Genomic DNA, 72,089 nt, shown 5'->3' on the forward strand with positions numbered 1-72,089 from the left:
TGAGTTTAGTTCTTTACATGCACATTGTGTGATGTTGGACATCTCACTGAATTTCTCTGAGCCTAAGATAATTTGAGATTACAGTGGTCCTTCAATATCTGCAGGGGATTGCTTCCAAGAACCCCTGAGGATACCAAAATCTAAGGATGCTCAAGTCCCTGATACAAAAAGGCATAGTATTTGCATACAACCTGTGCACATCCTCCTGTGTACTTTAAATCATCTCTAGATTACTTGGAATTGCCTAATATGATGTAAATGTTATGTAAATAGTTGTCACATTGCATTTTAAACATTTGCATTTTTTTATTGTTGTACTGTTAATGAGTATTTATTTATTTAAAAATATTTTCAATTTGCAGTTGGTTGAATCTGAGGAACCCTTAGATATGGAGGGCTGACTGTATATGGTTACACTGAAGAATGTAAGAAACAGTGCGTGATACACTTCGGGCCTGGCAAATTTTGGTGCTCACTAAATTTTCTCAGCATTTTACTTCTACATGCTCCTGGTATCCCTTATCCAAGCACCAGCCGCCTTCTGCTCTCCCCAGCCTGCCAGAACGTACCTGGGTAGGAACCTGCATTGCCCCCAAGCAATGCCTCCTTCCAGCCTTCTCCCTCCACATCTCATCTCTATCCCAAAACTTTGGATAAACTGAATCATGCCCATTTTAGCATTCCTAACCTAAAAATGACTCTCCAGGAATGATATTGAGAAGTGTTAAAAATCTAGGTATGTCAGTTAGGCATTTTGAGTGTAACAAATAGAGACAGAGAAAGAAGGTTTGTTATAAGAACACCTGAACTGGAATTATAACACTGACCTAGTGACCTGAGGCTCTCTCCATCTCACTCACTTCCAGTCCTTTAGTCCAGCTATGACAGAGGTCAGCAGTCAGCCTGCGGTTCCCCACCCTGTCTCAGTCAGGGGCTCCCTCTGGGTGAAGAACACCTTGGCACAGGCTCCCAGGTGCACAATCTCTTTCATGTCAGGTGACAGGATTGTGATGCTTACAGTTTTGTGGGACAAGAACACATGCAACAAAACTTTGGTGAGAGGTTCATGTCGGCGACATGCTGAGCCACTTAACTTCTGTCCAGAACTATAAGGTTAAAATTTACTTTTATGATTTTGCAGCCATCTATGGAGCAGGTGATGTGAGTCAGAAATGGTGCTTTTGCCCAATTTAGAGACTAGTGCACAAGACAGACAAAGAAAAAGAAAAGTCAGGTCTAATAAATTGTGCTTTTTGTGGGGATGCATGGGGATGCATGGGGTGCTGTAGGAATACAAGAGACAGATTAGTAACCAGTCCTTTCCAAAAAATAACCTGAGACCTGGTGGACAAATGAGAGTCACGGAGATAAGGAGCAGATGGAGGTTACAAGAGAATTTCCAGGGATAGAACGCGAGTGTCTGAAGGTAGAGAAACTATGAGTAGTAACCCAACCATCACCTAGAAGGGAAAATATATTGGGACATAGCTCAAAGCACCATCATGCTAACTGTTGGGTTACAGGAGAAAAGGATTTTAATTGTCTAATAAACAGGCCATAAACAGGGTTTTTTTGTTCTGCTTTGTTGTTTTATTGCATGACTTCTCAGACCCTTTGGGGTCCTTTTACATGTTTAGCAACAAAACCTCCAATGGGCCTTTTCCCTCCCTGACAAGTACTTAGTGTGCCTCATGGAGCCGAGACAGGGCAGAGCCATACTGGTGAAAGCACTCAGCTGGAGTACAGAGAACAAAGTGGACGAGAACTCCAGTCAGCACTGAAGGGCCGTTCCTGTGGCTCCTTGAGCAGCCGTCGCTAGCTCTCCTTGCACCAGCTTTCAGGGTCAAACTGGCACTTGATCAACCTTGCCTTCAAGACTGTGGCTCATGGATGCCTGTAGAACATTGCTTCCTACCCCAATTACATTTTCTAGGCGATGAGGTGCCAAATGATGACAGTTATTATTGTTACTCAGTGCTTTCTGAAGTAAGGGTTCTGTTCTTTATACAAGTTTTCCTGTTGATAGAGTTTGTCTCTGTGCCCCCACCCAAATCTCATCTTGTAGCTCCCATAATTCCCACACGTTATGGGAGGGACCCAGTGGGAGATGATTGACTCATGGGGGCGGGTCTTTCCCATGTTGTTCTCATGATAGTGAATGGATCCTCATGAGATCTGATGGTTTTAAAGACGGAGTTTCCCTGCATGAGCACTCTCTCTTTGCTTGCTGCCTGCCATCCATGTAAGATGTGACTTGCTCCTCCTTGCTTTCCACCATGATTGTTAGGCCTCCCCAGCCATGTGGAACTGTAAGTCCAATAAACCTCTTATTTTTGTAAGTTTGTGAGTTCTACTTTGTAAGTTGTCCAGTCTCAGGTATGTTTTTATCAGCAACATGAAAACAGACTAATACACCTGTTATCTGATTTTCCACAGGCCTCGCATTGAGTACTAAAGAAATGCCATATTGGTTCAGTATTCAAAGAAAAATGTTAATGGTCAAGCTCATTTCACATTTGGGAGTTTGTGGTTCTAGGCCTGGGGCTGTATACTTAGAGGGCCCACCTCAGCAATTTCTACAGCAACACTACTCAAAGTGTTATCCCCACATGGGACCAGTGCCAATTCACAGACTTTTAAAGGGCTGCATTGAGATGAGTATAGACAGTGAGAATAAAAATTTAGAATGTTTGATAGAAATATGATGTTGTCATGGCATCCAAGTGCATGATAGTGGGTGTGTTCCGTCTCCCACGGCCTGCCTGTAGGTCATGTCACTGACACTGATGAGTTAGAAATAAAGAACAAACAAACATAATGCTTCACGCCAGTTGGTTTGAGAAGTCCTGCTCGACGCTGTACCTCAGAGCACTCCACAAATCCATGGGACTCTCTGTGGATCCACAGCATTCTCCAGAGAACCACAAGACTCTCAGAAAACGCCTGAGAGTCTCCATAGAATCAAGTGACTCACAGAACTCCAGGAATCTTCTCAATCTCTCTGGCCTTACCACTCTCCCCGTTCAGAGAGGCAACTGAGCTAACTATGACAGTTTATTTTCAGGTCCCAGGCAACCAATGGAACACGTGGAAGTCAACCTGCTACTGCCGGGGATAATCACCTCTGCCCCTGCTGCCATAGATATGAATTTGTAATTATAATGCACTTGGTGTCTAACCCCAAGTCCAGGATTGTTAACGTGTCAGTTAGCTTTTGCTGTGTAACAAACCACCCCCAAACTTAGTGTGTCTTAACACAACAAATTACTTCTTTTCACGATATTGAGGGGTAGCTGAGCTTTATTTGGCATCCATTCTGGTCTAGGCCGGGCACAGCTATTCTCTGCTGTGGTGGCTCATGTGTCTAGGACCTTAGCTGGGATGGCACGGGCAGTTCAGTTCTCTCTTGGTGTTCCCTATCAACATCCAGCAGCTTGTCCAGGTTTCCTTAGATGATAGTGGAAAGGTACCCAGCAGCAAGAGAGCAAATTCCAATGAGCATGTTCTTTTATAGCCTCTGTTTTTGTCATACTGCTCATGTCCCATTCACTAAAGCAGGTCACATGGCCAGATCCAGACTCAAAGATGGAGAAATCATACTTCACCTCTTCATGGAGGGGGCAGAAATGCCACACCACAAGGGGGGGCGTGTGTACAGGGATGGGGAGCATTTGGGGCTACTTTTGCACGCTAACGAAGACTGAAGAGATTGAGTGATGTTTGCTTTTAGCCTGTAGCTGTTGCACAATAAATATCTATTGAATGAACATTATTTTAAGAAGACTTCAGTTTTCCTTTCCTTCACATAGTTGAGGTCACAATGTTCAAAATACACTTCTCCCAGACTCTGGTTCTAGCTGTGGGTGACTTCAGACGTCAAAAACACTTAGTCATCTTCTGTTTACTTTCTCATCATGGAAGAAGCTGCAAAGGCCAGTGACCTTAGTAAAAGGACCTGTGTGGCTTTTGTTTCTTTTATACAAGAAACCACTGGTGTAGATGATGAACAGACACTTCAGTGTGCAATTATTAAGAAGAGACCTGCCAGATTGGGTTCTACTGAGGTATTCGCACATAACATTGTGTGGAAAAGGTAAGGATTGATAATCAGATACTGAAATTGTTGGGTAAAAAGAGGTCTCTCCGTCTCCTGAGAAGAAGCATACCACGTGGACAGCCACTGGACTTATGCAGGGGCAGAGGTACCAGGTTATTTGACATAGCTCCAAGGCCGAGCCGTCCATGCATTCAGCCTCCTAACAGGTCTTCGCCCTCAGCTTCCTGGGGTGAAGGTTTTTTCACAAGGCCTTCTAGTTGGGGGTGTATCCTCGGCAATCCACATGAACCACTTTTCCCCTGGGTTCTTTGGAAGAAACCCTTCACTGGGTGATGTGAGGAAGCTGGGAAGGCCTGGGTAATAAGGCCACCAGGATGCTACCCTTTCTCTGGAGGATTTCCTGCCCCTCCCTCATGCGCAGATCCTAGGGGCATTGCTGGGCTTCTGTGCCCAGCTCTGGGTTCCTCTGCATCCCACCTCTTCTGGTCTATATGTGGGCATTTGTTCCAGGGACTTTGGGGTCCGATCAGAAAAAAAAAAAAGACAAAAAGACAATAAAATACAACAAGTTCTATTGGTGGCCTTGGACAGGATTTCAGGACAGGGAAAATCCTTCACAGCTTGAGGTCTTCCAGGGGCCGCTATCCAGAAAGCTAAAGAGAAAAGAGAACTCTTGGGGCAGGGGGACATGGAGACAGGCCTTACGAGTCTAGTAATATCAACGTCACTCAGCAGTGTGGTGAGGAGTCTCTGGGTCAGAGAGCTCTGAAGGGCCATAGCAGCTTGGGGTCTTAGAACCACAGGGCTCTACAGTATCCATGGCAGCGGATGCGAGTGAGTTTCATGGGGCATGCAAAACAGGCAGGTTCCAAATAGCTAAAAAGGCTGTTTATTTGAGCTACTTTAAAAATAACCAGATGCATAAAAAAATGTGAATCCGAGGCCAGTAGGCTTTTAGCGAATGGTTCCCAGACCGTTGTGATGAAATAAACCACCTAGGGGTCAATACCCAGAGGCCATCGTGGGCTCACTTATAGAACATCTTACTTCTGGGGAGTTCTTTCAAAGACTGTGACAAGGTCACTCCCTGAGTTGAATCACTGTGTTCCTCCCCAAACGGGAAATAAACATGACAAGGGAGAGCCTCAGCACCACTGGGAACGATTCTGTCCCGTGGAGTACTGCTGTCCCGTGGAGTACTGCGTGACTTCAGAACACATCCACCCAGTTCCTTACTCAGAATCACAGCAACACATTTCTTTGGGATTTCTCTTCAATGTTGGCTTCTATGGATGTTTTCTGTTCCCTCTTTGCTGGCCTGGAGTCCTTAAGCCTCGATCTCCTGCCTTCAAATCGGCCTTTTCATTTTCTGAAGTGACTGTTGTCAACTCGCCTCCATAGTTAGAGACTAGAATCGTGGAGCCTGATGTTTCTAAGGGTAAGGTCCGTGGAACCTAAGTCTTGGAGATAATCTGGGAATAAAAATTCCAGGGTCCCATACATTTAGAAAATACTTTGTAATCGAGTTCTCTCCTGGCGATTCACAAGACACATTTGCAGGTTAAATGATCCAGGATTAGACAGAAGTGAAACAGGAGGGCATGGGGACTGTCCCCCGGGGAGGACTGGTAGAAATACCTTGCTGGGATGAGAAATTTGAAAACCACTTAGGGTCTCCCAATAATCAAGGAGCTCACAAAATCACAGAATTCAGATATTCACGTAACTGTAGTTTCATTATTGTTTCACATTGTGAGGCTGGAACATAAGACAGGGAGAGGAAAAAAAAAATGGAAGGGGATAGAGAGGTAAAGGGAAGGAGGGATAGGGGAAGGGAGTGGGAGAGGGATTCTGAGAAAGAAGGCAATGCGGTAGGTGATAGACCATTGGCAACCATGAGTTTTCTCCCTTGGTCAAATTGACCATAAATGTCAGTGCAGTTTTACTCATCTGAACCACATGTCTGACCATGCTTTTGCTGTGGGTTGGAGGGATTCTCATGTTTAAAGTCACACACCTAAAGCAATGAACTGTTGGCTCATTCAGGCTCCCTCAACACCAAGAAATGCAAAGCCACTTCTCTTTTTACCTTCTATTTTTCTTAATCTCCCAATGTATTTAAATAAGTATAAGGTACAGTTATTAAACTCATGATCTATATAAACGCTTACGTTTTACCATCAACACTGTAAGACGCACAGATTATTGCTGTACTGCCGCACCGTAACCTCTGTGCCTGGAGGTGAGACTCCACTTGCAGTCAGTACAAAAGATGAAGCAAGACCTGGCCCATGGTCCTCCCAGTCCCTCCCTGGGGTTGGCCCAGTGTGGACTTCCTGCGCTGAAGTCAGAGAGTCACAGACTCTTTATGATGGAGGCAGGAGGCTGAGATGTGTGATCACTCGTAACAGTGAATCCCGTTACGTGTTCGGCTCCGTGCAGTTATTTCTCCCGTTTTATGTGAGAACTTGGAAACACAGTGTTGAACGAATTCTGTTGTATCGCATTCTTCAGTCTTTGGATTCTTTCAGTTTCGCTTTCATTTTTGTCACAGTGGAACTCAAAGACTGTGCATTTGATGGGATTTGGTGGTTAAGAACCTGGGGTCTTGGCTTCAGGGGGTCAAAGTTATCTATTGGCTCCACCATTTCCTTGCTGTATGGGTGTCTTGGGGGTCATGGGAGTTCTCCCCTCATGGGATTGTTGTAGGTATTTAATGAGAGGGTTAGCACAGTGCCTGGCACATAGCCAGTACTCAACAAATTTTAGGTGTATTATTTTGTATACATCGCGAATGGCTCTTCATTTCATTAAAACGTTCCTCTTGGACATTATTTTTAATACTTACATAATATTTCATCACATGACTATACCAAAAGGTACTCAATCATTCCCCTATTATTTGAGATTTAGGACGTTCACACTTTTCTTCATCATAAAACATGTCCCATTTATTTGGCCATAAATACCATCACAGCTAAAATTTTTGCATATCCGTGACTTTTTAAAGATATGTTTCTAGAATTTTAATTCTGAGGCCCAAATTTCAAGTAAAACAATTACACGAGGCCCAAGCTTACCACTGAAGTCCTCTGGATTAGATATTTCCTAGTCTAACAATGAAGAGTAAACATTCTTGAAGTTTTGCCCAGTTTCCCCTTGAACGTCTCAAAAGGATTTGACCTTTGTCTGTGAACTGCCGTGGTTTAGCTGAGGTTTCACACTTGATAAGTGGTTCAGGAACTCAGAGATGAAGGAAACATCTGTCCTCAAGTTCATTTTAAGTGCAACTGGTGTTCCCTGGGCTCAGAAGTGCACACAGAGTAATGCATTTTTGGGACTCTCATGTGTCGTGGGACTTGTCCTCCCAAAGTCCCATCCCGGACTGTTCGCGTTCACCTTGTCCTTGCTGGAGATTAATGCCCCATTTCTTGGTGTGGCTTTGACTGCCTAAAGCAGGCACTTCCTTGGGTGACAGTGGCCTTTCCTGTGCACTCTCTCAATAAGGACAACCTCTCACATCAAGCCAAGGCTGCTTTTCTCGACATTGCTATGCCTGGTCTGCAGTGGCCTAGAAAATCCCTGCATTCCTCCCCATCCCGTCCATTCCCATGTGGCGAGATGGCTCGGCTTCCCCATCTTATTTGAACCTATGCCCTACTGGAGCAGAAGCATTTTCACTTTGGAATAAACAGTCTTAGAAAAGCTTTGGAGTTTGCAGTCCCAAGTAGACATCCATTTCCGACTCTTGCTTAAAATCGCTCCTGAATCCTCTATCTGCTAGCTCATGAGATGTCAGAGAAAAGACCGCTTTCTTCCCTCCGCTTGCATCTGTGGAATCTGGCTTTCCTAAGCAACAATACATTCGGGAACAGAGAATCCTTTGTACTTGGTCTGGTCTCACTGCCACAGAGTAATAATCCTGTGACTTTTCTCTCCCACAGGTGAAGGAGCTAAAGATACAATTTACTCCAAGATACCTTTCTGTATTTTAAAGATGTCATTTAGGGAACGGTCCTGTGCCAATGTGAGTTTTTTGTGTTATCTTTAGGCTGCTTTCTGCCTGCATCTGTGTCGTTCATAGAGAATATCTTCTAGGGATTGGGACCTGACATAATTTCAAACTTGCTTATTTATAGAAGATTCTGTCACAGAAGTCAAACTGGCTCCTTCTGTTCGTTTATTCTCTCTTCTCCTTCTCGTTCCCTCCCCTCTTCCTATCTATACCTCCCTCCCTCCCTCCCTCCCTCCCTCCCTTCCTTCCTTCCTTCCTTCTTTCCCCTCTGCCTTCTTTCCCTGCCTTGCTTGTTCTTTCTACAAGCTGCTCTCACTCAACATCAAAACAGTCTAGCTGAGTCTAGATGAGGCAGGACTCTGACTTTTGAGGACCCTTCCAGGCCAGCTGTGTCCAGGGTTGGCCAAGAACTCCCACACAGGCTGCTGGCTATGAGGACACAGGAAAGACTTCATTCTTAGTGTAAACACTCTTCAGATATTGACTGAGCACCTGGTGGGATAGATGCTCCAACAACAACTTCATCACCTGGACAAACACCGAGTTCAGACTTGCCTCTGGTTTTCTCTCTGGGGAGCCTGCATAGGGAAAAAAAATCACAGATTTGGGAGACAGAGGAACTGACTTTTAAAAGCCCCAGCCCTGGCATTCACTGGCTGGTCCCTGGAGGAAACGTAAATTTTTCAAGCCTCAGTTTCTTCACATAGAAAATGATTGCAATGATTCCTCTTAAATAAGATACTACTATATGCAACAGCATTTAATTAGCTATAAAGTGCAGAGGGCTTCCTCCCTCTTAAAGAGTCTGCTGGGATTCCATGTCAAGGACAACATTTCACTTTTCTTTTCTTTTCTTTTCTTTTCTTTTTTTTTTTTGAGATGGAGTTTCACTCTTGTTGCGCAGGCTGGAGTGTGATCACACGATCTCGGCTCACTGCAACCTCTGCCTCCTGGGTTCAAGCGATTCTCCTGCCTCAGCCTCCTGAGTAGCTGGGATTATAGGCATGCACCACCATACCCCGCTAATTTTGTATTTTTCATAGAGATGGGGTTTCTCCATGTTGGTCAGGCTGGTCTCGAACTCCTGACCTCAGGTGATCCACCTGCCTGGGCCTCCCAAAGTGCTGGGATTACAGGCATGAGTCACTGCACCTGGCAACATTTCATTCTTATGAAATCAAATTGTCACCTACAGATAGGATTCTGGCCAGTGCTGGTGCTACACAGATGTACGGAATGCAACTGTCCCTAGAGGAGCTCACAGCCTTGTTGGCAGGATGAGACAGGATTCTTAAAAGCTGTACTAATGTGACTGGTGCTGAAAAAAATAGATGCCTTAGGATATGTTCTTGCCTTTTTAATGAAATGCAAATGCATCAATATGTACAATGTGACAATATCTTCCATGCAAATAGGAAACTAAAGGATAGTGTCTATGGAAGCATGATGAGAAAGGTAAAGATATGCTAGGAACGTGCTGGACACAATTAGGGGCACGGTAAAATGTGAGACAGCCCAAGCTGTGAATACAGGATCTACAGCCAGAATGCCTGGTTGGCATCCAGCCTCTGTCATTTCTTTGCAGTGTGTCTTGAGAAAGCGACTGAACATCTCGCTGTGCCTCAGTTTTAAGAGAGGATGATGGGGTGCCTATTTCATACAGTTGTGGGGATTAAGTGATTTGATGCATAAAAGATGTTCAAGACGGTGCCTGACATTTACTAAACATGAAGTAAATACGACCTGTTATCATCATTATCAGGACTTGCGGATGTTTGAAATTACTGAGCCGATGGAGCGTGGTGCAGCAGAACAGCTCAGGTGCTGGATATTTCCAGCCAGTCTCATTGACTCAACTGTGTTTCCTCAGAGAAGCTTCCTGATTCTCATTTTTCCTGTCCATAAATGAGGGAAGGATAGTAAATAATAATAAATGTTATTTGGTGACTACTCTACGTGTTTATTCTGCAAGAGGCTCAGTGGGACATTGCCTACAGCTTTGCAGAGACACTGATGCCTGGGATGGGGACCCATTTGGCTGAGAACAGGGTGATTGGAAATGGGAGACAGGGGACCAGGAAGGAGCTTTCCTCGGTTGACTCTGTGGGAAGGGAAGAGAGCCTGGCCCAGATGGGTAGAGACAAGTGTGTTGGCATCTGGCAGACAGGACCAGTGGAACACAACAGTGATCGTCTCTGGTGCGGACAGCCAACAGGGGCTCCAGGGCTTGGCTGCTGGAGATGGAGGACCCGGGCAAAAGAGACATGAGGCCGGGAGAGCAGGTCGCAGAATGTGGAGCTCATGAAAGGAGGGAGGGCTGATCAGATTGGTCCCTTCTGGCCAGAAACCATGCCCCCACACTCACTGACCCCACCTCTTTTCCTCTGAATCTTTAGCTCTTAGATCAGAAATAATACTCTTTGATGTCTCCAGGCTTGATCCTGGTCTGAGGGACAGCAGCTTCTGGCATGTAGCCTTTGGAGCTGATCATGGCGGTACCCAGAAAAAAGGCTGGAGAGGCTGGGAAAACCATGCTCACTGTTCAGAGTCCCTGTACAGAGGATTAAGGGAGGCTCCTCTTTCTCGCTCTCTCTTACACACACACACACACACACACATACCCCTGTTTTGCCTGGCAGAACTGACCCATAACCTGTATAATACTTTAGTAGCCCACACTGCACCTCATCTCCATTTGGGTTCCATAACAGAAGGGAGCTGAGAGGAAATCAGGGACAATCTAACTCCACGTGACAACTTGGCTGGACAGCGAAACAGCCAGGGGAAGGAAAGACACTGGAAATTGCCCATACCTGAGCCCCATCCCAAACCACCTGAGTCGGCTTCTCTGAGCATGGCCCAGGCTAGGTCATTCGCAAAGCTCTTGAGTGATTCTAAAGAACCACTGCTGGGAAAAATAAAATTTCAGCAAAGAGAGAAAGGTGAAACTGTTTTATTGGCAGTGGCTGCGATGCTGGCTGTGGGAAGAACAAGGAAGAGAGCCACTGAGAGGCGCTTGTGACTCGGGAGTCCAACCACACATAAAATGTGTGACAGGGAGGGACTTCTCCAAACTCTCCAGGTCTCTCCAAACTGGGGATCTCTGACGCAAGAGGAAGTCTTATGCCCCAAGTGCCAGAATTCCAGGAAACTCATGCAATGAAACCCAGTCCCCTTGTGTTGGAGCTTCCAGCTAGAAGCAGTTCAAGGGATGGCGGACTCTCTGAGAGCGGAGTGGGTACGCTGCAAAGAACCTAAAAACTGCCATGACTTCCTTCACCTCCCTCTCCAAGACTTTCCAATTGCTCTTCCAGCCTATCCTGCCTGACAGGTTAGAACGTTTTCAATAGAGGTTTGTTTACTTGCATTAAGTTTATCTCACGAAGGTCAGCTTGATGAGGGCACATTAAAGACAGTTGGAAGAACCCACTAAGTTTTTTTTTTTTTTGAGCAGAGTTTCACTCTTGTTGCCCAGGCTAGAGTGCAATGGCGCAATCTCAGCTTACTTCAACCTCTGCCTCAGTGATTCTCCTGCCTCAGCCTCCTGAGTAGCTGGGAGTACAGGTGCCTGCCACCACATGCGGCTGATTTTTGTATTTTTAGTAGAGACGGGGTTTCACCACGTTGGTCAGGCTGGTCTCAAACTCCTGACCTCAGGTGATCCACTCCTCAGCCTCCCAAAGTGCTGGGATTACAGGCATAAGCCACTGCACCTGGCCTATCTAAGTTTTATTCTAATGTATAATAAATACATGTGAAATTTGCGATGGAGTCTAGGCAGACAGGGCAGGTGGTGAGAGTCTTGATTTGATGATTCTTGAGACATTTGGTTCACTGCTGTGATGCTGTGAGAGATTATCTGTGCAATGTCTGGGCTCCTTAAAATGATGTTTATTTAAAATAAAACTTACCTGTACATATGTAACGCTGTAGACACAGACCCTTCACACAGTATATTTAATCTCTGCAGAATTCACTGGGAGGAGAGGGGAGGGCACGAGAATCAGTGGGATCTCTTGGCTATTACACAGGTTGGCACTTCCAGAGAGAACAGCCTTGGCATCACAGGTTTCAGACATACTCAAAGCTCTTCTCCCTTCCAATTCCAGTTTCTCCATGCCCTGGAAAGCATACAAAGTTGGACGCTGTCTCTTTAAATAGTAGAGGCTGAGAACTTCTCAGGCCACCATGACATATCCCAGCATTGGACCAGCCTCTGAATAAACTGGAAAGACGCCTGGTCTGGCTTCAGTTACAGGGAGCACCACCAGGGAACATCTCGAGGAGGCTGGTTGGAAGCTGCAGGCTTAGTCTGTCGGCTGCAGGTCTCTGACTGCCCTGTGGGGAGGGCCTTGCCTTTACATCCCCTGCATTTCACTGCAAAGAAATCTGCTTGGAAGAAGGGGTTATACTGTTCAGCCGGGTGAGTTTTATTGGCAAACTGTGCCTCTGGGGGATGTGCACTTACGCTTTACAAGAATTGCCTAATTCCCCACCCTCTGCAAACTGCAAAGGAAAAGGTTGCAGAGGAGACAGTGCATTTGTGTTGGAATTGCCTGGCGATTCAGAGGGTTTTTTACATCCTTGGTTAAGACGTGGATATACACCCCAGCTGGGGAGGTGAGGGGGCCATCTGAGAGCATCTGGAAACCCTAATGCATCCAGATTGAAAGGAAGAAAGGGATCTAGATGCTTTTTCCTCCAGGGAAGATAGCTGTGTGCACACAGCTGGCAAGTGGCCTTGGTAAGCAGGTTAGGGAGAAGCTGCCACCTGTGGCAGATCCTTGGCCAGCCAGGCTCTGGGTGTGGCAAGCCTGGTCAGCAGGCACTGAGTAGCATTTCCTCTCCCATCACTGAGAGCCAGGCAGGAGGCCAGAGGCAGTGAGAAACAGATGGGTTGGGTTTACCTGTCTGGCAGTGTATGGTGTGGCTGTGACCAGTGGTTATGGATTAAAATATTGGGTTCAAAAGAAAGCCAGAAGCGAGCTGTGCCTCCCAATATGTGCACTTTTCTGTATGTATATACACTTTATTAAAAAGTTTATTTGAAAATCAGAAAGGAAGGGAAAGAAAACCCTGAGTTAGATAGGCTAATATTTGTAAAGTGCTTACTTAGAACAGTTCTGAGAATGTAGTGATCATATAAATGTTGGTTAAATAAAGTCCAAATGACATAAAATAAAGTAATAATTTCTAGAGCAAATCTAACCCATAAAATGACCCATGGAGGAAAGAAAACACTTCCATGTCTTTATACTTTTCTATTGCATATGCACTTTCATTTATAAATCTCTATCTATCTGTCTATCTGTCTGTCTGTCTGTCTATCTATCTATCTATCTATCTATCTATCTATCTATCTACCTACCTACCTACCTGCCTACCTACCTTATCAGAGTTACAAGCTACTTTAGTGCAGAGGTGGTCAGGTCATCCCTGAAGGGTTAATGTGAGAGTTAAATGTGATGTAATAATAGTGGTGGTAATTTGGGCACTGGGCCCTTATTCTGTTGCAGACACTATGTTAACTGCTTTGTACATATTGTCTCCTTCAATCATCACCATAAACCTTTAAAGCAGGGATTATTAGTTCCTTTTGCACCTGAGGAAATTGAAGCTCACTGAACTTCAGAAATTGCCCAAAGTCACAACAGATGTAAGCAAGGTGATCAGGTTTGCTGGAGTCCAGAGCCAGAGTGCCTAACCACTGCACCGTACTGCCTCTCACAGACCCTGCATATAGTGGCAAAGTGTCTGGCATATAATGGGCACTGAATACAATTTTTATAAGCACGCTTCATTTTAATCTGATAACATGAGAGTTTTTAAAAGATCATTGTTTGAAGAATTTTTCAAATTTATTTTTACTCACAGTAAGAATATACAATTAGGTAAAATAGCAACTCCTTTCAAATAGTACAAAAATATTGAATTATTTGAATCATTGAGAGTGATGAGCTTCTGTAACACAGTACACGAGGTAGGGAAATGTGTGTGTGCGCGCGCGTGCGTGCGTGAATTGCTGCACTTTCAGGCAAAGACCTTTATCATCCACATTCCTGCTCCCTGTCCCGCGCATCAAGGCTGGCCTGCCCACGAGCGTCTCAGTGAGGCACGCCTCTGCCAAAACGAGCCTGAGGGCTAGCCGCTCTCCCTGTAACGCTGGGCGGGCCATATCAGGAGCCTATGAATCAGCTGATTTCCTTGGCTGCTCCAACCCCACCTCAAATGGCCACCTCGCACCCGCCCCTCAAACCCCATGGCCAGGACGACAGCCAAGGCTGACAGCTAAGGCCGACTGCTGCAGGCACACTTTGCCTGGAGCTTATTCGGTGGTAGTCTGGTTTTGGCCGGGGTAGCAGGAGCCCAATCCCAGGCCACGCTGTCCAGTAGTCGGCCAGACTTTTCTTTCCTTAATTCGCACCCAAACAGAGCCCGCTAGATCGATCCCGCCAATCCTAGGAAGCGGGCATGCTTCCTAGGTGCCCACACTAATAGCTGGGACCAGAGAGAGGCAGGTGTGCCCGGCTAAGACGCCAGGACAGGTCAGGTGCTCCAGGACTCGAGAGGAGAGGGACTTTTTCCAGCGCTTAAGGCGCCCGCTGCCCTTTATTAGTGGGAGAGGAATCCAGCCCCAGCCCCGCGTGGGTGCGGTCGGCGTCTGCGCGCCCCGAAGCCCAGTCCTGGGCATCTGCGGAGCTACGTCTGGCAGGTTCTTCCCAGGTGGGCTGAGGGGGTTGAGGGGCCAGTTTCTCGGTCAACACTAGGTTTCCATGATCTCCATGGGGTCAGGGGAGGTGGGAAGTGGGAGGCAAGAAAGCTCAGCCGCCTCTGGTTTCGAGTAAAAGTCGCCGCGGTTTTGCAGAGACCGACTTTTTCCTGAGGTGCATTTAAAGCCAAGTTAACTGTCTCCTGCCCTCCCTCAGTCCTGCCCCCTCTGCTCCCGGAGTCCCGCCCTCCCTCACACGCTGACCCAGGGACACACCCTACTGCAGCGACGCAAACAGGGCGTTGTTCCCGTTAAAGGGGAACGCCGGGAGCCTCCCACTGCCCCCTTGCTTCGCGCGCGCGCAGCCCCGCAGCGCAGCTTTGGCGACGCCAGCAGCGGAGCCAACGCACCCGAGTTTGTGCTTGAGGCCATCCTGAGGATCGGGACAGCTGTTCCTTTGGGCTGTAAGTGATTTGGTGGGGAGAGTGGAGGAGATGGGGGTGAAATGTGGGCATCTTCCAGAGAGGGTGCCAGAAAGCGCAGAGCAGGCGCGGGCTTTTGCCGGCTCCCTGGGGCTTCTGTAAGGGCCACAGGGTCCCCGGTCTGCCCTGTTTCCTTCCAGTGGGACTTGGAGTAATACAACGAGGAGAGCCTTTATGGTCTGTAAGCCGTTACAGGGCAAGGCTGATGGTGCTGGTGTCTGGATAGAGCATAAGGGCCTCCCAGTTTTCGCCTTGCTGAAGAGGCGTCGACTCTGGGACGCACTGGCAAAACAGTCCCTGTGGCGGACATCCCGAGAGTGCTGAACTCCTGTGGTTCCCCAGTTCCCAGCCTCATGCCATTGGTTTAATTCAAACCCACTGGGAGTCACCAAAAATCCTTGTTTATTTCTTCCAGTGCATTCCAGAGTTTCTTTGAATGTGTTGCTTGTGGAGACGAACGGAGGGGCCTGGGATTGGGTACTTTGCAAACTGAGTTATTGAAACGTTGTCTCCCTGGTCCTAGACTCTGCCCGAAATGGTCCCCAGAGTCTCAGCCAGATCTTTCACAGCCATGCATGTCCTCTAACATGTCACCCCAGCCCTCAGTTCCCCAAAGTCTAAAATGAGGGGCGGGCCAGGACAGCATTACTTCGGATAGGTGTCCTGCTGGCTCTGACCGGCTGGAATTCTCGGACTCAGGCTTTTACTCTCTGTCTCTCTCTCCCGCCCGCTGGACATCTGCTCCCATCGGTCCTGGCTCCTGGGCTGCTGTCCCACGGCGCCCAGACCGGAGCTCAGGCTTGACGGGGTCCGTGTCCTGGCTTTGAGTGCCTGGAGTGCAGACTGGACCCCCAGGCGAGCACGTGGGTCTAGCGCAGGAGCAGAATGCCCCCTGCCCCCAGGGGCTGCGTGGGGAAGCGCTCGGTGGACGGGAAGCGCAGAGTCCGGGCAACCCTCCCAGGCCATTCTTTCCACACTCTCCTGGCACTGCACCGCCTCTCCGGAGCCTCTGGAGTCTGCGCGAGGCTGAGCTGGGGCCAGACGGTTCCTCTACGCTGGCAGAATTGGGTGGAAACTTGGAGACTAACGGAATGCGGAGCGCACTGCGGTCTGGGAAACCAGCCTCCTCGCCGCTGTCTCCCCCACTGCATCCCGCGGGTGTCTCCAGGTCTCAGACGGAAATCTGGGCGCCTATCCCCCTCACCCCTACCTCCACCCCATGGGGGAATTCACCCTCCGAACCGGGGTCTCGGAGAACATGACCTCTCCCCATTCCCGGGAGGTCCCCGGGAGGCGCTCGGGGTAGGTGGAAGCGTGCAGTGGCCTCCGCTCATATTTTCTGGAATCCCCTCTGTTCCCTGGATGTTTTTAGACGTGCACGCCGCCTGTTTTGTTCCAAAAGCAGATGTACCCTTGCAGGCGGGCCCGGCTGGGCGCTGGGCGCTGGGCGCTGGTCCTGCAGGCGGCTGCTGCCCCCTCTCGGCAGCGGGCGGCGCGAGGGCTTCAGACCCGCGCGGGCGGGCTGCGGGCGCGGGGCCAGACAGGGCCTTCCGCTAGTGCGCGGGACCCTCCCTCTGCGCGCGCCTCCCTCGCTCGGCCCAGTGCGTTCGGCCTCACGCCCAGCGCTCTCCTCGCAGGCAGAAACTCCGCTGAGCAGAACTTGCCGCCAGAATGCTCCTCCTGCTGCTGGGTATCATCGTCCTCCACGTCGCGGTGCTGGTGCTGCTGTTCGTCTCCACGATCGTCAGCGTGAGTGCCTGGCTGGGAGGCTCCCTGCGCGGCCCGCCCTTCCCCATCTAGGTTTCCAGCCCTTGCTCCTTCTGGTTCAGGACTGTGTTATTTGCAGACAGTTGGAAATCTCAGACGTCCCGGGGAAGTTTCTGGCAATCTGCCCCCTTCCAGTTGCTTTGAGAAAAGGAGAGCATATTCAGCGATAGGAAGGAAGCGAGCGCTGGGCTGGGTTAGCTGCTCAGGCATCTAAGCCAAATAATTTCACAGCAGATCTAGGCTAGTCCCCAATCTTCATTTGATAAGATGGTTTAGCATTTTTTTTGGTCGATGCAGCCTCGTTGAAGAAGAATATTTATGAAAATGTGTGTGTGTATGTGTGTATGTTTTTCTCCAAACCATAACTCAGATGGGTGACCTAATTTATAAAACACCCTTTTAGAACTTAAAATTGGAAAGTTAAAATTTTCGGAAGAGAGTTCACAGGTCCCATGTCAGCTTTATGGCATAAGCAGAACACCTTACTAGTAAGGCTTCCACTGAAAGGAACAGGCCATCAGAGTAACTTCTGTTACAAAACCATCCAGCCCATTAGATCTTAAAGTTATTTTCTTGGCGATGAAGATGACCAGACATTCAGGCAGTTTTACCATGGTGGCTTTCACTTCTTAATTTAAGGCACATTTGTAAGCATGATTTTCTAGTCTCTGCGAGAAATAATTATGTTGGGGATGTGTGACATTTGTAAGCATCTTCACAGTGTCTTCATTGTGCCTGGCGATAATAATGGCAGATTGATAGGAGTTATAAACAAAGAAATAGGCTCAGAGAGGTGGGCTTGGGGAATGACCCGCAGAGATGCTGGGACAGAAATGCCTCAGGAGGTTGAGTGTATGGCTCCTTCTACTGTAGTAAACATCTCTACACATAATTGCTTCCGTGTGCATGTGAAACTTTTCCATTTACAAAGTGCTTTTAAGTCATCAAGCATTGGCTCTTACCATGCAGGGGTTGGGGGTAGCCAGGTGGATGAGGGTGCTTTTCACCATCCCTGGGGCTTTCTCCTTCCCCCTCTCTCACTCCTCACTCCCTCCCTGACTCAGGATATCTATCTGATTCTCTCTAGCAATGGATCGTGGGCAATGGACACTCAACTGATCTCTGGCAGAACTGTAGCACCTCTTCTTCAGGAAACGTCCACCACTGTTTCTCATCATCAGCAAACGGTGAGGCTGGTTTTGTGCTCCACGAGCTTGTCCTTAGACACCTGTCACGCGTTTCTCAGTCCAGACCTGGAAACGCTTATTGGAAGACACAAGCCAGAACGTTGTTGCTGGGGTAGGGTGGGATGTGACAGGGAGCCATGAGTCCAGGGCAAAAGGGCAGAGGTGGTGATCTTGCTGGGGAAGCTGAGATCCTGGGCATCAATGTGATTCTCTCTACCTAGAGACATGCCCTTAGTGGCCTCCTGATCAGTTAGGATAATGCCTTTTGTGATTAAAAAAATGTGAACCTGGGAGCTGTAGAGGTGGTATGATAGCTAAACCTCAGGCAAACCCCCTTGGGACATCTGATCAAACGTGTATCTCTGGTTTGGTGGCTGTCTCTATTCAGAAATGTCCTGCTGCTTTCTGCTGCAGTGACAGTGGGGCTGTCTCACCGTACCATCAGTTACATGGACACAAGACCATGGCCTTTCGCCATCTTGGGCCTCAGTGATGCCACCTAGCATCAAAACCTTTGAATGTTTCCTTGTTGCAAGATAAGGACTATTTGCAAAACCCTAAGCTGAGCCCTGGGGGCTCTTTATCCAGAAGACTATTTCTCCTCTGTCCTCAGCATCTTTGCTTGTGAGATGTGGAAGCCAGGCTTCCTGAGGGTCAAGTTAAGGGACAGCTGGCAGCAGAAGCACCAACCAGATACCCCAAGCACCCAGAGGGAAAAGAATGCCCAGCCAGGAGCCCTGCATCTTTGGATGCAGACAGGTAGAGGTAAATAGGATGAGCTATTTTGGTGGCTAGGTAGGCCACAACAATTGATGCTGAGACTCCGTGGACCTGGATCCACGTGGCCTTTTTTTCCAAAAGATGTGTCCTCAGCCTGGAAGTACCTAGAGAAATGGCAGAGCTTTCCTGACATTCGGGGTTTAAAAGGCCACAGAAATATAGATTTAAATGTTTCTGCACTTACTCATAAATCTAGTATATGTTCAAGATACTACACCAGATGAGAGAAACCAATTTAGATTCAGCTCAATAAAGCAGGCAGTGAAGTGGACTTTGGTTCTGGCTTTGCATAATCCAGTTTCTTTGCTGGATTTTTCCCTCGTACGGCTCTGTACCTAGTAATACCCAAGCATGTGGCTGAAGCATTATAAACCAAATTCCTTGAAACACAGTACAAATAGAAACCGCTAAAATGCTCATTTGGTAATTTATATGGAGAAGATAAGCAAGGAGTAGAAAATCCTGCTTTATGTTTTTACCTTCTGGCTTGGGGAGGGAGCGGAGAAAAGATCCCAGTCCTATTGAAGTGAGAGCAGTGTTTAATCTTGTCTGAGTGTGTGAAAGACATTGAATTAAAGCCATCCCAGATATTACATGGTGGGTTTGGATGGTGAGTTGGCAACTGAGTAAATGAAATACTCATGAGTGCCTGAGAATGTGACCATAGCACACTGCTTGTCCCCAAAGCCACAGCATCCGGTTTCTTCCCCTTCGGGGTCTGGCTGAAGTTCCCTGAGCACTGCGGATGGGAGTCTCCGTACTCACTACTGACACCTGGTGGTTTCAAGTAGTGACTCAGCCCGAAAAGGGCAGGCTTTGGTGCTCACAGGCGCCATCCCCAAGTGGCATCTGGCCACGCGGGTTGGCACGGAATCCTGGACTCTTGGGCCCGGAAGGGGGCAGTTTTGGCAGGAGTGTTAAAACCCGGCTGAGTTTCAGCAGAAACGAGGCGGCAGGGGAGTTGCTAAGTTGTGCTTAAACCATCTGCAGGAAGGAAAGTGATATTGACCTGTAGCCTGTTACTGACTTGCATTCGGTGTCTTCTGCGGTTGGAAATAGCTGTCAGTTGGTTTTAATCAGGAAACTTCTTATCTCTCAACTTGTTCCTTCTGTGCCAAGCTCATGTTACTGGGTTCATTTACAATGCCTCCTTAGTGTGGGTTTCAAATTGGCCTCGTTGCTTTCGGTGAGGACCCCAGAGTGTCCGTTCTTCACATCTCCCGTCTCGGCTGTCACAATCAGGGCGTTTTAAAAACATCGGGACACTGCCCCTGAACTCGCTGGGTGTGTTTCCACTCCACTCGGGCTTAATCTAAATTTGAAGTTTCTGTTTACACGTCCCCAGCGGCATTTATCTCTGCTGCTATCTTCCCCAAAGTGGTAGCACTTGTTGCGATTTCAGCCCTGAGTGGCAAATCCTTGGGGGCCTCTTCGATTGAATTTAACAATTGTGGCAGCAAACCATAAGCTGAAAAAATTGCGTAAGTTTAAAAACCTTATACTGCCTTTACAAATGAACTATGTTCATTGCAAACCATTTACCTTGTCTGTATTTGCTCTTAGAATGTTTGAAAAAAATACTTAAGTAATCAAAAGTAATTCATTATTAACATCAATTTGTGAAGAGTATGTTGCAAGTGTGAAAATATGCTGTTTTCTTTGGTTTTGTTTTTCTGAGATGGAGTCTCACTCTGTCATCCAGTTTGGAGTGCAATGGCGAGATCTCAGCTCACTGCAACCTCTGCCCCCTGGGTTCAAGTGATTCTCCTGCCTTAGCCTCCTGAGTAGCTGGGATTACAGGTGTGCGCCACAACACCCGGCTAATTTTTGTATTTTTAGTAGAGACGAGGTTTCACCATTTTGGCCAGGCTGGTCTCGAACTCCTAACTTCAGGTGATCTGCCCACCTCGGCCTCCCAAGGTGCTGGCATTATAAACGTGAGACACTGCACCACCTGACTTGCTGTTTTTTTCTGAACGGATTCGTTATTCTCGGGGCATGACCACAACACTGCACCTCTCTCTGGGGGTTGCGATTCATGTTGTTTTCTACATGAATGGGGCCTCCTGGCATCGTGCCATAGGGCAATCTAACATCTAGGTTGTATAGTTTGAAAAAGACATAGCAGATCTTACCCCTAAGCTACATCTTAATATTACAAATAGTTTTAGATTTTTAACTAACTGACTTTAACTCCGCCTGCCGTCTCGTTTTTCTAAATGTGTTTGTATACTTTCTGGCATCCCCGATCCTCCCCACCCCCGACTGGTTATCTGCCTTGTGTGGGCAGAGTTAAGAGAGGCTTAGTGTGGGGATATGCATTATGACCTTGTGTCCAGAGACTCTCTGGCCCTGGAAAGCTTGGGCCTTGCCTTGATGGTCCCGAGCCTGGTCAAGGAGTCAGGAGATAAGCATGGAAGGGTGAATCACTCCCTGGGAAGGCAGCACATTCCAGATACCCAAGAGGAGGCAGGCAGACAGTGCCCGAGTTCAGGGGAGGAAGCGGAAGGGAAATCTCTGGTAGGAGGTAGAATTTGATCTATCCTAATTTGATCCGTCCTCCAAAGGAGGGGCAGGATTCAAGTCAATACAGGCAAGGGGGCGAAGGATATTCCCTGTTAGGGCAATGACGTGACCTAAGGTAAGGGTAGAGCAAGGCAGGGGATGGGGTAGACCAGTTGGCTAGTGTTCTAGTTAGGATTAGGGTTGACTGTGTGTAAGACAACATCTTCAAGTAGTAGGGGCTTAAATAAGATCAGTTATTTTTCTGTCTTTTAAATTAAGTCTGGAAGTAGGTAGCCAGAGAGAGGCATGGAGGTTCCATGAAATTGTCAGAGATTCAGACACTTTGTAGCTCATTTCTTTACCATCTCCTGGCTGTCATCTTCAGGAAGCAGAAGGCTGCTAGAGCTCCCTCATCCACAACGCAAGCAGTAGGGGGGAGAAAGGAGGCGGGGAGGAATGAGTCACAGGGTCACACCTACACCTGTTTACAAGGGAAGCTGAGAAATGTAGCCATTTAGCCTTGGGGGAAGCATGGCTTCTCAACTCATAGAGGCCTGGCAGCAAGTACCCCCCTGTAAGCCTGGTGTGGAATACTTCCCTTTGAGGGTTTGACCAACCCCTCCCATACCCAGTCACACTCTTCTGCAATAGCTCAGTGGGGCCCTAGGCAGTTCTGTAAGACCCAGTTATGTTAGCATTCTTCAAAGAGTCCATCTCTGCTCCACCCTGGGCTCTGTCAGCAACCCCACCATTCTCACACGGACTCTTCTCAGAGACTTTAGAATCCTTCGAAGCTTCTCTCTATTGCTACTACCTCTCCAAGTATGAGTGAAGTCTTATGATTATTTAACGACATCTCTTGAATCTTTATTTTCCTCCGGTCCAGACCTCTCTTATGAATCTCAGACCTGTTTACCCAGCTATCTACTGGCCAGTTCCCTTGGGATATCTAAGAGAGGCCCCCAAGCCACTGTGCCATAGTCAGTCCATATCTTCCTCCTCCAAATCTACCCCTTGGCCACTTTCTAGTATTTTAGAGAATGCTGCCTCACCAGCTGGCAAACCAAATATCTACAGTATGCCTTCACGTGTTTCCTTCTTTCTCTTCTCAGCATCGTCACGGGTCCCTCAGGCCACCCGGTCATTCCAATGCCTGTTGCCCACCTGTGGTCACGCTGCCTCCTCGTTTGTCAGAGGCGTCAGGGCAGCCTCCTAACTAGTTTACCTGAACGCTTTTTTGCTCCTGTGTGACTCATTTTTCATATGGAATCCAGGCTGACATTTAAAAAAAACACGAACCTAATTATATCGCTCCTCATTTTGAAACCTTTCAGAGGCCCTTCATTGGTCTTAATCTTCGGATGAAAATCTTTAACAAAGGCCCATAGGAATCTACCTGAATGATTCACTGCTGCTTCTGTTAGGTTTCACCTCCCATCTCCCTTCCTCTCATCTTGGAATTTCAGCATTCTCTCACTTCCTGAAACGTGAACTTCCCATATCGGGAGTCTCTCCTTTTCTCTTCTAATCTTTTGTGCAGGGCTATACCTTGAACAACTGTCATGTACAGATACTATTGTAGGTGCTAAGGTTACAAGAGTGAACGAGAGCTTATGTTTTACTGGGTGAACCAGTCAATAAACCTGGAGAATTTGGGGGCAAGGGTAAGAACTGTGTAAGACAGGGTAACGGGATAAAGAGGGATTGCAGTGGTGAAGGAAGGTCTCCTTGAGGGGTTACCCCTTGAGGGTGGCCAGGAGCCAGCCATATGAACATCTGGGGGAGGTTCCGTATAGAAGGACCGGCAAGTGCAAGATGGCTGCGGAGGTAAGGAGCTTGGCATAGACGAGGGACAGAGAGCAGGGCAGAACAGTGGGAACAGAGAGTGAGGGGTAAACAGAATCACAGACCGTCTCAACCTTCCCCCCACACACACTAGGAAGGAGTTAGGTGCATACCCATGCATTTCTAACTTTTGTGATTTCCTTAGCTCTGCTCTGTCTTCCATGGGTTTCTTGATGGTCTGTTTGATTCCAACTTGGAGTGACAGTCCCGAAGCCTCCATAAGGCAGAATATAACAGAAATTGTATAAGGTAGAAATGCATCAGTGTATTTTCAGTGATTATTTTGGTTGACGGGATTCTTACCACTTTGTTTTCTTTTGCTGATAAGAATCATTTAACCTATTTTCCACGTTGAGATCTTTTATTTTCACAATCAGAAAATAACTATGAACATGATTTTATGTTAGAAAATTGGTTTTGAGTAACAAGTAGGTTCTCTCTGCCTTGAGTAAGACAGTGGAGCCCCAGGGCATGGCAGGCAAGGTCCGTGGGGTAGCTTTGAATGAGGCCAGTTCCTGGAGCTTTAGTTTGCAAACTGATACAACCTGGAAGGCTCTGGTGAGGGGAGAGGCCGTGCCAAGCCTCCTCAACCAAGACCATATGGGCGAGTTTGAAATCTACTGACCCAGAGGATTCAGGCAAAACATTTTCTGTGCTATTGAATGAACCAGTGCTTTTTGTTTCGAAGTCTCCGAGATCCAAATATCAAGTCCAAGTTCTCAGAAGCGTTCCCTGCTCTTTATTTAATTTGTGTGGCCCTGACGTGTAGCAGAATGGGTCAGAACACTGGAATCAGGCCACAGGCGACTTGGGAGCCCAGGAGCTAGAAGACCACAGTCCTGGCTTGCCCTGGCCCCTGGGTGGTCTTCATCAGCTTCTGGGACTCTAACTGAGGCAGGACCCAGACAGAGTTTGTCATCAGTAAAATCTGTCTCTCAGGCCCTGTCCCTGCTCACAATGTCCTCTTTTGTCTCCGAAGAAAATGTAGTTGATAGATTCTTTCATGCTGAGGTGTTAGGCACAAAAAATGTGTCCCTTCTTGAATCATTTTTGTTTTTAAAGAGAAGGCCAGTGCTCAACACCGAAGTATGAAGGGAATCGTCGGGCTTTCCTCTAATCTGTCCCAAGTGTCCCCGGCCACCTCCATTGTCTAGGGCGGTCCCTGGAGCCCCTCATTTCCCAGTGACAACAGGCGGGTCTGCTCTGCCACAGAGTGTGGGCAGGGCCAGCACCAGTCACTGAGAAGGTGACCACTTACTACTCTTCTTCTTTTCCATTTAAGCAGCAGCAGCAGCAGCAGCAAACTCATGACTATCAGTAGGTTGTGTGTGGCATTCGATCAATGCTTTGGGTTTAAAATGAGAAAAGCTAAATCTTGCCAGCCTCAGCAGCCCCCAGCATGAGCCCTTGATGGTCTCCTGTCATCTCTGCCTTCAGAATGATTCCAGACTCGTTTACCCATCTGGTGGCTGTCATTTTGGCAAGGGCACCAGACCATTTCCTTGTCTGCTGCTCAGCTTTTGGCCAGATTTTAGAAGACACAGGAGACCTTCTGCGTTTATGGGCTCATGTTTTACAATTTAAAGTCTTTGTGGCTCCCTGAGCCAACCTTTAACCTCTACTCAAGTAATGACTCTGGATTTTACAGGCTCTTATGGGACACTGAGACCCTGGTGGTACAAGGGAGGTAGAGAGGATGGAATATGTTGTCAACATGCCAAGATTTCAACCTTAGAGTTTCTCAGATCCCAGTATCCAGGAATTAGTATGAAATGCTTGTTTGAACCTGTGTCTGAACCATATGACCTGGAAACTATAGTCTTTGCTTTAAAACAAACTTCAGTTGTCTCCCCAGGATTTCACCAGCACCAGGAAAACATGCCTTGTATTTCAGGAGCAGGGATTGGCCATGGTCATCCTGAGATTGTGGATGTTGATCTTTGGTGCCCGAGGGAAGGCTGTCTGGGATGAAGCCTGCTGACTGTGCGGTCACCCACATACACGTGGCACCCACACTGGCAGGGACCTGGAGTCATCTGGCCCATCTCTCCTCCCTGTCCCATCGAACTGAAGACCCCTCTGTGATATGCCCAACACATAGTCATCCTACTACTCTGATGGGGAACTCACTACCTTTAAGACAGCCTCTTTCATTTTTGAAGAGCTAACAGTGAGATCCATTCATTTGTTCTTCCAGTCTATTGAGCTTCTGCATTTATGGGTTCATGTTTTAGAAATGGGATGTACAGAGACGAACAAGAAAGGGCAGGTCCTAGCCCTTATGCATCTCACAGGGAGTTGGAGGCAACAGGCAATACACAATAAATGGATCACTGTGGGTAATGGAATGTGATCTGTAGGAAACAAATAGGGTGATGAAATGGAAAGTGATCACTGGAGGAATGAGCTGGTCAGGGAAGGCCTCTTCCTTCCATAGTGATTTGGTTTGAGATTTAAAAGACAGGGAGGGACCAGTTGTATGAAGAACCATGGGAAGAAAATTCCAGGAGGTAAAGGGAAGAGCCAAGGCCCCGAGTTAGCTGCAGAAAGAAGGGTGGGGAATGCAGGTGAGAGGGATGGGAGCAGGATCGCTGGGGCCTCACAGGCTGTGGTACTTAGAAGGACAGTTGGGACACCGTGAAGGGTTTTAAGCAGAAGAGTGGCATGATTTGATTTGTGTTTGGTAAGCTCATTCTGGCTATTGAGAATGAATTCTGGGGACCCAGTGAAGAGTTTGTGGTCATAGTCCAGACTGGACATGATGATGACACTGAGATGGCGATGATGGCAACGATGATGATGTGAAGAACACAGACAGCTCACTTAAGTGCCAGGCATGCTTTGAAGAGCAATGCATTTAATCTTCGTAATAACACTAGCAGGCAGTAGGTGGGTTAGCTAGGAGGGGAAGTGGAGGTGAAAACAGGTCTCATGACAGGATTTGCTGATGGGTTAGATGCAGGGAGTTAGGGAAGAATGATTCTAGATGACTAGGTTTTGGGCTTCAGTAACTGGTGTGTAACTGGATCTTTGACTGAGATGGGGAGACTGAAGGGGGAGCAGAAGATTTGTGGGGAGGAGTAGAAATCAGGATTAATATTTTGACCATCAGAGAGGTCAGCAAAGCACTTCAATTTAGAAATCTTTAGCCCAGGGGAGAAGTCTAGGCTGGAAATTCAAAGTCAGGAGTCATCCCTCTATACCGAAGGGTATTCAGTGCTGTGGTGCTGAATATAGTGCCTTGGGGCAGTTGAGAACAGAAGGCAGAAAAAGGGAACAGGGTCCAGAGCTAAGTCTTGGGCATGCCAGGGGTTAACGAGGGTATAGGAAGAAGAGGAGATTGGGGATGAGCAGCCAGTGATGAGGGAGGAATGCCAGGAGATATTGTCATTTTAGAAATTACTTCGTTAAACCCAACACTGCCCTCCTTTTGTCCAGTCACTTATAGTTGCCTTCATTCATGCTTGATATGCTGGACTTGGGTTTTATCAAGTTGCCTGGCTCATCCTTAAGGAGTTTAAATCCCTGTACTGCCTCCTGGATAACGACCGCAGGGTGAACACAGTTTCTCCTCTACATGACGACTCTTCAAACAGTTGATAATTGCTGTTTTTCTCTCTTCTCTGGTGGTGCTGTCTCCTGCCTTCTTTCAGTGGCTTCTCTGGTGCTGGTGAGATTCCGCTGGAGTCCCAGCAAGAAGCACGGCCTCTTCTTGCCCTTCTGAAGTTAGGTCAGTGGTTTGGCTTGGCAGGCTGATGAGCAGAGAATAAGGGGAGCCTCTCTCTCTTTGCCACTCCGTTCTCCTTCCTCCCTCTCTAGCTTTTGTGGATTCTAAGTCTGAAGAATGCTAATCGGATAATTTAATTCATTAGATTTCAAATATATCATTGACTTCTTTGCACCCCCAGTGTGTTGTAGTGGAAAACTAGTAGTCTGGGCAACAAGAGTCCTTGCTTTTCTGCACCAGGTCTGTCTCTCTAATAAACCAGCTAACCTGGGGCAGGTACCCTGGTTTCCTAAAAGCAGAGTGGGCATTAAGGTAGGACCTGAAGTTGGTACCCACACATTGCATGGGTCCTGGAGCCTCTGTTCAGAATCAGGATGTAATTGTGGCATTGAAGGATCTTAAAAGGAGGTGGCCTCTGAGCTGGGCCTTGGCAATGGGGTAGAATTTCAGTAGGCATCAGGAGCAGAGGTGGGTTTTGTGCTTACAGACGGGCAGTGGTTTACTGTCACTGGGGGCGTGGGTAGCATCTCTGTTGTTCTAGCTCTTAATTTCCATAATGTGTGGCCTTTTTTCATGCCTTCGGGGAAAGAAGGAGGGGAACTCTATTATTTCTATAAGGAGAATTCCTTCTACACCTAAAGATCTTAAAACTAAACCAGTTATTCCCTGTTCATTCTCCATTGATGCCGCTTATGACTGCACTGGAAACTTCCTTTCTCGTCATTTTCTGTGACCAAACTCAGTGTTTTTAAGTGTGCTATTCTTTTAAAGAACAGAAAAAAAAGTTTTCTGATAAATCAGTTTGAAAGACACTAAGTTTTGAAAGTTAAGCAGGCTTTGATAGTTGATGGCACGTCGTGAATTACCGAGGAGGGAGATGGATATCCTTGATCATACAACCCACACCCCTCCTTTTGCTTTTGTATCTGGTGGAGTAAGTCTTCCAATAGCAGTTCTTGGAGAAACAAAGCCTACTCTGTTTCCCCTGTTTCTAGAGTTTTCCGATATGGGTATAAAAAACCTCAAACGGCTTACTATCATCCAGCAACCTCAGGTATCTCAGTGGCTGCATGTTATTCCCTTTAGAAGTCCAAGAACTCACTAGCAGAACAAGAATACGGATGCCAGAGCACAAAACTAGACCCTGGAAAAACTAGCTCTGTGCCTGCCGCAAAGCCTCTTAATTAGGAATGCAGTTCGTTGGACCATTGTATCAGGTTTAGCCGGAATTCCTTGACATGAAGTTTCCTTCCACTTACTGAGCGGTTCATGCCCACTAGTGGCCAGCCACAGGTTTTGCTCTAGTTCAAATGCCCCAGGATTACGTGTTGAAAGAGCCTCCCGTGTGGCCTTCATCACCTTTGTGAGGGCCAGGCTGGCACATAGTTGTCTCCATCTGTTTTGCTTTCTGTGTGAATCATAGGCAAAATTAGCCTGACCCGTGAGCCTCATTTCAAGGCCACCAGCTGGGGGAGAGGTTGAAGCCCAGGGGGCAAGACCCACACTGGGCTCTGGGCATGCTTGAGCTGGTGGGTGAAGCATACAGGGAAAGGCTGCATTGTTTAGGATGGGGACATTTCAGAGACTCAGCTATTTCTGGAATGACATTCATATTGAGAAATAAGGAAAATGGCGATCTGTGTGATGGTTGTGGGTTGGAGGTTTGGGCGTGGGAGTCCTGGTCTTGGGTCATGTGTTTTGAAAACAGTCTAGCACTATGCAAATGGGAGGTATTGCTAACTCTTTGCCTCTGTGATTCGCTCTGTCATGGCTTTTTCTCTCCTGGCCTCTCCAAGGTCTCTTCTGACTCTTTTGCAGCTGTCCTTCCTTTCACTTTCAACACATCCTGTTCTCTTGAGTCAGAACAGTTTTATGAATTGCCCAGAGTGGGCCTTGAGATGGAGCAGGGGTGGTTCCATGCTGGTAATGAAAGATGCAGATGAATTGTTACATGTGCTTCATCTTTTCTGAGCCCTTAACTCACTAGGTTGTGGGCCCTGGGCTAAGAATATAGCTGAGGGGGCAGATGTATTTCCTTCATCGCTCAGCTGCTCCTACAGCAAGAATCTGACCTTGAAGTGAGCTTTGATCATTGTACAACCCAAGCTTCCCATTATCTGCTGGAGGAGCTGGATCTGGGTGCTGCCACGGCCATGTCAGAAAGCTGTCAGCAGCTCTTGTACCAGACACTCTCAGTAGAACAGTAGGCCTGCAAAGAGCTTTAGGCTTTTTTTTTTTTTTTTTGAGACTGAGTCTCACTCTGTCGCAAGGCTAGAGTGCAATGACGTGATCTCGGCTCACTGCAATCTCTGCTTCCCAGGTTCAAGCGATCTCCTGCCTCAGCCTCCCGAGTAGCTGGGATTACAGGCGCACGCCACCACACCCAGCTAATTTTTGTGTTTTTAGTAGAGATGGGGTTTCACCATGTTGGCCAGATGGTCTCAGTCTCCTGACCTCGTGATCCGCCTGCCTTGGCCTCCCAAAGTGCTGGGATTACAGGCGTGAGCCACCACGGACGGCCAGAGCTTTAGTTTTTAATTCCAGCACTTAGCACCAAGGTTGGATATTGGCTTAAAACTGCCGCTGGGAGCTCCACAAATATTTATCAGGTCTCCACTTTGCACCAGGAACTGAGTGTGGCCTGGAGAATGACAGCAGGTATTCAACGTAAGCTCTACTATTTATTGCATACTTGCAATTTGGGTAGGGGGATGGGGAGGAGTATTGCCATACCGGGGCTCGGGTTAATCCACAGTTTAGCCACTTGGGATGTTGGCGTCACGTTAGGGTTGATCTGAATAAAATAGATTTGTAATTGACAGCATTTTCCCTTGCATTATGTTTCTCTGAACTCAATTATTTTCTGTACATCTGACTTGTTTTGCTGTAGCAGAGTTTGGCGGATAATAGCTTGCAGGTCGAATCCAACCTGCTTTTTGTAAATAAGATTTTATTGGATAAATGGCTATTGGAGGAATGGGCCACACCCACTCATTTACATCTTGTCCACAGCGATGGCTGATTTTGTGCTACAAAGGCAGAGTTGAGTAGTTGCCAAAAAGACCGTATGACCTGCAAAGCCTAAGGTATTTGCTATCTGACTCTATAGATCGTTTGCTATCTGAGCAGGTATTTGCTTTCTGACTCTGTAGCACCCTTATGCTGGAGAGTAGATATGAATCGATACTGAAGTTGTATCAAAACACTTTTTGGAGTTCTGGCCGACGTGCTAAGAACCTGGTTTGTGTGAACATTGTGGCTCCCATTTTCATACTGCTTGGTGTGACCCAGATGGAAATGCTCCAGGGCCTGGACCCTCAATGACAGCCTATAAATGCTTGTTTTCCCTGCTTCTCACATCAGCCTTTTAGGTGGGGTTATTTGCACTATCCTTTAATAGAGATTCAATAGCAACTCTTGTTTGATCATTACGACAACCCAGTGAAATATGTTAGCGCCTCCAGTTAGTGAAGAGAAATTCAAGGCCAAAAAAATGTATGTGGCAAGTCAGGCTGGTGGTCAGAAGAACTTGGCAACAGAGCTCAGCCCTGCCTGGGCAGTTCTAACAGGAGCACGCAAATGCTGGAAGGAGTCAGGCTTTGCACATGCTCTCACGGGACCTTATCCTTGGACAGGATCAAAGCCCTGTCATTTCCGGAGTGTGTGATATCTGCTGTTTCTTACTGCCCTGGTCATCTGTCTATTCTAGTTCTAATGAATGGTTCTGACTGGGGAGCAGCAACATCTGAGCTTAGGAAATGTCCTCAGGGCCCCGTGGGCTTCCCTTTGAACAACAACCAGAGCTCTTGAATCTTGCACCAGCCTTTTGGAGCTGGAATGGAGGTCGCTTCCTTCTGGGCCGGGCTCTCTTTTTCCCTCGGTGTCACTATGAAGCTTTTGATCAGTGGCATTGGAGGAAAGGAAAAGCCTCTGTTCTTTTCCTGGGCATGTGGAAGCCCAGTCCTGCCCAAATTCCAGTAGCTCTTTGAGTTTTGGAATCCTAACTCTTAATAAGTCAATAGATGGCTGCATCTTCTTCACCTTTGTAACCTTTTAAGTTGCTTTTAATTATTTAAGTAGTACATGTATCATAACACATGAAAATATTCTCAACTGAAAGGCCTTCTTGACCAAACACTGCTTCGTTGCAACGGTAGTTCCTGGGGAACCCACTGGTATCAATTTGACACAACTTTGGCTCTTTCCCTATGAATACTTGCATGCCTGTGGATGTCTATATATAATTACATCATTTTTTGGTGTTTGTTTGCATAATGATGACATGTTGTATGAGCACCTTACTCTTTTCATTGTCTTGGAGATCCTTGAAAGACTGTTCATTTTCTAACTCATGATTTTTTAACTGCTGCAAAATATTTCATTGTAAGGATGTACCATAATTTATTTTCCCTCATAGAAATGCTACAATGAATGTCCTTATTTATTTTTCTCTGAGTATATGTTCAATGTTTTTCCAGGGTATTGTACACACTTGAACATATATATCATTGTGTCATCATGCTAGAGGTGTTACAATTTTTAAATTAAGTTTAATGGCAAAAACTACCATTACTTTTGTACCAACCTAATGTATTCTGCCATAAATGGCTGGTCGCTAAAGGATTATAATATTATTATTCCTATAAATGGTGTATGCAGGTACCTATCACTTATTTGTTCTGCTGATACTATTTATTTTTTTGAATTTTGCTTATTTGATGGATGAAAATTGGTATCAGCCTCCTCATGGGTTTCACTTACATTTCCCTGGTTGCTAGTGAGGGTGAGCACCTTTTAAGATGTTTATTGGCTGTTCATATTTCTCCTTTGCTAATCACACGGCTTTGAAATTTTACATTTAGCTGTTTTCTCTTTGTTCCTTCTGTGATTTAATTTTGTTAATGATGTGAGCTAGAGAGTTAATTTTCTGTTTTACCAAATGAATAGCCAACATCATTTATTGTCTGCTGTATTTCTGGTTTATATGATGTTGTTTATTATATACTAAATTTACATGTACGCTTCCAAAATCTTAATTCTGTCCCATTCTTTAATTTTTCTTCCATGATTACTACAATATTTTTGAGTTGCTAAAACTTTATGATATAAATATAAGCTTTGTATATCTATAAAATACATTTTATTAATTATAATTATATATAGTTGTATAGCATAGTTCTATGATATGCTGTACAATTATGTATTATAAAGATATATAATTATTAATTATATATTTAATTAATATGTACTGTAACAAAGTATAGATATATGTTTTAAATCTGGTAGGTGATATCCTGACTCATTGGTTTCATTTGCTTTTCTGATTTTCTTTTTGGTTTGTTCATTTTGGTTTTTAGTTCCTGCTGTTGTGTTTGGTTCAGAATTTTTCTTGTCTGTCATTGCTCATTGGTTTTTAGATGAATTTTTTAATTGATTTTTTCCAGTTCCAGTTGCAATATGAATTAGGAGAGCATTGAGTTTGTAGATTATATTGGATGAAATCGGCATCTTTATCATTTTCAGTGTTTCAGTCCAGGAGCATAGTACGCTTCTGTTTCTTTAGCGCTTCTTTTATGTACTTGAATAAAATTTGTCTAACTTGTTGATGTCCCCCCGCAAGAACCAGATACTTTTATTAAATGTATTATATTTTTTTCTGTTTCATTAGTCGATGCTTTTATTTGTATTGTCAATTAATTTTGGATTTTTTTTTTGTTGCTTGTTTTCAGCCTCTTGAGTTGAAAGTTTAGTTCACTCTTTTTAAGAATTTTTTCTAGCATATGCATAGAAGTGTATACATTATTCTCTGAGAACTGCTTTGGCCACAATCCACAGGTGTCCCATGTGGCTCTCAATATAATTCCTTGCGGAAGAAATGTTTACTTTTCATCCTGGTAATTTTATCCGAGGAATTATCTGGAACACTGTTTTTAAATTTCCGAATTTATTTTGGCTACTTTGTTTTTAATGTCTAATTTCTGTTTGCCTTTAGTTATATGTTGAACCTATATCATTTCTGCTTTGATATTTATTGAGATATTCTTTGTTGCTTAATATACAGTCAGTTTGAAAGGCTGTCCCATGTGTGTTTGAAAATGACTTATGGTTTTGCTGTATAGAAAATTTGTGTCTTTTGCTGTATAGACACAAATTTTCTATACATCTATTAGATCTAATTTGTTAGTCCTCTTATATCATCTATATGCTTTCTTATTTTTGGTCTACCTGACATCTGTTTCGAGGAAGGAAGCTAAAGCCACTGTCATTGTGGTTTTAACAATTTTTTCTCATATTTGGATTTTTTTTTGCTTTTTACTTTTCCAGGCTATGTTATTATATGCATAAACATTTATTTTCTTCAGTCATAGCTCGGGTAAACCAGAAGTAAAGATCAAATAAACCAAATCTTTCCTCTGTGAAAAAAACCAAACCACTTTCATCCTTTCAACATAAATTCTATTTTTTATGATGCTATTATTACTTGATCTACTTTCTTTTTAGTTAATATTTGCCTGAAGCTTCTTTTCAAAATCTTTTTGTTTTTGACAGTTGCTTGTTTTAGGTATATCTATAATATTAGAATATAGCTATAGCTACAATGTCTATTTTTTTTTCTTGAGACATAGTCTCTCTCTGTTGCCCAGGGTGGAGTACAATGGTATGATCTTGGCTCACTGCAATCTCTGCCTCCTGGGTTCAAGCGATTCCCTGTTTCAGCCTCCTGAGTAGCTGGGACTACAGGTGCCCACTACCACATCCAGCCAATTTTTTTTGTATTTTTTGTAGAGACGGGGTTTGGCATGTTGGCCAGGCTGGTCTTGAACTCCTGGCCTCAAGTGATTCACCCACCTCGGCCTCCCAAAATGTCTTAATCCAAGATAAAATTCCATATATTATGAGTGCCTTGAACCCATTCACATGTAATGTGGTCGATGATAGACTTACTGACTTAATGCATGTGTTTGTTTTATTTATTGTGCTTATGGTTGAAAACCATCTTCTTCATCTCTGGATCATCAGAGCCAACCAGAGGGCTTGGCTCAAAACAGTAGGTATTCAACAAATGCTCATTGAATAAAAATGTCCTTGATCCTCTGATTCTGATTTGATTTGAGAAACAACTTATGGCAAAACAGCTCAGTTGTAATGGGTTGGGGAATACAATTCAAATTATTGGTGAAAGATGTTTCAAGAAATATTTAGGTTGTATTATTAAATATTAGACACTGTTTAAATAGATTTAACATATAAAGATTTTAAGTTTTCTGTATATGTGAGGTCTTGTTCATAGCAGTTCCTGCTGATAATGACGGGGGCATGGGGATGAGGGTGAAGACAGTATCTCAGGATTGGAGAAGGAAATCTAAGATATTGTCTCCACCAGCCATACTCCTCATGAGAGTGCACATGGAAGGACATTTCCCAGCCACAGTGAATCCCTTTATTTGTCTTAGTTTCAGATTTGGGTCTCAGATTTCTTTGTAATTTCAGTTGCATCTACCAGAGGAGTACTAGATAATTTGTTTATTTTAAGCGAATAATATTATGGCAACATTATCTTTATTGCAAAGTGCTCCTCCAGAAGAACTACTATGCTGGATAAAGGCAAACATGAATTAAGGTTATGTAAGAGTGAAATCAGGGTGGCTCACAACCCGTTAGCTGTCATTTTCCTACTTTAATTGACAAAGAAATTAAAAAAATAAAAGAAGCGTATGTTGTGCTTGAATGCGAAGAGTACTAGACTAGAATTAAAGGCCTCTCAGATCTGGATGTGTCATTTGGGCTCATGAAAACACGTTTGGAAATCTCTTTCAATGCAAAGGAGCTGGACTAGTTGATCTCTCAGGTTTCTTCCAACTCTAAAATATTTCCAGTCTGTGCCTTGGAAACATCTTATGTGAAACACTAGTAGCAGTTAACCTAACTGGCACCCTTAAAATTCTGCCATGAGCTGCTTGCAACTCAAACCAAGTTTATCTTACTCAGTTATGAATTATAAACCATCTAGATTTCAGAGCTGTGAGTACTGAGTTAAGAGTTGATGTGCACTTTTGAAACCATTACGTATGGTGGTTACTGAGCTGAAAGGATTAAACGCTGCAGCTTCCCCAGCTGCTCTTCCTCCATGAGAGCAGTGCCTGTCCCCAGTATTCTGTGGCACTTGGATAACAAGACAGAGGCCAAATGCAGCTTTTTATTCTGGACTTCCCTCTACAGTGCAGAACTCAGGTTGTTTCTTCTTTCCTCCCTAAAATGACATGAAATTGCATGATGAACTGAAGAAACCATACACAGGAGGCACTGTCTTCTTGCCTGAATTTCAGCTGGAAGCTTGGCAATTTGGGGTTCAACAGAGATAAGGAAGCGTAAGCCTTAATCCTCTCTGGTGGCTTGTGATCACACACTGCTCTGTGCTGAGGCTAATGACCAGGATCAGAGTTGACCAAAAAAAAAAAAAAAAAAAAAAAAACCCACAGGTTGCCCAAGCAAATAGAGAACATACCTTTATCCATCAATATTTTCTTCCATTCTTCTAAAAAATTAGTTTGGGCTCTAACAGCCATTCCCATGATCTTTACCTCTCCGTGGGGAATGCAGATAATTTGAACAATAGTTTCAAGCTATTTTTCTTGGAATGCAGAAGTTCCCATAAGCCCTTCAAAGACCCCTGAGGTCAAGAAGAGGGAAGGCAGTAAGCGGGGCTCAGGGCCTCTTTAACACAGGCGCATGAACGTAAGTAGCACATTTGCACCAACACTGGAAGGAAATTCAATATATTTTAACATGACTTTAACTACTAGTGGTGGGACTATAGACTTTTTTGTAGCCCCTCCCTAAATGTTCACATGTGTTTTATATGAATGTGTGTGTCGTGTATTTGTATATCTATATATACACATGTATATGTATAGAAACACATACATATATGTATGCATATTTATACATATAAGTATATATGTATGTACTGTGTACATATTGGTACATATATGTGTGTTTATGTATATATCAATACGTATATATGTATTTGTATATGTATATATTTTTTCCTCCAGAAGAAACTGAAATAATAACATTTTAGATTGCAAAAGTGAATTGTCTGAGTTCTGCTAAGGAAAAAGGGCTTCTGCTTCTACTGCCTGTGAGACTGTACGGTCAGCAGTCATGACCCCTCAGGCCCTGCACCTCGAGGCAGAGTCTTCCCCTGGCCATGGCCAGCTCTCCTAACCAAATTTCTCTTTCCCCCAGAATGGCTGCAGTCTGTCCAGGCCACCATGATCCTGTCAATCATCTTCAGCATTCTGTCTCTGTTCCTGTTCTTCTGCCAACTCTTCACCCTCACCAAGGGGGGCAGATTTTACATCACTGGAATCTTCCAAATCCTTGCTGGTAAGTTGTGGATGGTAAAGTCCATGTGGAAGCGGGGCCCATCCAAGGCTGCGGAACAATTGGTTTAGTAGAAGGATGTAGCCCCAGAATGACTGATGTTCATGAGTTTACCCACTGGATGCTTTCCATAAAGTGAGGGTGGGTGCTTGTGTGTGTGTGTGTGTTTGTGTGTGTGTGTGTGTGTGTATATATGTACATGTCTTAGAACTTGGAACTTAGAACTGTCCCCTTCTCCCTGGAATGAGATGCATATGAAAGAGAACTTAGAGGACCTGAAAGGAAGGTCCCCACCCAAGCCAGGCATATCGCCAGGAATGAAGCTACAATCTGGACACATAATCAGAGGTGAATATGAGACTATCGATAGAACAAACGTCAGGCTTGAGAGCCGTTTCCTGTAGATTGCATTATGCCTCCAGAAAATGACCCTGATGTGCTAAGAACTGGCAAAGTTGTTCTCAGGTACGTGTCTTCTACCAGGAGGTAGTGATGAAGTCACACTGACAAATTCTCACCTTCCTTGCTTCCGGTTCCTAGATTCCACTGGGCTTTGATTTACTGCTGTCATCCTCTGATATCTTCATTTTGGCACTCCTGTGTACCATATCATCATTTCCAAACATGGGACCATGACAACACATGAAAACACATGAGAGGCCTCCTTAATCTCCTCCCTGAATGAGAGGCCTCCTTAATCTCCTCCCTAAACTGTCTTCGAGTTCCCTCATTAAATAGATTATTAATATGCACAGTGCACACAGTCCTAGAAACTTCTACTACCCAGGGTGACATCTTCCAACTTTGTCTCTGGATTCTGCCTAGCATCTTGCTTCATTAGCTCTTATCTGTCTTTCTGTTGACTTACTATTGACTGAGCCAGCAGGACATTGGAGAGAAGTAAGAGGCAGATGCAGTGGTGGATTCTGTGGTCTGAATTCATAGATAACGAAATTCATATGTACCATGATGTCTGGGTACTGTGAGATGTTCTCAATTCTGACCCTCTGAGAGGGCAAAGGCTGGAGCATCTCTTCTCTGAGTTAGTTGTCAAGATGCCCATGGTACCATTTCACCACCCTGTGCTCAGGAGCAGTCACTGGAAAGTTGAAGGCAGCCCATGTGTCTTTGATGGATATAATGCCTTAATTAGGGTTATATGGGAAGACACAGCCTGAGTTTAGATATTGGTGACCTTTTCTAGAAGCCAGAGAGTTCCCCTTTCCTGAAAAAAGGAAGTCAATGATGAACCACTTCTTATTAAACACTTAAATACAACATTTCAATTCTCATGGTTTTGAGATTTCAAAACCAAACAGTGCTTTGCTACTTACCCATGTCTTATTACAACAAGCCAAGCTCCTGGATGGTTGTTGGCTCTGTTAAATGACTGATTATGTAAGGAGATATCCTTTATAGGTACATTAAAGTGAAGAATTATCCTTACTCACTCAATTTTCAGATCTAATAAAGACAACTGTAACATATTCTGGGGTTTCTTTTTTTGCTTACTGGTTTTAGTTTGATATCAAATCAAATAATGATCATAACCATTACATCAGTGACTATGCCCTTAAGATAATATGGATTTAGGAGCCAGAAGTTCCATAATGTATTTATATTGAAATGTTAGCTTCCTAAGTGATGATTGGGTTTTCATGCTCATGTGTGAGATGTGCCTCCCTCAAATCTTGTTATGATGTTGGCACATTACCCATCTGATGTGAAAAGGATAACATTTGATTTGTACAGGCTCGTTATTTTATTGATGAATAAATTGAGCCCACTAGAGGGTAAATGAATGTCCAGTGTCACCCAGCTCATGACAGGGACGATTGTTTACACTGAATATAGTGAATTACTTATCCTTATATTTTAAAGACAGAATGCACCAAAAAATTTAAAGAACATAAAATCCAAGGCAGAAGGTCTGCTTTTTATATCATCTTTTATTGGAACTAATTTACAGTGGAAGGTAAATGCAAATTTGCACCATGTATTATTCTCAAGTGCTAAGCATCTGTGATGAATACAAGCCTCTACTGTAAGACTCAATCACATTGAAAGTATAGAGCCGAGAGGAGCTAAGCTGCTGTTGATGGGTCTCCTTAGGATAGGCAGCACCTTCATCTTCATTCATCCTGCTGAGCTGTTTCGGCCTTAAGTCCTCTAACGATGTCTTTTTCGCAATTACACCATTTGAGACCCAAACTCAAAGTCCAGAGTTAAGAAACCTTAAGTAACTGCACTGTGTGTTAAAAGTATTTCAGTTCAGCCAAACACTCTTCTCCTAGGTATTGTGATGTAAGTATATTTACTAAGCCACCCTTGCTTCACTATTTTCATTCTCCTCCAAACTCAATACAAGATGTTTAGAACTGTGCTGTAAGTGCAGAATTCTGAATGTAAGCGGGGCGTGGTGGTGGACGCCTGTAATCCTAGCTACTTGGGAGGCTGAGGCAGGAGAATCACTTGAACCCGGGAGGCAGAGGTTGCAGTGAGCTGAGATCATACCATGGCACTCCTGCTGGGCGAAAAGAGTGAAACTTTATCTCAAAAGAAAAAAGCACCTGACTTTGTCCTCTTTCATCCCCTTTATATTTAGCTACTTACCTCTCATGAGACTGACTTTTCAGTTATCAGTTGGTCCACATTTGAAAAGGAAGTTATCTTGAATTTGAAATGCTGAGCTGTAATAGCAGTTGTAATTTGTAAGTCCTGAGAATGTCCTGTCCTTCGTTGGTAATCCCGGTCAAAGTGATCTGAGAGCTGGTCTCCTGGGAACCTTAGCTCTCGAGGATGTTGCGTTGGAAATGGCTGCAGGGTCTTTCCACTAATGCTGAGAACCGAAAGGGTTAGGAACTCTACTTGAGATTTCCTGGCTCCCTTATTGTGTGACAGTTCTAAATCAATTTTGTCATGCGTTTTTCTGACCCACGGACTACTAAGAAGTTAGTAATTAGTTGTTGGAGATGAGAAACCAGGTTTTCGGAAAACCTGGAAAGTGACAACGTCAAGGAAGTAGTCAAGCTGAAACTGACAAACAGGAAAGGAAAGAAAGAAGGGAAAGAGAAAGGAAGGAAGGGAGGGAGGGAGGGAGAGAGAAAAAAGGAAAGAAGGAAAGAAAGAAAAAGAAAGAGGAGAGAAGGAGAGAAAGAAAGAAAGAGAGAGGACAGAAGGAAGAAAAAGTAGCTCCACAATCATGAGATGTGAAATCTACAAGCATGCATGCAGGGCAAATGCCTCTTCAATGCACTGAAGCATTTTAAGTGGAAACCACTGGAATCTCTGTGTAGTCTCCTGAAGTGGCTGTTATGGGCTGTTATCGCTGCACAGCCTCCCCTTGGTGAGCCCAGCTGTGGTCTTTATGGACGGCACGCATGAACTTTCAGGAAAAGCACATGAAAGGTGGTTAGGGCTCTTGGAGCTGACTGTAGGTTTGGGAGCTGTCTCTGTCTCCTTGCTGTAGATTACAGCTCTCTGTGTCGTTTGGGGTCTCCATGGTTTGCCAAATCATCTCTTCTTCACTTAGACACAAGGCTCACATGAACTATCTTTTCTTGACTGCATTAGGTTGGCTGCTTCCTGAATGCATATCAAAAGGCTTCTTCCTCTAGTTCAGTGCCTTCAACCTGAGCTGTGCATCAGAATCACCTGAGGTCCTTTTTAAAAGACATGACAGTAGGCTGGGCACAGTGGCTCATGCCTGTAATCCCAGCACTTTGGGAGGGTGAGATGGGCAGATCACTTGAGGTCAGGAGTTCAAGACCAGCCTGGCCCCAACATGGTGAAACTCTGTCTCTACTAAAAATAAAAGAGTTAGCCAGGCGTGGTGGTGCATGCCATTAGTCCTAGCTACTTGAGAAACTGTGGCAGATGAGAATCGCTTGAACCCAGGAGGTAGAGGCTTCAGTGAGCTGAGATCATGCCACTGCACTCCAGCCTGGGCAACAGAGTGAGACTGTCTCAAATTAAAAAAAAAAAAAGACAGTATTCAGGCCTCATCCCTGGAGACTCTCATTTAATAGTTCTGGGATGGATCCACTGCCTAAGTGACTCTGATATGCATTTAGGGTTGGGAACCACTGATGTAGCCAGTAAACTGCCCCTAATCTCACTGTAAGGTTTTCTAGGTTGTTTCCCCAGAAACAATTAAACCGCCTTCTTAGAGAAGGAATCTCCTGATCCTGTGTCTGGACTTTGGAGTCATTCTTATTTTTGGAACCTATAGCCATCTATTCGTAGACGGTAGTTATCCGTGCCTTAGCTCTGTTGCGTTGGGTTTCACGAGACTGGAAAACATCAAGAAATTAGTGTAGACACAGACCGAAAAGAAAGATTTGCACGTTTTGATTTATCTCATACTTACACCCAGCATCAGGCTCCATGTGGGGCACGTAGAGGAGCCTGAACAAAACTATCGGTTGGATGATTAGATAATTGTGTTTCCTTGGCAGAATCAAATTCAAGTCAAATGTGTAGTTGCTAGGATTAAGAACAGAAAGAATAGAGGGGACTTATGAGTGAGTTTTACTTTCTCTATCCTTTCGTTATTGTTGTTCATTTGTTTTGATAATAGAAAGATCAATTTAGCTATAGAGCGTTTAGAATAAAAGCATTTGGGCCAGGTATGGTCTCTAATGCCTGTAATCCCAACACTTTGAAAGACTGAGGTGAGAGGATCGCTTGAAGCCAGGTGTTCGAGACTAGCCTGGGCAACAAAGCAAGTCCCCATCTCTAAAAAAATGATGTAAAAATTAGCCAGGTACCTTGAAGCACACCTGTGGTTCCAGCTATTCAGGAGGCTGAGGCAAGAGGATTGCTTAAGGCTGGGAGGTCAAGACTGCAGTGAGCTATGATCAGGCCACTGCACTTGCTCCAGCCTGGGTGACAGAGTGAGACCTCACCTCTCTAAGAAAAAAAAAAGAATTTAGTGAGGGGATAAATAAAAGTTCAGTGCCATCCTGTTCAGAGTGATTCAAAGATGGCTTACGTCGAATACCACATTGAGAAAATTTTGTTAGGGTATGAATGATTCCGGATGTCTCACTGGCCTGGCCCAGATCAGAGTCAATGCTATGAGTGGCTTTCTAGGTAGCAGTGGTCACTTGGGTACAGAAAATGAAACAGGAGTGGACTTCAATCACAGAAACACAGAGAAGGCTCCTGCTTTCAAAGGAACGGCCTCACAGCCCCTTCCTGTCCTACCTTGTTGCCCTGAGGATGAAGGGGGAGGAAGACAAAGGCACCCACTCATCACCCCAACATCATGGCTGCACCTTCCAGTGACCATCCTGGTGGTCTCACTGACATCGCCTTTCCAGCCAACTTCTCTCTGGCTTCTGCCCCAGGCTCTCAAATAAAAGTGCTTTTGCTGAGATTCCCAAAGTACACTTGGAAGTCTTTAATTTGCTGGATCACTCTGCTCCTTTCAGTACTGTTAGCTACTCACTCCTTGAAGCTTTATTCCCCTGGCTTCTGAGACATTGCCGTGTTCCCCCTTGGCTGAGTGAACATACCAGCTGGTCATGCTGTCCTCTCCTCTCTCCCTCACCCTGCAGCCAGCCCTCTACTGAGTCCTGCGTTTCTGTAGCATCCTCCATAGGCATTATGCTCGTTTCTTTTGTTTGGACTCACTAACACCAGTGCAGCCACGCAGAGGCCTCTTCATGTACCTTTCAGCTGCCTGCCTTGTGTCTGCCCCTGAATCCGTTTTCTGCACCGTGGCCAGAGTGATCAATCTAAAACAGGGACATGTTTCTCCTGATCATGTTTCTTCTCTGCTGAAGCTTCCTCAGAGGCTTCTCAGCACAACTTCCTTAACATGCCATGTAAGGCCCTCTCTTTCCTGGCCCTCAGTGAGCTATCAGCCTATTACGTGAGAGTTCATGTGGCCCCTCCAGTTCCCCGGTTTGGACTCAGTGCCCGTCTATGCTTTTAGGACATCTGGTGCATTTCCTTCCCTCTCTCAAAATTCCATCAGACGATATCAAAATTATATGCAGATGTCTGCCTTCCAGACACACAGTCCTTAAGGTAGGAGCCATGTCTCACTTATCTTGGTGCACCTAGAACAGCAGCTAGAACAGTGCCCGCATACAGTAGGCACTCATTAAATGTTCACTGAAACAAAGGGAGTGGAGATGATAAGGATGTACAGGGAATTCCCTCAGCTGCTTCCTTTGACCTTGGCTCCTTGGGTGCTCCCTTCCAAAGGCTCTGGGCTCTTATCACTCTCAGGGGATTGCAGTCACTGTTAAAGGAGCTTAAGACTTTCTCTTCAAAAGGGCTTGAGGGAGAACTTGTGGGAAGTTGTTGCAGACCTAGCCATCCTGAGACAGGGAGAAACTCTTGTAAGTTGAATGCCCGACACATTTATGTTGTCTGGACAGGTTCAGTGTCCTTCTGCTTAAAGCTGATCTAGGCTCCCAGGCTCAGGCCCCTCCCAGGGAGTCCCGGTCACTGCCAAAGTGCAGAACATCTGCCTGTGTCTCGGGGCCTCACCCTTGCCACAGGGACCTGGTGATGCGTCTCCACCTACTGGTTGCTGAGAAAGTGAGTGACAGTCCCCTTATTGGGAGGCATATTTGGCTTTTGGAGATGACTCCTGGATGATATGAACTGCCTTGGGTTGCAGGCAGAGGGAGCCCAGCCAAAGAATCATCCTTTTCTATATATTTCAGGGTACATCTATTGCTTTACCTGCAGACACTCTTGTAATAATATACTCCCTAAAACATCAGTCTCCTGACAGCAATCACATAAAGTGTATCCTCTCTCTGGCTTTGTAGGTATCTAAGTTTACTGCTTATCACAGTTAAGCTTACAGTCATTCACTTCTGAGATTCCAGTAAGATGAAAGTCATACACATTAAGCCGTCTAGTTAGTCACTGTGCTTCTGTTTACTGCCTCTTTCTGTCCCTCTTGTTCAAGGATGGAATCTGATGTTTTCTCTTAGCCAGTGAAATCGGGGAGTAACTGGTCCACTCAGCTCCTGAGGCATTTCTCATGCCAGATCTGGTTAGACAGCCCATTTTGGAGCCCTGCCTGCACGACGATAAGCGTGGTCCTGCCCTGCTAGCACTCTGTTAACACCTTGCTCTCTGCCAAGGTCGTGCTTCCTTTTTTATAGCCCTGCCCTCATTAGATAAGTCAGACAGAACTCAGGAGGCAACTTCGGTATTTCTTAAAGACAAGAGTTAGCACTTTGGAGAGGCAAGCCATGAAACAGTGGGGCAAGATAAGTAAGGATCCTGGACATCAAGGCAAATAAAGTGTGTCCCCAGCAGATCAAAACTGCTGTTTTCCTCCATCAGCTGTTAACCAGCAATGATCTCCCCCCTGACACAGCCATCTTTGCTGACCTCTGAACTTCCTGTAGGTGGCAGGTCCTGGATTCCATCCCATTTTGGTTTCAAGGCTATTGTGTGGTTCTGTCAACGGAGGCCAATCAAGTGGGAGTTTTCTCCTCTGAGTTGCAGGAGGACGGTCTTAACAGGGTGGTTAATGTGGCGTATTCCCACTACTGCACTGTCTCCAAACAAAGTTGCAGTGTCCAGTAAAACAGCAGCCCAAATAGCAGTGAGGTTAAATGTAGGTGGCCGAGGTGCGGGTGGCGGGGGATGCATTGGGAGCTCTGGAACCGCATGAATCCCACATGGCATGCTGGATTTATAATAGAGTCACTCAGAGCTTTTCAAAAGACCCTGTTTTTAGGGAGGAAACAGACCAGGCTTTGTGCAGCTCCAGGCTGGCGTGCTGACATCACTAGGCCCCTCCTTGTGGGGGGATGCTGATTGTCATAGGGGCTGGGGCCATCAGTTTGAGCTTGGCTGCCCCACAGGGCCCAAGGTAGAGGTCTTTCTTTTCTAACCCACATCGAAGAGCTGCATTGGTGGGCCAGGGAGGGTGGCCTGACCCACGTGCGTATCCAATGCCCTTTATCGCTCTTTGGGCTTCAGATGCAACCTTGGGGCACGCAGGCAAATGGAGCCTGCCTTTGATCATCTTCCCCTCCACAGCGTGGTTTCCCACTCATTCTGTCTGCTGCGTCCTCACTTCATCCTCCCTTTCTCCTCCCCCCCATACATTCCTTTGCTTGACAGTGTCCATAGGCATTGCTTGCTTCATCTGGTCTGCGGCAACTCTGCCAGGGGAACCGTAGGCCCCCGTGGTCTGTGTGGAGCTTAATGCTTTAACCATGACACGACTCCAATAATGGTAAAATGTCACTTCACTTCCATTGGTTTCAGGTAACGCCACCACTCATTCGTGGAGTGGTACATAGATTTCCAGGGGCTTCCCTACCCAGCCATGCTTGCAAAAAGATAGGCAGGTTCTTTTTGCAGTCTGAATGCTTGCTGGTCAGGTAGTGTGGCTTGGAAATTGGTGACAGTTAAAGAAAGAGAAATGGGGCAGAAAACGTAAAGAAAACCCTCAGAGATGATGGCCTGGATGACTGAGATTGGAAGTGGACAGCAAGTCATTTTCCTTGTTCCCGTATTTTTGAGCTGCCTCCTTTCAATTCTGGACCTGGAAGCAGGTTCCTTCCAGAGGTAGAAACGTTCGTCCTACCCAGCATTTGTCAGCATCGGGGTGGCGGAGAGGGGGCCGCTCTGCCGTGGACTCTCCCTCACCCAGCTTGTCCTTCTCCTCCCCCAGGTCTGTGCGTGATGAGTGCTGCGGCCATCTACACGGTGAGGCACCCGGAATGGCATCTCAACTCAGACTATTCCTATGGCTTCACCTACATCCTGGCCTGGGTGGCCTTCCCCCTGGCCCTTCTCAGCGGTGTCGTCTACGTGATCTTGCGGAAACGCGAATGAGGTGCCCAGACGGTCTGTCTGAGGCTCTGAGCCTACACAGGGAAGGGAGGAAGGGAAACCAAAAAACAGGAAAAAAAAAAAAAAAAAAAAAAAAAAAAAAGAGAGCTAGCCCAAAATCCTAAACTCAAACCAAACCAAACAGAAAGCAGTGGAAGTGGGGGTTGCTGTTGACTGAAGATGTATATAATATCTCCGGTTTATAAAACCTATTTATAACACTTTTTACATATATGTACATAGTATTGTTTGCTTTTTATGTTGACCATCAGCCTCGTGTTGAACCTTAAAGAAGTAGCTAAGGAACTTTACATCCTAACAGTATAATCCAGCTCAGTATTTTCGTTTTGTTTTGTTCTGTTTGTTTGTTTTGTTTTGCCCAGAAATAAAACAACTCCATCTTGCCCCTTCCCTTTCATCTGAAAGAAGATACCTCCCTCCCGGTCCGCCTCATTTAGAAAACCAAAGTGTGGGTAGAAACCCCAAATGTCCAAAAGCCCTTTTCTGGTGGGTGACCCAGTGCATCCAACAGAAACAGCTGCTGCCTGAACCTCTGTGTGAAGCTTTATGCGCACACAGACAAAACGCCCAAACTGGAGCCCTCGCAAAAACATGGCTAGTGGCTTTGGCATACTTACCCTTGCAGGTGGAGTATCTCGGTCACACGTCTAAATGAGAAATCAGTGACAACAAATCTGTGAAATGGTGCTATAGATTTACCATTCCTTATTATCACTAATCATCTAAACGACTCACTGGAAATCCAATTAACAATTTTACGACATAAAGTAGAATGGAGACCTGAATAATTCTGTGTCATATAAATGGTTTATAACTGCTTTTGTACCTAGCTAGGCTGCTATTATTACTATAATGAGTAAATCATAAAGCCTTCATCACTCCCACATTTTTCTTACGGTCGGAGCATCAGAACCAAGTGTCTAGACTCCTTGGGACCATGAGTTCCCAGAGCTTGGCTGGGTCTAGGCTGTTCTGTGCCTCCAAGGACTGTCTGGCGATGACTTGTATTGGCCACCAACTGTAGATGTATATATGGTGCCCTTCTGATGCTAAGACTCCAGACCTTTTGTTTTTGCTTTGCGTTTTCTGATTTTATACCAACTGTGTGGACTAAGACGCATTAAAATAAACATCAGAGTAACTCACTGGTCTCTCTCGAGTTTTTCTGGGGACTTGGGTGGGGGTACAAGGTTCATGTTGGAGCGGGGTGAAGAGCTTCAGTGGAAAGCAAAGTTGAACTGGAGATTTGGGTTACAGGATGGTGCTGAGGCACCAAAATCATAGATGTTTTACAGGCTACAGGGAGTACACGATGCCTTCAGAGGTCTGTGCAAATGTCTACTAATTGGAGACAGCTGGGAATTGTAGCTGAAATGGAAGCTGTAAATGGACTGGAAGGCACTTGAGTATTCATTTAGTTCAGCCTTCTTTCATGCTCTGTTGTCTAAGGACCCACACGGAAAACATGGAGGCATGTCATGAGCTCCCCTGATATATCAGGAATGTTGGCATAAGCACCCCAGATCCCAAACCTTGATGTATGGTATGGTAAAAGGTCTCAGTGATGGTGACTTGAGGCCAGGCTTGCAGATAAAACATTTGTTGGCACTAACTAAGCTCCTAATGCCATCCTGAAGGAGGGAAAAGGCCAATCTTGTCATCCAGCTCAGGATTTCTGAGTTGTGTCTCATGCATCCATATTTTTACCCATTTTTATTGTGTGTCTGCAAAATAACAAGCAAGTGATGCACTTGATAGCCCTCAATATTTATTATGCACATATTTTGAATTGGGTTCCAGAGATAAAGAAAGAATGACATATAAACACTGAAAGGTCACATTTTAGTGAGAGGTACAAGTGAACAAGTGACTATATTATAATAGGGTTAAGAGTATAGAAGGGAAAGCCTGGGTTTGAGACTGTCCTTTGCTACTTATAAGCTGTAGGGGGCTGAAAAGTTTACTTATAAGATTGTATTTTCTCATTTGTAAAACAGGGATGCCAATAACAAGGCTACAGGGCTGTGGGGATTTAAAGCAAGTTATATAGATAAAGTGTTCAGCATAGTGACTAGTACCTAGAAAGCACTCTAAGGATTAGAGTTGTTATTGCACATGTTACAACAGAGGTGTGTTTGAAAGAGCACAGAAGGAGACACTTTGGCTGCTATGCGGAATTCTCAGTATCAGGCTGTGCATTGGAATCTCCCATGCAGGAATTCCTGTTAGAGATTTGGATTCCCTGTTTCCATGATGGAACCCACGCTAGGCTGATAGGTTTAAAGAACACTTCTGGTGATTACAGCATGCAACTGGAGATTATACCTCTGAGCTAGTGCAGGAGGTCTCATACTTCAACATGCCAGTGAATCACCTGGGAATCCGATAGCATGCAGATTCTGAATTCTTAGGCCGGGGCAGGACTTGAGATTCTGCGTTTCCAATTAGTGCCTGGGTGAGGTGGATGCTGCTTGTCCACCGACCACATTTTGCATAGCAGGGGTCCAGCACAAAGCCACCTTCAGGTATCTTGTGCTCGTCTGTCTTCGGGTGTGTGTGAAGGAAGGACTTCTCCTTTCTGAAGTTTTCAGTAGTGACCTGCTACTCTGCTTTTGACTCAGATAGTTTTAAGGTGGCACAGGTGGCCATGAGATGCATGTGAGATTAAGAAAACTAGGAATTTTATTTCACAAGCTGTTACTTTTTTTTTTAAATTGTACTTTAGGTTCTGGGGTACATGTTCAGCTCATGCAGGATTGTTGCATAGGTATATACATGGCAAGGTGGTTTGCTGCCTTCATCCCCCCATCACCTATATCTGGTATTTTTCCCCACGTTATCCCTCCCCACCCTCCCCACCCCCCGCTGTCCCTTCCCTAGCCCCCAACAACTGACCACAGTGTGTGATGCTCCCCTCCCTGTGTCCACGTATTCTAATTGTTCAACACCCACCTATAAGTGAGAAGATGCAGGGTTTGGTTTTCTGTTCTTGTGTCAGTTTGCTGAGAATGATGGTTTCCAGAGTCATCCATGTCCCTATGGAGGACACGAACTCATCATTTTTTATGGCTGCGTAGTATTCCACGGTGTATATGTGCCACATTTTCTTAATCCAGTCTATCGTTGATGGACATTTGGGTTGGTTTCAAGTCTTTGCTATTGTAAACAGTGCCACAATAAACGTATGTGTGCATGTGTCTTTATAATAGAACAATTTATAATTCTTTGGGTATATATATTTAGCTTTTCTTGTTGTATTGATGCTTTTACCATTATGTAATGCCCTTCTTTGTCTCTTTTGATTTTTGTTGGTTTAAAGTCCATTTTATCAGAGACTAGGATTGCCACCCCTGCTTTTTTTTGCTCTCCATTTGCTTGGTAAATCTTCCACCATCCCTTTATTTTGAGTCTATGTGTGTCTTTGCATGTGAGATGGGTCTCCTAAATACAGCACACCAATGGTTCTAGGCTTTTTATCCAGTTTTCCAGTCTGTGTATTTTGATTGGGGCATTTAGTATGTTTACATTTAATGTTAATACTGTTATGTGTGAATTTGATCCTGCCATTTTGTTACTGTTTTTTTGTTTTACCCTTTGGTTGGCGTAATTTCTTCATTGTGTCATTGGTCTTTACCATTAGGTTCTTTTTTGCAGTGGCTGGTACTGGTTTTTCCTTCCTGTGTTTAGTGCTTCCTTCAGGAACTCTTGTAGGGCAGGTCTGGTAGTGACAAAATCTCTCAGCAATTGCTTGTCCATAATGGATTTTATTTCTCCATCACTTATGAAGCTTAGTTTGGCTGGATATGAAATTCTGGGTTGAAAGTTCTTTTCTTTAAGGGTGTTGAATATTGGCCCCCACTCTCTTTTGGCTTGTAGGGCTTTTGCTGAGAGATCTGCTGTGAGTCTGATGTGCTTTCCTTTGTGGGTGACCCGACCTTTCTCTCTGGCTGCCCTTGGCATTTTTTCCTTCATTTCAACCCTGGTGAATCTGACAATTATATGCCTTGGGGTTGCTCTTCTGGAGGAATATCTTTGTGGTGTTCTCTGTATTTCCTGTATTTGATTGTTGGCCTGCCTTGCTAGGTTGGGGAAGTTCTCCTGGACAATATCCTGAAGAATGTTTTCCAGCTTGGATTCGTTCTCCCCGTCCTGGTACACCAATCAAGTGTAGATTAGGTCTTTTCACATAATCCCATATTTCTTGAAGGCTTTGTTCATTTCTTTTCATGCTTTGTTCTCTTTTCTTGCCTTCTCGTTTTATTTCATTCAGTTGATCTTTAATCTCTGGTATCCTTTCTTCTGCTTGATCTACTCGGCTATTGAAATTTGTGTCTGCTTCACAAAGGTTTTGTGCTGTTTTTTTCAGCTCCATCAAGTCGTTTATGTTCTTCTCTAACCTGGTTATTCTAGTTAGCATTTTGTTTAACCTTTTTTCAAGGTTTTTAGTTTCTTTGCATTGGGATAGAACACGTTCCTTTAACTCAGAGAAGTTAAAGGAACTTCACCTTCTGAAACCTGTTTCTGTCAATTCGTCAAATTCGTTCTCCATCCAGCTTTGTTCCCTTGCTGGTAAGGAGTTGTGATCTCGTGGTCGGCGAGAGGCATTCTGGTTTTTGATGGTTTCATTCTTCTTGCGCTGGTTTCTTCCCATCTTGTTGGATTTATATTTCTTTGTTCTCAGGTAGCTGCTTGAGGAGGTGGCCTTTCCTTTGTTTGCCTGCAGAGGTGCTGCTGGGTTGCTGCGGATTCAGTGGAGCTGCTGTGTCTTTTATTTACTCAGGAAAATTAGGCCGGCTTCTGCAATGGCGGCTTCCCTTCCCCCTGCCGAGCTTGATCGTTCCTGGTCGCTCTCTAACTGATGTTCCGGGTGCAAAACTCTGGAGTGAGAGTTTTTTAGCCTGCTGGGCTTTGTGCAAGGCGGGGTACCCGTTTCTGTGGCCTGTTTCCCTGCTTTCAGTTCCCCTTCTTTCTGGGGGGGCGGGTGGCTCCGTCCAGCCGGCTTTCTGGCATTTGTGTCAGCCAGTGCTTCTGCCTAGATCTATGCTGAAAGCCCCAGTGCCCACAAAGTTGCTGTTCTGCCCTGTTCAGGCAGCTCGCTGAGGCTTTTCAGCCCGGTGAAGATCTCCTGTTCTGTGGGTTGTAGAGGGCTTGGGTGGAGTGCTGTATCTGAACTGGAAGTCCCAGAGTGGGAGATCCCCCAGTCCTCCGGTCAGTTGCATGCACCTCCTGGGTGGGGCAGTGCCCCACCTTGCGTTAACTTGCCCTATTTGGTTTATACCTGTCCAACCAGACAGACAAAATGAACCCGGTACCACGTTTGGAATTGTGGAGACCACTCGGCTTCTGCATCTCTCTCGCTGGGAGCTGCTTTCCGGAGCTGCCTCTTATTCGACCATCTTGGCATGCCCTAGAGCTGTTACTTTAAAAACATACACTTTTATTTCATAAACTTTCCTTTCTAACATTTCATTAAAAATTAATACAGATAAGAACAAAGAGGCCGGGCGTGGTGGCTCATGCCTATAATCCAAGCACTTTGGAGGCCAAGGCAGGTTGATCACCTGAGGTCGGGAGTTCAAGACCAGCCTGACCAACATAGCGAAACCTCATCTTAAAAAAAAAAAGAAGAAAACCAAAAATGTCCCTTAAATGTCCCTCCCCAGGTAACCTTCTTGGTGTGTATATATATATACACACACACACACACACACACACACATATATATACATATATAGATCTATATATATATCTAGGATTCTAACATCCCATCTTGTATCTAGAGGGAAAAATATAGCTGGAAAGCCTCTTTTCCACCGACCCATAGTCTTTTGCCAAAGGTAACCATAAGACATAGCTTCTCATGATTTCTTCCAGAAAAAGAAAGTGCCCATATATGTACATTCATCTATGTATTTTAAAAATGTACACAAAAGTGATCATACTACTCACACTGTTCTGCACTTTGTTTTTCTTTTAATTTAATTATAAAAATTTAAGATTATTCTATACCAGCATATACCTCATGCTTTTTAGTGAACACTATTTTATTCTTTCAAAATTCTGCATAGTATTTTATTGTATTGCTGTACAAACATTTTTTTACAGCCCTCCATTGATAAACATTTTGGTTGTGTCTAGTTTTTATTATTAACCAAATGTTTCTGTGTATATCCTTGTACATGAATATTGGTGAATTTTTAAAAGTATGTCCAAATCTTAAATTCCTGGTAAGGATGTTGCCAAAATAGAGGGCATGTATATTTTGAAGAATCCAATAGGTATTTTCAGTTTAGTCTCCAGAAAAATTATACCAGCTCAGTTGACAGTTGAGCTTTACATTCTACCTGTAACTCGTGGAGTCCCCCGCAAACAGAGAAGGGTTAGAATAAAACACTTGAGTAGAAACAACTTATCTGCTATCAGTTCCTTTGGGCATGATTGTTATTGATCTTTCATCTATGGGACAGCTTCACTTCCTTGGGAAGCTGTCTGCCTTGGTGACCTGCAATATAGAAAGGACTTTATACTGACCCTATACAGACAAAAACAAAAATTATAAAAAATTGCTATGAACAATTGTATGCCAACAAATTAGACACCTTAGATTAAATGGACAAGTTCCTTAGACACAATTACTGAAACTGACTCAATATGAAATAGATAATATAAATAGACCTATAATGAGTGAAGAGATTGATATATTAATACTACTAATAATAAATTATTCACAAATAAAAAAGCCCAGGACCAAATGACTTCACTACTGAGTTCTACCAAATATTTAAAGAAGAATTAATATCAAATCTTAACAGACTCCTCCAAAAAATAGGTAACACTGGTCTCTTCCTACAAAGCCAGTGTTACTTTGTTATCAAAACCAAAGATATCACAAGAAATAAAAACTACAGATCAATATTTCTTATGAATAGGAATTAAAAAATCCCTCACAAAGTACTAGCAAACAATTTCAGCTACATGTAAAAGCATTATACACCACAGACAAGTGAGATTTATCCTAGGAAGGCACATTTGGCTCAATATTTGAAAACAAACTAATGTAAAACATAAACAGAATAAAAAGCAAAAATCACACTATCATTTCAATAGATTCAAAAACGCATTTGACAAAATCCAATATCCTTTCGTGATAAAAAACACTCAACAGACTAGTAATGAAGGGGAACTCCCCCAACCTGATAAAAGATAACTACGAAAAACCCATACCTAGCATCATATTTATTGGTGAAATATTAGATGCTTCCTCTTTAAGATCAGGAACAAGACAAGGATGTCTGCTTTCAACACCTCTATTTAACATTATGCGGGGGGTGTTCCACCCAGTGCAATTAGGCAAGAAAAGGAAATACAAGACATCCAGATTTGAAAAGAATATTAAAACTATCTCTATTCATAGATGACAGGAACTTGTATTTAGAAAATCCTAAGGAATCCACTAAAAACCTATGAGAACTAGTAAAGAAATTCAGCAAGAATTAATATACAAAAATCAATTATATTTGGCGAGCTGATTCTAAAATTCAAATACTTGCAATTTAAAGTTTAAAAATAAAATTAAGAAAACAATTCTACTTATAATAGCATCAAAAGGATAAAATAAACAAATAAATTTAACTAAAGAACTGCAAAACTTACACTGTGAAAATTATAAAATATTGTTGAAAGACATTAAAATAGATCTAAATCAGGAAAAACATCCCAGATTCACAGATTAAAAAGCTTAACATTGTTAAGATGGTATTGCTCCCAAACTGTTTACAGATTCAATGCAATCCCCAATCGAATCTCAGTAGACTTCTTTATAGATATTGGGAAGCTGATTCTAAAATTCAAATGGAATTGCAAAAGAACCAGAATAACCAAAACGATCTTGAAAAGGAAGAACAATGGGACGGTGTAGCAGGATTCAAATGTCTTGATTTCAAAACTTACTACATAAAAATGGTAATTAAGACACGGTGCTATTGGCACAATGATATATGCATAAATCAATGGAACAGGATTGAGAATCTAGACATAAACCCACATATCTACAGTCACCTGAGTTTTGACAAGGGTGTCAAACTATGCAATGAGAAAAGAATAGACTTTTCAACAAATGGTGGTGGGACAAGTGAAAAGCCATAAGCAAAAGAATGATGTTGGACCCTTATCTAACACTATATATAAAAATTAACTCAAAATGGATCAAAGACCTAAAAGTAAGACCTAAAACTATAAAAGTCTTAGAAGAAAACTTATGGGTAAACCTTCATGATGTGGTATTTGGCAAAGGATTCTTTGCAAAAGCATAAGCAACAAAAAAAGTTGGTAATTTAGATTTCAACAAAATTCAAAATTGTTGTGCTTCAAAGAACACCATGAATAAAGTGAAAAGACAACCCACCACATAGGAGAAAATATTTGCAAAGCATACGGCTGATAGGAGCCTTGCGTCCAGAATATGTAATAAACCTTTACATTTCAATAAAAAGACAAATATCCCAATAAAAAGTGGGTAAAGGCCTTGAAAAGGCATTTGTCTAAGGAAGATATACAAATAGCCATTAATTCCATGGAAAGATACCCTGTGTCGTTAGTCACCAGAGAAATGCAAATCAAAACCATGAGCTGTCACTTTACACCCGCATTAGCTAGAAGAAGAAAGTCTGATAACAACACACATTGGTTATGGAGGAACTGGAGCCCTCAGACACCGCTGTTGGGAATGTGAGTGGTCCTGCTGCTTTGGAAAACATTCTGACAGCTCCTCGAAAGATTAAACATGGACTTACCATGTGGCCCAGCAATTCCTCTCCTAGATAAGCACCAAAGAGAAATGAACACATACGTCCACACAGAAATTCATACACAGATAATCAGCATTATTATATTAATGAAAGGTGAGTTATCTAATATATATAGTATTACAGAAACTCATGGATATGCAGCATTGTAACAGCATTTATTCCTAATATAACCCAAATGTCCATTAACTGTTGAATGGATAAACAAAATGTGCTCTATCTATATGCTAGAACATTATCTGATGCTAGGAATGATGCTAGAACATTATTTGTCCATAAGAAGGAATGAAGTACTGATACATGGCACAACACGGATACATCTTGAAAACTTTAAGCTAAATGGGAGAAGCTAATCACAAAAGACCACGTATTATATCATTTCATTTATACGAAATGCCCAGAACAGAGACATCCATAGAAGAAAAAAGTGGATTAGTGGTTGTTTAGGCCTGGGGAGTTGGAAAGGGAATGTTGGGTTGTATTAGCTAAATGGTAAGACGTTTCCTTTTAAGAAGATGAAAATGTTTTCAAATTGACTATGGTGATGGTTGCGTATCTTTTAAGAAATGTGAATATACTAAAACCCAATGAACTGTACACTATAAATGGGTCTATTGTATGGTATGAGAGCTATATCTCAATAAAGATGTTAAAAAGGAAAAGAAAAGAGACACCTGTTTGCTCCAGCTGTTGCTAATTCTCTTATTAAGTCTGTTCTTTCAGTTTAAAAAGTAACACACCTTTTATTCTCGTGGTTTTTTTTTTTTTTGAAGGGATGAAGTTCTTATTACTTCTGAGCAATATAAAGCAAAACAGGATATTGGAAATGAACAGTTAACATATTTCTTCACTAACACGATCTTGGATTTTCCCAGGGGATTGTTTTGAGGTCGTTTATTTTCCATCCTTGGGCACTTCTGAGAAATATTTCAGTCTTAGCAATTTACAGAAATGGAGTTTTGATTAGAAACCGCCCTCTAGCAGCTGTTTTCTGCTCTGCTTTCAGACTTAGGGAGTGCATTGTTTACTGAATGGCAAATGGATGGAGGGAAATAGCTTCCCAGGGCGTCCGGCTTGCTCCTTTGCCTTTCTCTTCTTTACAGAATCATGTACCCTCCATGCCCTTCTTGTCTTAGCAGACCGCGATGCCAATCTTGTCTCCCTAACTCTTTTGGGTGCTGAAAACTCTGCTTAGTTTTTCTGCCCTTAGCATTTTCCTTCAGGCCTTTTCAGCCTCTGGTCTATCGTTTATTAATTGTAAATTCCTTAAGGGGAAGTTCAGGAAAGAGTGTTGGACTAACTTCAGTGGGTTTCCTTTTCTCTGATCTGCTAGCCCCTCAAGTCCTGGTGGTTTTGGTATCTCTCGATGCTTTTAAGTAGATTTTTGTTTTGTTTTGCTTTTGGTATTTTACCCAGATTTTCCAATAGTTCCCAGCCAGAATTTATCTGCTGTAAGCTATTGTGTAAGAAGGCCCTCCCATTTTAAAAACAAAAATTCAGTTTTTATTTTGAAAGTTAGGTTAAACTTTTAAATTAATTGGGGGAAAATTGATGTCTTCCCAAGCAGGTATATAGTATAAATAACTCTATTCAGGTCTTTGTTTATACTTTAGTAATTTTTTTGTTTTCATTATAAAGATGAATATATATTAGTGAGTTTCATTAGTAAATATGTTAATCTATATTAACTTTGTTTCTGGGCAGTTACATACTTTATGGCTTTCATGAATTGATTTTATTCCACTATATTTTATTGTTGGTTATTGTGAGCATGTTGGAAACCACTGAGTTTTCTAAACCAGTTTTATACTTGGTTGCCTTACTGAACTGTGATTTTTCCTTTCCCTGATATTTTTCCAATTAATTATTTTAGCTTTTTACATATTGGTAAATAATTACAGCTTGAGCAAAAATAGAAGAAAAGACATAATATGCCTCTTCTGTCTCTCCTGAAAGTTCCTAGCTTTCTTTATTGCTTTACTGATCACCTAGAACTTCCAGAACATGCCAAGTAATAGCTGTGATAATAAACATCATTTTCTTTCTCTTCTTTTGAATTTAATGCCAATGCTAGAGTTAGTATTTCTTGATTCTCGATAGGGATTTTAACCAATAACTTATATTAAATGTTACCATGTTTTCAGATTTTATCAGGAAGACTATTTTATTTTTCTGCCTTTAAGCAGTTACTGTGGAGAATCGTTTTAATAGTTTTTAAAATATTGAATGGTTTGTTAATGAAATAAAAGGCCCTTCTTATTGGTGCATTCTTCTTTTAATATGTTGACTTTTTTTGCTAGCATTTTATTATGGCTTTTTTTGGTGTTCATAAACGAGATCAATGTTTAACTTTTTGTGTGTGCTATCTTTGATAGGTTTTAATTTTAGGGTTATGTTAAGGCTGTCACATGACACAAGCACACATTTGCATGTGTGATTAAGGGGCCTGGGTAACATATGTCTCATTGGTTTTCCTGACAACTTGATAGAACCCAGCAGTAGAAACTTCTGGCTCTTGGGTAGTTATGTTGTCAGCTAAAGGATGACAATTTGACACCTTTCTCCAACTTTTGTGCCATGATTTTTATCCTATTTAAGCATTTGAACTCCTAATTTATTTTGATAATTTAGATATTTTCTAGGAAAAGGGTACATTTTATTCACATTTTCTATTTTATTTTCATAAAGTTATATACAGTTTTCTGACAGTTCTTTTAAATTCCCTGTACCATTATTCTTGTTTCTAATTCTGCATGTTTATGTTTTCTCTTTTTCTTGTTTAGTCTAGGTAGTGGTTTTCTCTCTTAATTTATTAAAAAGTATTATATTGATCAATTTCATGTATGCCTTTGTAATTCACTAGCACTTTTATTTTTCTTGCTTTCCCTTCCTGCTTTGAATATTCAGTTTATTATTCTTTGCCAAATCTTCCTTCGATCCCTAATGATTTCTTGCTTCATTAGTATTGATACTATGGTAGTTACACATAAGGAATTTTTATGGTTATAGCCTGTCTGAATTATACAGGTCTGAACTGAAGATGCAGCATGGCCCTATTTGTTCTAATCAACATTTTTTGCACTGGATTTTACTTTGTATGAACATTACATTGCCATCCCATTTCTTTTTGTTTACATTTCTGCAATATACCTTTGCGCATGCCTTTATTTTTAATACCCCCTCTTTGGGTATGAATTATGTATCCTTTACTATGATTCTTTTTCAGTGTTTTGGAGGACTATATCTTGGTTTTTTTATGTTATTGAATTTTTTAATGCTGTTGAACCCATATTTATTTAATTTTCACGCTTCTATGAAATAGAAAACTGTCATAAACTTTTCCTATCTTCTCACCTCTTTTCCCTTTATTCACCATTTCTCAGTTTTTAGTAAGACGAATTGCGTTTTTGGCTGAGTGTGGTGGCTCACACCTGTAATCCCAGTGCTTTGGGAAACTGAGGAATGAGGATCACTTGAAGTCAGAAGTTCAAGACCAGCCTGGACCACATTGCAAGCTGCCACTTCTACAAATATAAAAAAAGTTATTGAAGCCTGGTGGTGTGTGCCTTTAAACCCAGCAATTTGGGAGGCTGAAGAGGAAGGATCCCTTGAACCTAGGAGTTTGAGGTTGTAGTGAGCTAGGTTTGTGTCACTGCACTCCAGTCTGGGTGACAGAACAAGATCTTGCCTCAAAAAAGAAAAAAAGAAAAAGAAAGAAAAAACAGATGACCTAAGTTCTTAAAATTCATATTACTGCATTTGGGAAGAAAAAGTAATATATTTTCCTTATTCATCACAAGGTTTGTGGCTAACACTCCTATAACAAAGACAGACTAACAAGAGAAATGAATAACAAATTTATTTTATCAAAGTTTTACATGACACAGGCGCCTTCAGAAATGAAGACCCAAAGGCCCAGGAAAAACTGTTTTTATGCTTAGGTTCGATGAAGAATGGATAGATAGGGTATGATTGGACAAAAAGGGGATATGACCTAGTGGTAATAAACTTGGAGAAACTTAGCAAAGCCTGTTTGCTCAAATTCTTCTTGGCCTCTCTTGTGTAATGTTCCTTCCTTGCAGATATAGGGCAGGACACCTGTCACTTAAGCGTCTTCAGGAGAGAATGTCAGAGAGACTTTTCTGCTTCTGTGGTTTTCTCAATCTCTTTCAGCTTAAAATATTCAGTGTGACAAGGTGCTCTATTTGGGGAGAGCATTTCCTGTATCTGATCACATACATATACTTGGAAATAGGTTGTATCATTAACAATCATTTTTGTAATTTTGTATCTGTCTCAGAAAATATTTTACTATCACTGTTCTCAGGACTTTCAGAGCTGGTCCAGTATTTTATGCCATGTCATCTTCATTCTTTAATCATTAAGTGGGCTTCATTTTCTAGTTTGTTGGAGGACATCTTCAGTTAATTCGTCAAGAAAACATGGATGCAATATTTTCGAAATCTGTGAATAATTGAAAATGTCCCTCCGTTAACTGAATACCTGAATCGTTGGAAATAAAATGCTTAGTTCACAAATTTTCTCTACAAATCCTAGATGACATAGTACTCCTTAGTGTTCAGTGTGGATCTTAGCAGCTTAAAGCAACCGTATTTTGTTCTTTTTGATTACCTTATTTTTTCGCATGTTGCTTATGGAATTTTATATATATATATACATATATATATATCTTTAGTAAATATTTGTTTCACAAATAAATGAATGGGAAAATGTTTCTGGCTGGGCGTGGTGGCTCATGCCTGTAATCCCAACACTTTGGGAAACTGAGGTGGGAGGATAATTTGAGGCCAGGCATTTGAGATCTCCCTTGGCAACACAGCAAGACCCTGCCTCTATTCTTAAGAATAACAAATGCATTTAACACATGTATCAGTGTGTTCTCATTTATAATATTTAATATAAAAACTTCTTGCTAATCAATAGGAAATAGTGCAAATACTGGTAGAAAAATGGATGAATGTAACCAGGCAATTTGCAAATGAGGAATTACAAAAGGTGCCAAACATGAATTAAAAATTACCAAATTAAAATAAGATTTTTTGTCTACTAAATGGGAAAAGAAACATTAATATATGATCATAAATTGACATATCCTCTCTGGGGAACAATCTGTGAATATGTATCAAAATTAGTATATACAGCTGGGGTCTGTGGCTCATGCCTGTAATTCCAGCACTTTGGGAGGCTGAGGCAGGTGGATCACTTAAGGTCAGGAGTTTGAGATCACCCTGGCCAACATGGTGAAACCCCATCTCTACTAAAAATACAAAAAGTAGCCAGGAGTGGTGGCAGGCGCCTGTAATCTTAGTTACTCGGGAGGCTGTGGCAGGAGAATCTCTTGAATCCAGGAGGCAGAGGTTGAAGTGAGCCGACATCGTGCCACTGCACACAAACCTGGGCCACAGAGTGAGACTCCTTCTCAAAAAAAAAAAAGAAGGAAAAAAATAAAAAACAAAAACAAAATCAGTATATATGAAAATATCCTTTGACCTAGCAATTTTTTCTGTTGGATTTTACTCTAAGAAAATATTCAAAGCCATGTGCAAAGATTTAGCTTCAAAGATGTTCATTTCAGATTTGTTTATAATAGAAAAATTTGGAAACAATAATAAAATATTATTTAAATGAATGATGATGCATCCTTAAAATGAAATGCCAGGCAGCTATTAGAAATGTTGTTGTAGAAGAATATTTATCAAGATGGAAAATAACCACAATACATTTCATTACATATAACATTGTAAAATGATAAAAGCTGGGTATAAAACAGTGTTTCAACATAATTCTCATTTCAACTTAACTCAGAACATTTTTGTTGATTATAATACCACAGTAGGTTTAGTGGATCCAACTTTGAACAGGCTGTATTCTCTGTTAGGGAGATAGCTTCCGTAAATTGGATTATATCAGAATCAAGGTGTTAACAGAGTCATGGATGTCCAGTTCAGTGTAAAAATGAATACACTTCTTAACTCACACTCAAAAGTTTATTTGTGGACATATCGCATGCTCTTCTGTCTTATAATCTTTTAGCTATAGCTTCTTGTTACAAATCTCCCATGGAGTCCACAGAAGGTACTGAGCAAATGATGTTGAATTGAATCTTGATTTCTCACTTTGATGTTCAAAGTGAGAAATGCAGTCTCAGCTGGTTAGACAGCATGAGTGTTGTTAGGGTGTGTGTCTGTGTGTGTGTGTGTGTGTGTGTGTTGAAGAGAGAGTAAATGTGCTATGAACTCAATCTCTATTAGCACAGAGAAAATGTCAGTTTGTCTTGTTGGCCACTCTGTGGGAAGAGTCATTTCTATACGTTTGGCAGTGTTCACATTGTGTGCACTCTTTTGCAAGGTGCTGTTGTGAATTGCAAGAGAATTCATGATTGATTTATTGATTTGACATAGTTGATAATGTCTTTTAGACAGTATCACTCAAAGTCTAGTCTGTGCCTTCCATTTTTTTTTTTTTTTTTTTTGAGAGGGAGTTTTGCTCCTGTTGCCCAGGCTGAGTGCAATGGTGTGATCTTGGTTCACTGCAGCCTCCGCCTGCCAGGTTCAAGCGATTCTCCTGTCTCAGCCTCCCCAGTAGCTGGGATAACAGACGCCTGCCCCCATGCCTGGCTAATTTTGTATTTTTTTTCTTTTAAGTAGAGGCAAGATTTCACCATGTTGGTCAGGCTGGTCTCAAACTACTGACCTCAGGTGATCCACCCACCTCTGCCTCCCAAAGTGCTGGAATTACAGGTGTGAGCCACTGTGCCCGGCCCCAAAATTTAAATCTACATGTTTAGAATTTCAAATGATACTATTCGGAATTTATACTAGTTCTCTTTCTCTCCTCCCTCCGTCCCTCCCTCCCTCTCTCTCTCTACTTGAAAAAAAATTTCAAATGAAGCCAAGGTAACATAAGATTTTAAAATTCCTAAACTATATTACTGAATCACAGTTTTTTAGAATATAAAATATTCGACATGTTGATTCCTCTTGTTCGCGCCGGAGGTTTAAGAGTTGAGGAGATGTGATGATCATCTTGAGGCACGTACAAAAGTGAGTCCACATCTCAGATAGACTGCAGCTGAAAAACCTTTCCTAATTGTCTATCAGAGTGTGAGTGAAAAATCATCCCTTTTACCCTCTTTGCTCTTTTTGGTTCCATTCAATATTTTCCAGGATAATTCTGTTGCTCTGCCAAATTAAGAATAACAACAGTAGCAACAAGAATATCATTCTCTGGTGCATTTTCCTAAAATTTATAACACCATTCTATACTCATTCTATGCATCCTAAAGCAGATGAATCTTCTTTTATTTATTTGAACTCCAGACGTATAGGAAACGCTTTCATCACTTATGTAGATAGATGATGTCAGTCTTAAATGTTTAAGTTACAGGTGCTTTTCTTGTTCCACGGGCATATAGGTGATTCAAGAAGGCATAGTTTACAATGTATGGGTTTCAAAATAGATTTCCAGCAGGGGGAGCCCCTGCTTGGGTAATAGAACCATTCACTCCCTTGTTCCTCTCACCTGACTTCAAACCCACAAACTAAACATTTTGAATAGAATTCATTTTCAGAATTTTTTTCACTCATAGCTGTACTTGTGCACTAAGCAACAGATACCTTTGGCTGAAGTGAACCAAATGACCATTTCTACATGTAGGCCTCAGCGCCAGTGGCTCTCAGAGGTCAGCTGCTGGTGAGTGGCTGGCTAGTTGACCCTGAGCCACCTGCAAGCGTTTGGAATTTTTTCCATCTGTCTCCAGGACTTGTGGATCCCACGGTATTTGTCTTGCAGTGAAGAGATATGCTTTTAACAGACTGGGAAGCTTTAAATGGGTGTCTGGTTTGTCACTTTGAATCATTTTCATCCAAAGCCTTCTTAACCATCATGTGGCTTCAGATGAAGCCACGGATGAGAGAACTGAAGAGCGGGATGGAGGCTTTGCAGCCCAGCACTCAAGTCCCTCCACCCTGGACTTCATCTAGTGCCCTCAGGGGCGGAACGTTCTAGGTGGTCCTTCTTTAAGGGAAAGAATTAAAGTGATCTTTTAGTGATTTCTCTGGATTAGGGGAAAAAGAATGCCTAGAGTTCATACATTCAATCCCGCCATTGTCTCCACAATGCCAAACAATGGTGTTTATTTGTTGTTGTTTTTTCATTCTGGAGTTGACTAGGAAGTTACCTTGCTCTGCCAGATGGGGTAGCTCACGCCCGTAATCCCAACACACTGGGAGGCTGAGGCAGGTGGATCACCTGAGGTCAGGAGTTCAAGACCAGCCTCACCAACATGGTGAAAACCCGTCGCTGTTAAAATACAGAAGTTAGCCGGGTGTGGTGGCATGCGCCTGCAGTCCCAGCTATTTGGACGGCTGAGACAGGAGAATTACTTGAACCTAGGTGGTGGAGGTTGCTGAACTGAGATCATGCCACTGCACTCCAGCCTAGGCGACAGAGCAAGACTCCTTCTCAAAAAAAAAAAAAAAAAGAAAAAAAAAGAAAAGGAAGTTAGCTTGCTCTAATTTGCCACTGAAAAAGCCACGTAAGCCTCAAGAGGCAGCCAGTCCTATGTGAGGTGGAGGTTACGAGCATGGAGCTCAGGCATCTTGCATTCAAATCCAGCTTTTTCACTGACTGTGGGATGTGTTGTTTGACCTTTCCAAGATAATAACAGTATCTACGTCACAGAGATGAGTGCTAAGTGACATAGGGCTGGCAAATAGTAAGCACCTAATATATGTTAGGTATTATTGTCACTGTTGTGTTTATTAGGCCTTATTTGCCTTTGGGGACTTAAGACTCTTTCATTTTAAGTCCTTTAATTCTCTTCCTCATTCCTGCCATCTCCATGTCACCCCTGCAGCTTGCTGAAAACTGTAGGACACATAGTTAGGCAGCTGTTAATACTTCAGACACTATAGAAATGTCATAATATCATTTCATGTGGACTGTACAACGTGGCATCACTAAAACATAATTCACTAGGATTGGGCAGAGGAAACAGTTTAATTATAAACTAATTTTTTTATTCACACATGAATTAACTGTGCAAAATAAAGACCCTAAGAAAGACAACAAAAATGACAGGGACAGATCTTCCTTTAGGAGGTTTACAACCTTGTTGAGAAGACATTTTAGATGGAATGTTTCAGTGTAATTAAGGGGTCATATGATTATAGGCTTTGAGTAGGTTACAAGCAATGTTTTAATTTTGCCCACAGACTGTTTATCCAACAAAATAAGGTTTCCAAGGAATATTTCTTATTATAGTAAAAGATCATCTGTAGAGAACGTCTTGGACAAGACCTGTACAGATTTCATAATGCTCCTGGAGTTTAGCTACATTATTTCCAAAAATGCATTTTCTTTTGTTGCCCTGCGATGAAGTGCCAGCATCTTCTGGATGTATTTTCTTTGTTTTCTGATCCATTCATGGATCAGGAACGAGGATATCAAAGGAGCATGGTATAATCATTATTTTGAATTACAGGCCCTTAGAGATTAGCAGATGCTAGAAGAGACTTTTCCCCCATCTACATAAAGACCAGGCAGACCCACCAAGGAGAACGTTGTTTTCCTCCCTCTCCTGCTGTCAATCCTTACCTCTCCTGAAGCACAGAATGAAGCTGTTCTGAAGTATCTGCCTAGAGTCCAGACCTACCAGAGTACAAAACAGTTACTACTGGTCTTTTTCCTGAGTCTTCGTTAACTGAACCCTTATCATAGGAAAGAAGACTAAACTCTGTTAAACCTAGAGACTTTTTTCACAAACCACATTCTGTCCTGTGTGCCTAACAGACTTGGTCCCAGACCATTGTATGTTCTTCAAACCCATTGAATTCCCCTAAAAATCATTTACAATCTCCCTAAAATCGTTCACACTTCCCATCTCGCTTTCCCCTAAGAAGTAGGGTATATCACCATCCATATCCCACTGGGATACTGGGCAACGCCCCTGAGTCTTCCCATGTGCATGGTAGTAATAAATTTGTATGCTTTTTCTCTTATTAATTGCTTTCTTGTGAGTTGATTTTTTAGTGAACCTTCCAAGAGCAAAGAGGAAGCTTTCCCTTCACCGCTACAATATAAAATATATATCTGAATAATTATAACTCAGTGCTTTACAACATTACCCATCTAAATATATAAAGGACTATGTATTTTCAAACGTTTGTGTTATCACTGAGGCCACCATGGCATTGCCATCATCTTCCTGTACAGCCCATGTCACCATGTAGAATAGCTCATCACCACATTACCGGGTAGACTTCACCCCATGCCCCACATCGGAACAGATTCATCCAGGTACCCTAGAGCCCAGAAGAGTGCCCCATATATGTGCTGTATGTATGTAACTAGCTCATTTACATTTTGCATACCGTCAGTTTCATATGATTTCTGAGTGAAATTTTTGCTAGCACACAAGCTAATATTTGCTCATTCACACTGGATTCCAGGCAAAGCCCCTTTCCAAAGCTACAGATCTGGCTCATGAAAAGCCCATGTGACAGTCTTAACATTCCCCATACCGTCACCTCTCTGTGATCAGAGCAGCCAGCCGGCCACAGCATCCTGCATTTTGCCTGTCTAGATGTGAATTAGGAGCCTGCTTTTTTGCTCCTCAAATTACAGGGGACGCATATCAAATTATCTCAGTGGTTGTTAGGAAGCAGGAGGTTAATTATGTTGGCTCCAATCTCCTGCAGTAAGAATCAGAGACTCCTGCAGGAAAGGGCAGCTTTCAAAACTTTAAACTGAGAAGAGAGTAAGCATGGACTGTGCCCAGAACATGGTAGTCATCCAGATCCTGTAAATGGAATCCTGGAATCACGAACTAGAAATAAATAGGGAGTCCCAGAGGAGTGTGTGGGTTTGGTTGTTTGGAAATTTGCTCGAGTTAAATAAGTTATCCAGGTCCTAGTTTTCAATTATTCCCCGGTCCCTCCCCTTTCCTTTTGCCCATTTTATGTCCTGCAACATATTTCTATCATCCAGGATCGGTTAGAACTGAGGAATGCCCGTACTGTTCTCCTCCTCCCAAAACCCTTGTGGTGTGGAATGGGAAGGGACAAGGTATGGAGAAGGATGACAAGGTGGACACAAAATCTCATTTTAGTTGTTGAAAAAAAGTCCTAGAAAACAAAGTCCACAGAGATGGCCCCCATGACTGGGCTCCAATGACTGATTTTTCTCCACTTCAAGGCACCAGAAACTTTTTGATTTTTAATTTGAGAAAAGAGAGAGGGGAAGATCTTCTATAAGTGTGTGTACAACAATAATAATGTTTCAACTACTTGTCAAATGCAAACTAAAGGACTAAAGAAATTAGTATAACTCTCAACATCAAGTTTCAGATTTTGATCCATGTGTTCCGGGCTAAATCAATGACCTTAAATTTGCCTCTCTTTATTGGACTTCTCCAGAGAGTCACTCTCACTTCTGACTATGCAAAAGAAAAGTTTGCTATTATAAAACTTCTTATTTTTTTTTCCATTGACATTGCTCTTTTCTCCCATACTCCCCTCTGTAATCTGCCATTTGGGTGGGACGAAGCTCCAGAGATCTGTAGTGGAGAGAATAAAGCAGGGTTTGCAGGAGGAAGAGCTGTTGAAGTATGGGTATTTTTGCTGGAACAGTGATGCCCACTGTAGGATTGCAAGGTATCTTTCATGAAGCACAGGAGACACATTTCGGACTGAGCTGGGGGAACTTGAGATTACAAAAGTAAATGACTCTTCTCAGGGAGCTTTAGAGATTTCCAGTGGTAAGGAAAATGGTTACAAAGAACTAGGACCAATTGAACACACCCAGCTGTTCCCAAAATGCCACTTGCAATCTCTTTCTAAAAATGAAGTGTTAAGACATGGGGAGGAGAAAAGCGATGACTGTCTCCCTTTTTGCTGCTATATATGGAAGCTTCAGTCACTCGTTGTAAGTGGGTTGCAAGCATTTAAAGGAATTAGTTGACCTTTGTGTTTTGCATAAATACTGATCATAGAGAAGCTTTAGAGTGTTCTCAAATGGTCTAGATCTGCGCTGTCTTACACAGTAGCTCCTAGCAACATGTGGCTATTGTAAAATGTGGATGGTATGACTCAACACCTGAATATTTAACTTTATTTTCTTATAATTAATTTATGTGCATCTCAAATACAGCATATTTGAAATTAATTTCATCTGTTTCCTTGTACATTTTTGAAAATATTTGAAAATTAATTTGTTGAATATTTCAATAGTTCACTGTGAATACTTGCTCAGAGTTTAACAGTTTATTGTATGAGTAACACACTTTGTTTTAATTGCTGAGTAATATATGAGTTCATTGTATGAGTAATGCACTTCGTTTATTAATTCATCAGTTAATGGACATTAAGATTGTTTTAAGTTTGGGGCTATTACAAATAAAACTGCCAGGAACATTTTTGTACAAATCTTTGTAGGGGCATATATTTCCTTTTCTCTGGTAAACACCTAGAAATAAAGTGGCTGGATCCTTTAACAGGTATAAGTTTGACTTTTTTCCATCATTTGATATCCTCACGAGCAGTGTATAAAGGAGTCTCTGTTCCTCTACAAATTTGCTATCATTTGGTCAGTCTTCAAGTTTAGCCCTTCTAATAGGTATATAGTAGTATCTCACTGTGGTTTTAATATGCATCCCTGGATGACTAATGATACAGAAAATTTTTGATGTTCTAATCTGCAACCAATATATCTTTGGTGAACTGTGTTCAAATATCTTGCTTATTACTTAATTGGGTTGATTTTTGTCTTATTATTGAGTTTTGAGATTTATTTCTATAGCCTGGATTCAAGCCCTTTGTTGGATATAAGATTTACAAATATTTTTTCCAGTCTGTGGCTTGTCTTTCCATTTTCCTAATAGTGTTTTGAAAGAGCAGAAGTTTTTAATTGTTTGCTGAAGCCCAGTTTATCAATGTTTTATAAAAATTTTACGTTTTTTGGTGTTGGCATCTAAGAAATATTTGCCAAGCCCAAGTCACAGAGATTTTTTCCTATGTTTTCTTCTAGAGTTTATAATTATTTTATGTCTAGGTCTATAATCCATTTTAAGTTAAGTTTTGTATATGGTGTGAGGTATGGATTGAAGTGTTTCATGTGTTTGTTTTACATATATGTAGTCATTGTGCCAGCATGATTTGTCGAAAAGACAATGTATTCGCCACTGAATTTCCTTTGTGTCTTTGTCAAAATCCATTGTCTGTATGAGGTTGGGTCTACTTATGGTCTCTCCATTCTGTTCTTTTGATCTATTTGTCTATTTAGGTGCCAAAACACACAGCTTTTATTTCTCAATTTTATAATAAGTCTTGAAATCTAGTAGTGATACCCCCTCCAACTTTGTTCTTCTGTTTCACAGTTCTTTGGGCTATTCCACGCCCTTTGCATTTTCATATGACCTTTAGAAAGAGCTCAACAATTGCTACAAATCTTGCTGGAGTTTTCATTAGGATTAAGTTTAATCTAAAGACCAATTTGAGGATGATTGACATTCTAATAAAATCGAGTCTCTTGACTCACAAACAAGGTATATCTCTCCATTTATTTCAGTTTTTCCTTTTTCTCCCAATGATGTTTTAAATTTTCATTGCACATGTCTTTGTTCCTAAGCATTTTTTTCTAAGCATAAGGTTTGTTCCTAAGCATTTCTTATTTTTGATGCAATTGTAAATGGTATTAGTTTTTAATTTTTATTTCTAAGTAATTGTTGTTAGTACATTAAAATACAACTACTTTTGTATGGTGACTTTGTATGCTAGAATCTTGCTAAAGCCAGTAACTCACTGTAGTAGCTTTTTTAAATTTAAATTTAAATTTAAATTTTAAGTTCCAGGGTACAGGTACAGGATGTGCAGGTTTCTTACATAGGTGAATGTATGCCATGGTTGTTTGTTGCATCTATTAACCCATTACCTAGGTATTAAGCCCAGGGTACATTAGCTATTTTCCCTAATGCTCTCCCTCCTCCCACTCCACCCCCTGACAGGCCCCATTGTGTATTGTTCCCCTGCCTGTGTCCACGTGTTCTCATTGTTCAGCTCCCACTTATAAGTAACAACATGCAGTGTTTGGTTTTCTGTTTATGCATTAGGATCCTCTGCATTTGGAGAGGATAATGGCTTCCAGCTCCATCCATGTCCCTGCAAAAGACATGATCTCATTCCTTTTTATGGCTGCATGGTATTCCATAGTGTATATGTACCACATTTTCTTTATCCAGTCTATCATTGATGGGCATTTGGGTTGATTCCATGTCTTTGCTATTGTGAATAGTGTTTCAGTGAACATACATGTGCATGTATCTTTGTAAAGGAATGATTTATATTCCTTTGAGTATATGCCCAGTAATGGAATTGGTGGGTCAAATGGTATCTCTGGTTCTAGATCTTTGAGGAATCACCACATCATCTTCCACAATCATTGAACTAGTTTACATTCCCATCAACAGTGTAAAAGCATTCCTATTTCTCTGCAACCTTGCCAGCATCTTTTGTCTCTGACTTTTTAATAATCATCATTTTGACTGGTGTGAGAAGGTATCTCATTGTAGTTTTGATTTGCAGTTCTCTAATAACCAGTGATGTCAAGCTTTTTTTTCATATGCTTGTTGGTCACACAAATATTTCCTTTTGAGAAGTGTCTGTTCATGTCTTTTGCCCACTTTTTAATGGGGTTGGCTTTTTTTCCTTGTAAATTTGTTTGATTTTTTAGATTCCGGATATTAGACCTTTGTCAAATGGATAAATGGCAAAATTTTTCTCCCATTCTGTAGGTTACCTGTTTGCTTTGATGATAGTTTCTTTTGCTGTGCAGAAGCTCTTTAGTTTAATTAGACCCCATTTGTCAATTTTTGCTTTTGTTGCAATTGTTTTTGGTGATTTCATCATGCCTATGTGCTGATTGGTATTTCCTAGATTTTTTTCTAGGGTTTTTACAGTTTTGGGTTTTGCATTTAAGTCTTTAATCCATCTTCAGTTAATTTTTGTATAAGGTGTAAGGAAGGAGTCCAGTCTCAATTTTTTGCATATGGCTAGCCAGTTCTCCCAGCACCATTTATTAAATAGGGGATCCTTTCACCATTGCTTGTTTTTGTCAGATTTGTTGAACATCAGATGGTTGTAGATGTGTAGTTTTATTTCTGAGTTCTCTATTCTATTCCATTGGTATCTTGATGCCTCCAGCTTTGTTCTTTTTGCTTAGGATTTTCTTGGGTATGTGAGCTCTTTTTTGGTTCCATATGAATTTTAAAGTGGTTTCTTTTAATTTTGTGAAGAATGTCAAAAGTTTAATGGGAATATCATTGAATCTGTAAATTACTTTGGGCATTATGGCCACTTTCATGATATTGCTTCTTCCTATCCATGAAAATGGAATGTTTTTCCATTTGTCTGTGTCCTCTGTAATTTCCTTGAGCAATAGTTTGTAGTTCTCCTTGAAGAGGTTCTTCTCTTCCCTTATTAGCTGTATTACTAGGTATTTTATTCTCTTTGTGACAGTTGTGAATGGGAGTTCATTCATGATTTGGGTGGGTCTCTGCTTGTCTGTTGTTGGTGTATAGGAATGTTTATGACTTTTGCACATTGATTTTGTATCCTGAGATTTTGCTGAAGTTGCTTATCAGCTTAAGAAGCTTTTAGGCTGAGGCAATGGGATTTTCTAGATATGAGATCATGTCATCTGCAAACAAAGACAATTTGATTTCCTCTCTGAATACTCTTTATTTCTTTCTCTTGCCTGATTACCCTGGCCAGAACTTCCAATAGTATGTTGAATAAAAGTGGTAAGAGAGGGCATCCTTGTCTTGTGGTGGTTTTGAAGAGGAATGTTTCCAGTTTTTGCTCATAAAGTATGATATTGGCTGTGGGTTTGTCATAAATAGCTCTTATTGTTTTGAGTTATGTTCCATCAATACTTAGTTTATAGAGAGTTTTAAACATGAAGTGATGTTGAATATTATTGAAGACCTTTTCTGCATCTATTGAGATAATCATGGTTTTTGTCATTGGTTCTATTTATGTCATAAATCACATTTATTGATTTGTGTATGTTGAAGCAGCCTTGCATCTTGGGTACGAAGTTGACTTGATCATGGTGAATAAGATTTTTGATGTGCGCCTCTCTTTGGTTTGCCAGTACTTTATTGAGAATTTTTGCACCGATGTTCATCAGGGATATTGGCTTGAAGTTTTCTATTTTTGTTGTATCTCTGCCAGGTTTTTGTATCAGGATGATGCTGGTCTCATAAAATGAGTTAGGGAGGAGTCCCTCCTTTTCAATTGTTTGAAATAGTTTCATAAGAAAGGATGTTAGCTCCTCTTTGTACCTCTGATAGAATTAAGGTGTAAATCCATCTGGTCCTGAACTTTTCTTGGTTGGTAGGCTGTTTATTACTCCTAAATTTCAGAACTTGTTATTGGTGTATTCAGGGATTCAACTTCTTCCTAGTTCAGTCTTGGGAGGGTGTATGTGCCCAGGACTTTATTCATTTGTTCTAGATTTTTTAGTTTATTTGCATAGAGGTGTTTGTAGTATTCTCTGATGGTTGTTTATTTTTCCGTGGGGTCAGTGGTGATATCCCCACAATCTTTTTTGGTTGTATCTATTTAATTCTTCTCTCTTTTCTTCTTTATTAGTCTAGCTAGGAGTCTATCTATTTCATTAATTTTTTCAAAAGACCAGCTTCTGGATTCATTGATTTTTGAAAGATTTCGTGTGTCTCTATCTCCTTCAGTTTCACTCTAAGCTTGGTTATTTCTTGCCTTGTGGTAGCTTTGGTGTTTGTTTGCTCTTGGTTCTCTAGTTTTTGTTGTTTTTTTTTTAGTTTTGATGTTAGGTTGTTAACTTGAGATGTTTCTAGCTTTTTTTTTCCTCTGAAAAGTTTGTTCAAATACAACTGAACATTTCATTTTCCCCCACCCAGTAATCAAAGCAAACATTTTATCATTATCTTTATCATTATTATTCTTGGTATATCAAACTAAATTCCAAGAATATACAAAAGTCTGACTTGGAAATGTTACATAGAAAAAGGCTGAATTAACACATTACGTTTTTTAGTTTTTCCTCGTAAGTATACATTGACATCTACTTATCTGATAGCAGCACTGCTGGTTTTGAGGGAGTTTTGTTTTTTTCCTTCCAGAGGATGCAGTATGACAGTATTGTCTTTGGACAAATTAAGAAGATAGTTACAAATAATACAAGAAATATTTCTAAACAGATATTTTCCATGGGCAATAAATAGATAAGTATATAATTATGAAAAATATGCCTCAACTGTGCTTTTTAAAATTTCTCAATGTTTACTGGTTTTTCTTATTAAAATATAATGCACCATCACCACTATCTGTCCTGGGAAAAACAACCTCTGAGGTTTGAGTTTCCTCCTTCAACCAGTAGAGTGATATCAAGAGTAAACTTGGATTGAGGTCAACCTGTTTGAGCCAAGAGAGAGTCATGTAGTATATCTGGTTATTTTATTAATGTATACATATTCTAAGTTATAATCAAGATACTCATCAAATATTTCCTATCAAAGTTTTATATCCCAAACAGGTTCTTTGATGATTTATCATGCTACTATAGGAAATTTGAAGAAATAACAAATTGTGTAACAGAAACAGACAGTGTCTACTTTTTTCTAGAATTACCTTGAACCTTAAACTTTAAGTCATATTTATTGCTAAAAAATTAAGTATACTTGTTGAAACTCATGAAAAAGTGCATTTCTGAAAGGAAATTAGAGATAATCTCTGCGTCTTGTGAAAAGGCATTAATAAAAATCCGAGCGTAGCTAAGAATTTGGAGGAATTTATGTAAAAGCAATCAGAGTTTTTAACTTATGGGAACCAAATAAAACGATAACCTCTTACAGTGTTTATAGAACTGAAAAAGAATATTTATTTAACTTTATTATGGGACAACTCATTATTTTCCTGTATTT

The 72,089-nt window shown here is 42.6% G+C and overlaps 1 protein-coding gene and 1 pseudogene across 2 annotated transcripts; both read left to right on the forward strand.

The window, feature by feature from the left end:
- Positions 1-12,322: 12,322 nt before the first annotated feature.
- On the forward strand, positions 12,323-46,450 carry PMP22 (peripheral myelin protein 22). 2 transcript variants are annotated; one of them, XM_012453038.2, is made up of 5 exons: positions 12,323-12,495; positions 16,901-17,012; positions 18,118-18,217; positions 36,324-36,464; positions 45,124-46,450. In XM_012453038.2, the coding sequence occupies exons 2-5, from the start codon at positions 16,935-16,937 to the stop codon at positions 45,285-45,287; spliced, it is 483 nt and encodes a 160-aa protein (XP_012308461.1). In that variant the 5' UTR covers positions 12,323-12,495; positions 16,901-16,934; the 3' UTR covers positions 45,288-46,450. The 2 variants fall into 2 exon arrangements, with proteins under 2 accessions (XP_012308461.1, XP_012308460.1); XM_012453037.2 differs by lacking the exon at positions 12,323-12,495 and adding an exon at positions 15,122-15,245.
- On the forward strand, positions 38,088-38,185 carry LOC135275792 (small nucleolar RNA U13; annotated as a pseudogene).
- Positions 46,451-72,089: the final 25,639 nt, after the last annotated feature.

Source organism: Aotus nancymaae, unplaced genomic scaffold (genome assembly GCF_030222135.1).
Source record: "Aotus nancymaae isolate 86718 unplaced genomic scaffold, 86718_ANA_hifiasm-v0.15.2.pri h1tg000018l, whole genome shotgun sequence".
NCBI classification, from domain to species: Eukaryota; Metazoa; Chordata; class Mammalia; order Primates; family Aotidae; genus Aotus; species Aotus nancymaae.

What these genes read in the sequence shown, in the direction of transcription:
- PMP22 (XM_012453038.2), top strand. Translation starts at nt 16,935, where the DNA reads ATGCTCCTCCTGCTGCTGGGTATCATCGTCCTCCACGTCGCGGTGCTG. An exon ending in TTTCTCATCATCAGCAAACG is followed by an intron (nt 18,218 to 36,323) that starts GTGAGGCTGGTT and finishes TCTTTCCCCCAG; the next exon opens with AATGGCTGCAGTCTGTCCAG. An exon ending in AATCTTCCAAATCCTTGCTG is followed by an intron (nt 36,465 to 45,123) that starts GTAAGTTGTGGA and finishes CTCCTCCCCCAG; the next exon opens with GTCTGTGCGTGATGAGTGCT.